This window comes from Leptosomus discolor, chromosome 17 (assembly GCF_034619465.1).
Source record: "Leptosomus discolor isolate bLepDis1 chromosome 17, bLepDis1.hap2, whole genome shotgun sequence".
Taxonomy (NCBI): domain Eukaryota; kingdom Metazoa; phylum Chordata; class Aves; order Leptosomiformes; family Leptosomidae; genus Leptosomus; species Leptosomus discolor.
Window position 1 is genome coordinate 16,635,500 of NC_141407.1, and position 67,862 is coordinate 16,703,361.

Here is a 67,862-nt window from a genome sequence, read left to right on the forward strand (position 1 = left end):
CAACAGGTCTGGAGTGGTAAAGCAGCCGCCGTGTCACTCCTCGACCTCTGCGGAGCATGAGCTCAAGCTGCTGTGGCTTCTCCTCTTTGTTTTTTCCCAAATTGTTATCCTCTGGATAAAACTATTTTGGGACGTCAAGACAAGGCAAGAGCCACACTCGGTGCCGGCACCGCTCCTGAGCCATCCCGCGGGGTGCCCCGCCTTTCCCTTCCAGCTCCTCCCGCTCCTTGGGATGGTTCCTTGCACCAACCCCCCAGCCATGCCTGAGCACCCCAAAAGCAGAGCCGCCGCGGCAGAGCGAGGCCGGCAGGCATCGCCGCCTTCGTGCCGCCGCGCGCGGCGCTCTCGGGGTTCGGCGCTTCGGGCTCTTGCCTGGAATAACGGCGGCTTCCGGGTGCGCCGGTGCCCACGGCCTTCGCCGAGACTTCCTATTACTCAGTTCCTTATTCATCTCTGCGCATCTCGATGCATTTCCATCACAAAAGCTCTTCAGAGGGGGGGGGTGGATCTAAAGCCAGTTGTTCATATACATTATTTCACAGTCACCTCTTAATTTGGGGGGGAGGGACGATACTGGACGTTACCACCCGTTATTTTCATCCCCCAACGTGTTACCACACGTTTTTCGCCCGTGGGGAGGACAGGGTGGGGGAAGAGTGTCTGACATCTTCTGTGGCGTAAGAGGGGAAGAAACCGAACTCGCCGGCTCGCGGGGACTCCGGCAGCCCCGTCGCAGACCGGGAAGCTGCTCTGCGGTGGCCATCACCGACCCTGCTCCGGCCGGCGCGGGGAACGGGCATCCAGCGCCGCGAGCGTCTCCCGTTTCACCCCGTCCTGCCCCCAGCGCCACACGAGCCTCCTCCGGCTCATTGCCGTCAGTCCTGGGCTTGGCCAACCCATTTCTTTCCCCGGCTGCTTCGCCGTGGGTTGCGCCGTGCAGCACAGGGAGGGGGACGTGCAGAAAGGCCCGAATCCGCGCTGCTGCGGCCGTGCGACGACGGCGTTGAGCCACGGCGCGGTTTGCGGCAAAGAACCCCGCCGGCCGGCTCTCCTCGCCGCACCCAGGGGTTTCAGGAGACCCGTGGCTTTTCGCAGGGTTCGGATGCCTTGAATCCAGCTGTGCATGCACTGCGGGGGCTGCCGGCTCCGTGCCTTGCTGGGGGTGAGCTGTGGCCGCGCTGGTCCACGAGCCGTGGGGTGAGGTCCCTGCGCAGCTCCCCGGCCTGCCCGGGTGCTGTGTGGGACCTGGGGACGTGGGAACCGGTGGTTTGGGGGGTTAAAATTATAGTGAAGTCAAAATCCTGGCTCTTGCTGGATCTGGAGCACCGTGGAAAACAGGGCAGCAACCCCTCAGGTTTGATCAGCCCTTCAGCCTTCTGTGAAAGCGCTCTCTGGGAGCACGGAGGTTTATTTTATTTCTAGTATTTTTGGCTGGAAAGCCACAGAGTTCCTTCTTCGGCGGAGGGGACTGGTGACAGAGACCTCCCGCTTGTGACTGAGTGATGCCCCAGCCCACCCCATCGGCTCCTCCGGGTCGGTGGGAGCTTGGCCATCCTGGGTGAGTTACCGGGAGAGGCGGGGAGCGCTTGTCCTGCAAAACCTCCTGCCTTTGGCCGGGCTGTGGAAGCAGAGGTTTAGCTGGGGGGAGGGTGGAGCAGCAGCAGCAACAAAACAACAAAGTCCTTTGGGGTTCGGCTTTAACATTTATCTGAGGCATGGAAAAAAGGGGGTTTCCTGACAGCAGGAAAACGTATGGTAGGGTTTTATAACAAGCCGCCCTTCCAGTTCTCTAACCGCTTGGAAACAGCCTCAGTTGACCTTCTGAGGGCTCTTTGCTCAGGCTGTGAAGATCTGCTGGGTTTGGGGGCCCGGCTTTGCCACGCTCCAGACGTGCTTGTCAGCACTTGCCCGCTCTGGAGGCAGAAACGCTGCGGAGGCTGTGGGGCAGCCACGGGACGGGCACAGGGGGAGCGGAGCCCCCGACGTCCCCACGCGTGGCCGTGGCTCTGGGCGCAGGGGACAGGCTGTGGGCGCGCTGGCAGCCCGCTCGCAGAGCTGGATCTGCTGGTGGTTCAGTATAGAGGGAGTCAGGGAGCCAGCAAAGGGGTTTGGGGGGAAGGGTTTGAGTTTTCCCATTGCTCCCCCTCCTGCAGGCAGGAACCCAAGCAGTACTGAAGCAGTTTCCTCTGGCAGAAGGCAAATGCCCAAGCAGCATTTCGGTGCAAAGGGCAGGAGAAGAGCAAACAGGTACATGTTAGCAGGCAGGAACCCCAGAATAGGAAGGGAAAGCTTCAAGCTAGCCTTGAGAAGCAAGAAAAAACAAGGAATGATGCTGCCTGCGAGTTTGGCGTGGGTTTCGCTACGAGGAGAGAGCTCACAGAGGGGATTTGGGGCTGGGGAAATGTATTGCCATGGCAGGAGAGCTCCGGTGTCCTCCGATGGTACAGCCGAGCCCTGCAGCATCCCAGGGGCTCGACGAAGGGTCTCGCCGTGGCCTGTCACATCGGGGATCTCGCTGAGATCCCCAGCGAGGACCAGTACCGCGATCTGAGCCCAGAGTGCCTGCGGTGGGCATCCACCCATGGCCGGGGGGATGCTGCCCCGGCCGTCTCCCGCAGCCCTGGCTGGCAGCGGCTGGGGGCCACCTCTTGTGGCACAGGGGCCACCCAGGGTGACAGCGCTTCCTTCCTCCCTGCGCTGGCAGCTCCTCCCCAGGGATGGCCGAGCCAAACCTCGCCATCGTCTTTCTTCCCCTTTGGTCAGGTTAGAAATAACTGGCGCGGCCGGTCTTGGAGGACGCGAGTTGCTCGCAGAGCTCCCCGTTGCTGATCGGGGCTGGGGCAGGGCAGAGCAGCCCTGCTGCCCCGCTGCCGGTGAGGCTGCTGCGACCGCAGCCCAGGGGTCACCTATGTCCCTTGGGATGCTCCGGAGCCGAGGCAGGGTCACCAAGTCCTTGCCCTGGGTATTTGCCTGCGGGACAGTGTCCTGGGTGACTCTTTCCACGCTCCCTCGCTGTTGTAGGACCAAAGTCTGACGTGGGAGGAAGTTTTCTTACTGGGACAAGCGAAAGCTGCGCTCTGCGAGCTCTGGTCCTGGGACCCGTGGTGGCACTGGGTCTGGGGCCGGGGGGACATCCCAGCCCTAGGTGCTCACCAGTGAGGCGTGACACCCGCCTGATGCCAGACCATCCGTCAGGGCTGGCAGCGGGCGGGCAGCGGGGCCTGGTGCTGCCCTGGCGAATAAACCACGGTGGGAAAAAATGTCCCCGGGGTGCAGCGTTTGGGGGCTGGTCCCCATCGTTCCCGGACGTCGTGTTGGCGCGGCCCCAGCCGGGCTGGTCCCACCGCTGGTTGAGCCGGCTGCCGGGCTCAGCCCTGCCCTGACCACATCAAGGCCGTGCGGGGCCGTGCTCTGGGCAGGGAGCGTGGCTGGAGAGCAGGGCCAGACCTGTCCTCGGCGTCGCCAGACCCACCTCCCGCCCCTGCCGGCGCAGGCTCCCAAACCTCCTCTTCGTGCCCGGCTGGTGGCTCCCAGTGCTGGCGCAGGTCTCCGGATGCAGCCGGCGGGGTTTGGTCTCGTGCTGGGGAGAAAATCGCCCGTCGGCTGCGTCGGGGAGCGCTGGGAGCTGCGGTAAGCGACCCCCTTGATCCAGCGTTTCCCTGTGATGGTGGGTCCCTCCTTTCCATCCCGATCCCAGGTTGATTCTCGGTCTTCTTCCTCATTTCCTCGGAAAGGGCAATTCCTCATCTTCTTATCCTCGCTCCTCCTAGCATCCCCATCCCCTAAATTACCACTAATGTCCCCTCCTTTGCCCTGTGGTCCCCAGGACACGGTGCTGCCCGCGCTGGCATGCGCTGGGGTGGGGATGAGTGGGTCCTGGGCTGGCAGCACCCCACAGACATGGGGCACCCTGCTACCCACCCAGCTCTGCTCTCACCCCAGCCACGCTGATGCTGTGTCCCTTCTTTTCCTCTTCCCTTCCCTTCGGTCAGCCGTGGGGCTTTGTCCATGCAGTTTAGCCCCTGCTGGGTATCGATTACCCTGATCCTTCTTCTCCTTTCGCGTGGATCGTTACCAGATGCTTAACAGGAGTCTGCCTTAACACCGCCGTGCTACCTCTGCTAATAGAAACATAATTGTCAGGGCTTGCCTTATTAAATCCCCCAGCTGATTGTCGCGGGTGCTATTTTTATGCTATGAAATAATTAACTCGTTTCAGTGCAAGAGTCGGGGCTGGAGGGGTGCGTGTCAGCAGTGCTGTGCCCATCGTGCCACCCGGCAGCCCGCTGTTCCCATCTCGGCTGTGGTGGCCGTGCCGGGACAGCCATGGGTCCGCTCGCCTCTTTCCAGCAGGTGCTGGAGAGGTTCACGTGATCCTTTCGGGAAGGCTCGCGGTGGGATTTGGCTCAGAGGATCCTTGGTGCAGAAATTCACCCCAGCTACAGGCAAGGAGAGGGGCAGGGAGCAGAGGAGATGGCTGGTCCAGAGAAGGACCCCAGCATCATGCTCATCCCGGCAGGAGAGGTGCCCACGGGGCTGTCGAAGGACCAGGGAGGTGTTGGGACACGCTGCAGCATCTCCCGGTTCCCATCTCCAGGACCTGCCTTTCCAAGTCTCAGGGGACGGCAGAAAAATCACTGCTGGGCAGAGCTGCTCCCCCAAAGGCATCCGCTCGCCGCCGCCGCCGCGGCCGCCTCCTCCACCACGTGCGCGGGCACATCTGCCGGCGAGACCAGCACCACGCACTCGGCACGGCGGCGGGGACGCGGCCGGGGTGCCGCCACGTGAGCATCACCGTCCCGGCGGGACCGGGGGAGCCTGACCCAGCCGATACCCAGGACCGCTGGCACCTCTGTGCTGGTAGCATCGGGGTCAGCCCAGCCCCGTCCCCGCAGAGTTGGGGGGCTCGAGCCTCACCTCTTTAGTCATTTTCTAATAGAATGCTAGAGCTGGGGGGTGAAAAGCCGGGTCTAAAAATAGTTCCTAAAGCTTCCTGTGCCGCTGGCAGGTGGCTGGGGCAGGCTGCGGGGGCGGGCGGCAGCTGTGGGGCTCGGCGGCGGTGTCTGCCCACAGGGTAACCCCAGCAGAGGGGGTCCCGATGGGTGCCGGCCCCCCCCTCGCCCTCCCGGGCTGCCTGCAGGGCTGGCCCGCGTCTGGTTGCGCTTGGTGGCCGGTTTCAGCCCAATTTGGCAGAGGTCGGAGGTGCTGGGTCGCTCCCGGGAGGAAGGCAGGGAGGAGGCAGGGGGAGCTGAAGCCTTATGAGACGCTGGAGAATCCAGCAGCGGGCGGCCGGGGCTGCCCAGCGCCGCTCGCCCCGATCCGGCGTGGCTGGTCGCGCAGGTGATGGGTGTTTTGCGGCTCCTTCGAGGCACGGAGAGGGGCCGGATCCGGCGCTGCTCCGCACCAAGGCATTGCTGGCGTGTGGCAGGGGCTCAGCCGTGGGTTTGGCCGGGGCCGGTGTCTGCGCCGGTACCGGGTGAGTTTGTGCGTCGCCCCCCGGCCGCGCAGTCCCGGAGAGGGTCTGTGATGAGCAGCGTCAAATACACAGGGAAGGTCTGTCCTGGGGCAGAGAGCTCGTACCGTGGGTGGAGAGTGAAAATATCCTCCGTGCCGGTGGGTGCCCCAAGGGCGGTGAGCTGGGGGTGCTGGGGGTTCCCCCGTGGGAGCGTGGCCGCATCCTGGCAGCCTTCAGCTCTCGGAGCTGGCTCTGCCCAGCAGCAGCACTGGGAATCCTCCGAAAACCATCTGGAAAAATAAATGAGCTTCAGGTGACTGGAGAAAGAGAGCGGTGCTGGGTGCCGGCGAGGACGGCAGCGCCGGCAGGGTGGGCGCCGGCAGAAGGAGGGGCTGCTGAAGCGGAGGGTGACTTTGGGGTGATGGCGTGGGGGCGGGGGGGGGGGGGCAGGGTGGGATTCCATCCAGATGGCGTGGCCTTGGGGGTGGCAGCGGTGCGGCCGTGTTGGGGTTTGGGTGCCGGGGTGGTACGCGGTGTTAGGAGGAGAGGAGGTGACAGCTCAGCATCCCCGGGGAAGGCGAGGGAAGCGGTTGTGCCGAGCGGGGCGCTGGGCCGGGCTGATAACGGGCACGTGCCACAGCCGGGCGTGTGGCCCAGCCCTGCGGGCCCAGGGGGTACCAGCATCCCCCCCTTCCTCCCTCTTTCTCCCCATTTCTCCCCTTTTCCACCTGCGGCGAGCCCGTGCGAGCGAGCGAGGAAGGGCCAGCCGCCGGCACAGACCACAAACTGGTTTCGGTCGCTGGTGCGGTGCTGGGGCTGGAGCCCCCTCCCGCCCGCAGGGGTGCTGAGGGCGAATTTAATCAAGGAAACGGAGGCTGGGCGTCTGATTTCTCTCTTCTTCTTCTTCTTTTTTTTTTTTTTTTTTTAAGAGGAAAAAAAAAAACCAAACAAGTTTGTTTGTGAGTCACTCTTGGCCGAGGGAGCCGGGCTTCGCTCCGCGCGGCACGGCAGGCTGGCACATCGCGGCGTCGCAGGGACGATGCTGCCGGGAGGTGCAGCGGGAGGCTCTGAGTCAGCCCACCCTCGGGTACCAGCCCCCTTCCCTCGCTGCCCGCCTTGCTGCCAGCATCCTCACCCCACCGCATCCTCACCCCACCGGGCAGCGCCGGAGCCCTGGGGCACAGCGAAAAGCCCCATCGCAATCGAAGCGGCTTTGGCTGGGTGCCGGGGACCACTTTCGGGGCCGTATCTTGCCCATCGCTCCTCAGGGAAGCCACGCTGGCCACTTCCTTGGCCACGGGGCTGGTCCAGCGCCGGCGTGGCCAGGCTATCTCCGAGATGGCCGGCTGCGCCAGCGCCGCGGCAGGTGCCCGTCCCCGCGGGGGAGCCCTGGCTCCGCTGCTTTCCCAGACGGATCCAGCCGAGGGGTGGGAAGCAGGAGCACAACCCAGCTCGGCTGCCCGTGGGGCTTGCTCTGCCCCATTCCTGCCCCACCGGGGCAGCCAGCCCCACGGCGGAGGAGAGCAGCCGGGCCGTGCCGGGGCTTTCCCAAAAAAGGTCTGAACTCTTCGGTTGAGTTTGCCACTTCCCTTACCACTCCCTTTCCTGTGAGAGGATGTGTTTGGCCGCTTTTCTTTTCTCTTTCTCTCTTCTTTTCTCTCCCATCTCCCTGCCCTCAGAGGCCCGGCGGTCCTGGTGATGCCGTGCACCCCCTGAGCCGGCCGGGGTCACCCTGGCTGGCACTCGCCGCCGCCGCGCCATGGCCAGGCTGCAGGTACGGACGCGCCGGCGCCAGCTCCCCCCGCATCCCCCCCCAGGTCCTCCCACCAGCCTCGGCACAGATGGGCACAGCCGGGGGCTCGGTGCCGGGGGTGCCCCTTCGCCCAGGGTGGCCGCTGGTTTGTGCCCCGCTTTGCAGAGGTGGGGGTGGCCGGAGGGGGATGCCGCGCTGCTCAGGGCATCGTCCCCAGCTCGGGGAAGATGGGGTGCATGGAGGGGTGTCATCCCCGTGGCCAGTATTTGCCATCACCTTGGTTTTGCCTGCGTGGGCACCCCGATGCCACGGGGGGGGGTTTTGGCAACTGCTTTGCCCGGGGTGAGCAGGGCACGGGGCGCTTCGTGCGCGGCTGCATGGGACAGGGCTGACCCCACGCCCCAGCGAGGGGCAGCCTGGAGGAAGGGGGGGAATTCCCTTGGAAAGCCATTTTGGGGAGTGCTCGTCCGGTTGCATGGGGGGGGTGGTCCCCCTCTCCACTCGGGGAGAGGACGGGGCGGTGCCAGGCTCGGTGGGGACGTCACGGGCGCGTGAGCTGGCACAGCCTGGGGACACCCCGCACACGGGGACTCCCAGGCCGGGTGCTGCAGCCACTGGGCAGCGATGGGAAAGGTTCCCGGGGGGAGGGAAGGAGGGGGCTCGGGGAGCTCACGGGGTTCAAGCGAGGGCGGTTTTTGGGGCGTCTCTTCTCTCCGCTGGGGAAACGTCCCCTTTTTTGTCATCCTTCCTCTTTTCGCAGCCTCGCGCGCGCGCCCTCGCCTTCCCTCCAGCGCTTCGCCACCCTCTGGGACTTCCTTCTCTGCTGGCCCTGGTGGCCCAGCAGCAATGCCCGGCCCTAGGGCAGCTGGAAAACGGCCTCGTGGCACACGGCCCCCGCCGGCGGGGTGGGGTGGGGTGCTATGGGGGCATTAAAGGGTGCACGGGGCTGAGAAACCAGCCTTGCCAATCCGGAGCACGCCGGCGTTGCCTTTTGGTGCTGGGAGGGGGCCTTTTGCGGCCCCACACCTCCCTTCTCCTCCCAGTCCCCCGCGGTGCAGGCCACACAGCCGAGATGGCCCTGGGTGGGTGCCACAGCACCCAGGATGGGGAATGAGCTGACCCTGCCTCCTGGCCGGGTGCTGAGTGCACCCCACGGGCGTGGGGAGGGGATGCTCCTGGCTGGGGGATGCTGCTCCATCCCACTGCCTCTCCGGGGTGTTTCGGCTCAGCCGCTTGCAGGTCTGCTCTGGCTAAGGTCGAGCACCAGCTGCAGAAGTGAAGTGCCTGGGAGCGTCCCCACGCGATGTCCCCACGTCCCTGTCCCTTGGCCAACCCCCCCCATCCACCTGCTCCTGCTTGGGGGGAGCAAAGGGAAGGGGAAAAAAAAGGGGGGGGGTTGAACGGACCCGAGGGCAGCACGGTGCGAGAGGGAGCGTGGAGCCTGCTGCTGAGCCGGGTGACAAGGTCACAGCCGTCCTGCCGGCACTCGGGGCTATAAATAGGGACAATCGGGAGCGGAACGCAGACTCTCGCCTTTTTCGTTCCTGCGGGAGCGCTGGGAGCCAGCGGGAGGGTTTGCAAGGGCCCAGGCGAGGAGCTCACGGGAAGCGCTGCCAGGCGATGGCCGTGCTGGGGACAGGGGGGACTGCACCCATGGGGGCAGCCGCAGGCTCGACGGGGGACACCCTGGGGACAGCCCTGTCCCCAGGTGAGACCCGCACCCCGGCTCCATGCCCCTCGCTGAGTGTGCGCAGGACAAGGACCCGAGGTGATGAGACCTGGGGCAGCTCGAGGTGGGGATGGTGGGGCTGAGGTGCCCCCCGCTCCCGTCCCTTCCTTCTGGCAGAGGAAGGACCGTGATTGCTGCCCTCCATGGGGCACAGGCAGGCAGAGCTGGCCGTGACCACATCCTTACCGTCACCCCAGCACCACTCCTGCCCAGAGCATCCCTGCTCCGGGCAGGGACAGGCAAGGGGGGGGCGGGCCACAGAGGGTACCATTCTGCAGCAGCGGTGCAGAGCGCTGGACTCGGCCGACGCTTGGCACAGGGCGAGTTTTGGTTTGGTGCCGGGAGCTGTGCAAACTCACACCCCCCCCCCACCACCACCACCCCGTTTCCTTCCACTCACATGATGCCATCGAGCGGCTCCGACTTCCCCATCCCGGGCCCAAACACACCAAGGAGGGTCCGGCTGCTCTCCCCCATGGCACGGGGCACGGCCGGGGGTGCACGAGGCCGGCGCTGAGCCCCGCGCCCTGCCCAGCCCCGCTGCTGCCTGTGGGGCTCGGCAGCACCGCCGAAGCGTGGGAGGGGGGTCCTGGGGCGAAGCGTGGGGCTGGCAGAGCATCTGCTGCCACGTTTCCCCTCCTCCTTTTCCTTCTCACTTCCTTTTCTTGCCCTTTCTGTCTGCGTGCCGTGCCCCAGCTCGCTGCCTGCAAAGGGCTTTCCCCAGCATGGAGCAGCCCCCCTCGAAGCCGGGGGGTCCCTCTGGGAAGGTAACGTGGTGCTGCTCCTCTCCCTCCCCGCAGGCTCCATCCAGGAGGCGGCAGGGACATTAGCCGGGGGGTGTCGGCAGCACGGCTCACCCGTGGGCTGGGAGGAGCGGAGAGCAGCAGAAGAGCCCCCGAAGCACGACCCAACGCCGTCCACCGTGTATGAGGCTGGGACGCAGGTGAGGTGGTGACCAGCCCGAGGCCGGCCGGGATGGCAAGCAGGAGCCAAAACTAAATCACAGCAAGTCACTTACACGGCGGGGAGGGGGTGTCTCTCGTTCACCTCCGGGTGCTCGCACATGGGGGGGGGGGGGGGGGATATAACCGGCGGCCGCTCGCTGACCGGCCTCCCTGCCCTCCTGCCTTTCAGTACGCAGGACCCGCGTCCGCAGAGACACCCCTTCCGATGTCCCGGCATGAGACTTCTCCGACAACGGTGCAACCCGCCAGCAACCACCGCCCCAACGCCTGCTGCTTCTGCTGGTGCTGCTGCTGCAGTTGCTCATGGTACGTCCCACCGCCCGGCCCAGCCCGAGGCTCCCGGGGGGGCCAGCGAGCATCCCCCCCCCCCCCTCCACCCGCCACCTCGTCCGTCCCGTATCCGAGGGTCCCGTAAGCAGGGCAGATGCGAGGGCCGCCTGCGTGTTGCTGGTCCTCCGTGCTTCGTGCGGCACCAAGCGCTTGGACGCGGCCGAGGTGGGTGGCTCTCGTCCACGGGAGCCCTCCTGGGCAGCTCTGCCGTGGAGCAGCGGGTGCAGAGCCTGGCCCTGGCCTCCCGGCACTGCCCAAAGCCAAGGACGGAACCGGCCACTTGCCTGCGGCTGCGTCTCCTGTTCTCTCTGAGGATTCCCAGCTCCTTTTTTCTCTGAATAGCCCAGATTTTGGAGAGCCTGGCTGCCCTTCTCCATCACCAGCCCGCGCTGCGATTGCTGATGGCTTCGGGCTTTGCGGCAGCTTTGGGCTTTACAGCCGCTGACGGTGCTGAGCTTGGAGGAGCAACAAACCCGGGAAACTCTGTGAAAACCCCCGGTGCATCCCCAGCGCTGAGGCATCCGCCCCGTGCAAACCCCCCGCTGCATCCTTGGAGCCCCAGCTTGCCTGATCCCGTCTCCTTTCCTCGCATTTACAAGGCAGCGAGTGGCTCCCCTCCCAGCCTGCGCGGCGCATCTTCCTCCCACACGCTGCCCCGGGCTTGGCGGCATTCGGCCATGGGCAGGGGGACCCTTCCCTGTGTCCCTCCTTCGTCTCTGCAAGAGCCCGTGAGGAGAGACAGGACGGAAATCCCTCCTGTACCCCACTCCTGGAGCAAGCAGTGACCAGGGCCAACCGTTTTGGGGCTGGGGCGTGCCTGGCGGCGAGCCCCTGGGGCGGCGCGGGCTGGGATGTGCCCCCAGCGTCACCCACCCACGCCGCCGGGGGAGAAGTTGGCCCGTTTAATCTTGGGCGAGCAGCGAGGCGCGGTGTCGCAAGCAGGAAGCGCTGCGGTCGGTGCCAAGCGCTGAAACTCGAGGGCCCGAGGGAAGTTGGCTGGAGACCGCTCTCCGCTTGCACCGCCGGCACCCCCGGGGGCGAGGGATAGGGGGGGCACAGGGGTTGCCAGCACCCCGCAAGCCCCAGCACCTCCATCCCACGCTCTGTCTCCGGCGTGGACCGGTGCTGGGGTGCCGCAGGGATGCAGGGTCCGGCCCTTTGCGTTTCTCCAGCTACCCCGGCCGCCGGCTTACTGGGCAAGCTGGGGCCATCGCCGGCTGCCGACGGTGGTAACTGGGCACAGCGCAGCGCTGAGCCCCGATGGCCGCAGCCCTGGGCCCTGCAGCCGCCCCCATTTGTTTATTTGCTGGTGATTATTCGCTCACAGAGGCTTTGCCGTGGGTCTTGCTGGCACTGACCTTCACCAGCTGCTGCTGCCCGGCCCTGCGGTCGCTCCGGCTCGGCCGTGTCACCCGTCCCGGGCGGCGGAGCGGGGCTGCAGCGGCGCCCGAGCGCAGGAAACACCCTTGCACGGTGACGGCAACAATTGCACAAGGAGCCGGGGTGCTGCTGGGGCAGCGGGTGCTGGGGAGGAGATGGGTGGGGAGGTGCTGGTGCCTGCCGAGGAGATTCGGTGGCCAGGGTCGGGTGGGGACGGGGGGGGGGTCAACATGGGGTCCTGGGTGCATCCCCAACGCCCCTGACTACCTTTCTGTCTCCCCGTTAGGAACGAGGACCGGGAGCGAGCGTGGAGGGCGTCCCGGGAGACCAAACTGGAGACCATCCCAAACTGTGAAGCGTGGTGAGTGCAGGGGCAGCGCCGTGGGGGTGGGCAGCGGTGGGACCGGCGTAGCACGGCGTGGCGCCCGCTGCCACCCTCCAGGGCACCCAGCGCCTCGCCCTGCCCGCTGGTGCAGACACAAGGAGCCGGATCAGGGCGCCAGGACTCGGGGGTTCCTGGGGCTGCTTCCCGCGGCTTGTCCCCGGTTCCCACCAAGAAACGGGGAGCCCAGAGCCACGGGCTGCAGCCCTCCATGATTCTGGCCCTTGGGCCCCTTGCAAAGGGAAACTGAGGCACGCAAGGACCTCAGCAGCTTTCGGGCCATGTCCCAAGGGCAGAGCCTCATCCTGCAGGCAGCCTGCTCTGGGGGTTCCTTGCACCCACTCCCTGGGACACGGGTACGACCCCCTGCCCACATGCCAGCCGTGGGTGCTCTGTGCAGTGCCTGGCACAGCAGGGTTAGGGGTCAGACGTGCTAATTAGCCACTGATAATGATTGCTCCTGCCCTGCATTAGCAGGTAATGAGTATTTGCTGGGGAGCAGCCTCCCTCCCCCAGCTGTGGGGGCTGAAGGACTGATGTCGGTCTCTCCTCGGCCGGCTCAGAGCTGCCGCTCTGCAAGGGAAGGGCTTTTGCTCCCTTTCGGCTTTATGCAAAGCCAGCACCAAGATATGGCTCAGCTCGGAAAATTCAGCTGAAACCAAGCCCACGCTCCAGCCCGGCTGAGCAGAGCCAGGACACACACCCCGAGCGACCTCCAAAAGTCTCCGTGATACCCAGAGCCCGAGCAGGAACAGCCTCAGCGTGAGCACGGGGGGGGGATGCAGTCAGGCATGGTCCCTCCGGGATGGCCCCGGGGATGAGCACTGCGTGGGGAGGGACACGGCGGGGAGCCCACAGTCCCCCCCGCCGGGCTGACCGTAACGCTGTCCCTTTGCCTTCTCCCGCCGGGACCCCGCAGCACCAAACCCACGCCGGAGGAGGTGCGGGGCTGGGCACAGTCCTTCGACAAGCTGATGAAGAGCCCGGCGGGTCGCAACGTCTTCCGGGAGTTCTTGCGGACTGAGTACAGCGAGGAGAACATGCTCTTCTGGCTGGCGTGCGAGGAGCTCAAAAACGAGTGCAACAAGCACACCATCGACGAGAAGGCCAGGATGATCTACGAGGACTACATCTCCATCCTCTCGCCCAAGGAGGTATGGGACAGAGCCCCTGGAGGGGGGGGGAGGCTTAGGCTAAAATGGGGCTTGGGGGGGGGGGGTATGTTTCTGAGGGAGAATCATAGAATCACAGGGTGGTTTGGGTTGGAAGGGACCTCAAAGATCATCTAGTTCCAACCCCACCAGATCAGGTTGCTCAAGGCTCCATCCGATCTGGCCTTTAACACTGCCAGGGATGGAGCATCCACAGCTTCCTCAGGCAACCTGTGCCAGCGTCTCGCCACCCTCAGGGTGAGGAACTTCTTTGGATGGAGAACTTCTTCCTTGTGTCTAGAAGGCTCTGTCGCAGCTGCTGTTACAGCCCTGCACCAGTTTGGGGATGGGGGTGGGTGGTTGGGGATGAGTTTGGAAGGGTTTGCTTCATGATGGCAGTGGGGAGGGCATTCCTGCCCCCCCCCCAAAACCCCCCGGGATGCAGCGGGACCACGGGCCGGGTTGTGCTGCGGGGCCGAAACCTCAGGAGGGCACCAGCGGGCCGAGAAGATGCTGCATCCCCACTCGCAGCATCCCCAGAGGGGGGGCACCCAGGGTGGGAGCACCCCAAACCCACCTCCCTGGACCCAGCAAGGGGACACGGGGAGGACCCAGAGACTCCCTGCAGCCCTCTCCAAAACACCCCGGCTCCAGTGCAAATACACTGTTGGGGGGAGCGCGCCGTGGTCTCCCCATTTCTGGCCACAGTGCCGCATTGATACCAAATTTCCCAGCGAGAGCTTGCAGAGGGGTGCTGGGACTGGGAGCTCAGCACTGGGGGGAGTCCCTCACCCCCTCCCCATTTCTCTCCCTGCTGCCCTTTCCAAAACACCCCGGCTCCGGTGCAAATACACTGGGCAGAGGGCACACCGTGGTCTCCCTGTGTCCGGCCACGGTGCCGTGTCGATATCCAATTTCCCAGCGAGAGCTTGCAGAGGGGTGCTGGGGCTGGGAGCTCAGCACTGGGGGGAGTCCCTCACCCCCTCCCCATTTCTCTCCCTGCCACCCTCTCCAAAACACCCCGGCTCCGGTGCAAATACACTGCTGGGGGGAGCACGCCGGGGTCTCCCCATTTCTGGCCACGGTGCCACATTGATACCAAATTTCCCAGCGAGAGCTTGCAGAGGGGTGCTGGGGCTGGGAGCTCAGCACTGGGGGGAGTCCCTCACCCCCTCCTCATTTCTCTCCCTGCAGCCCTCTCCAAAACACCCCGGCTCCGGTGCAAATACACTGTTGGGGGGAGCGCGCCGTGGTCTCCCCATTTCTGGCCACAGTGCCGCATTGATACCAAATTTCCCAGCGAGAGCTTGCAGAGGGGTGCTGGGGCTGGGAGCTCAGTACTAGGGGGTCCCTCACCCCCTCCCCGTTTCTCTCCCTGCTGCCCTTTCCAAAACACCCCGGCTCCGGTGCAAATACACTGGGCAGAGGGCACACCATGGTCTCCCCATTTCTGGCCACGGTGCCGCATTGATACCCAATTTCCCAGCGAGAGCTTGCAGAGGGGTGCTGGGGCTGGGAGCTCAGCACTGGGGGGAGTCCCTCACCCCCTCCCCATTTCTCTCCCTGCCACCCTCTCCAAAACACCCCGGCTCCGGTGCAAATACACTGCTGGGGGGGAGCGCGCCGTGGTCTCCCCATTTCTGGCCACGGTGCCACATTGATACCAAATTTCCCAGCGAGAGCTTGCAGAGGGGTGCTGGGGCTGGGAGCTCAGTACTAGGGGGTCCCTCACCCCCTCCCCGTTTCTCTCCCTGCTGCCCTTTCCAAAACACCCCGGCTCCGGTGCAAATACACTGGGCAGAGGGCACACCATGGTCTCCCCATTTCTGGCCACGGTGCCGCATTGATACCCAATTTCCCAGCGAGAGCTTGCAGAGGGGTGCTGGGGCTGGGAGCTCAGCACTCGGGGGAGTCCCTCACCCCCTCCCCATTTCTCTCCCTGCCACCCAGGTGAGCCTGGACTCTCGGGTGCGGGAGGTCATCAACCGGAAGATGCAGGAGCCGTCCTCGCACACCTTCGACGACGCGCAGCTCCAGATCTACACGCTCATGCACAGAGACTCCTACCCTCGCTTCCTGAACTCTGCCATATACAAATCGCTGCTCCAGAGCGTCTCCCGCTCCTCCTCGGAGTCCTAAGGGCACCCGCCGGCCACGGGGACGCCGGTGGGGACATGGTGGCTGAGGGGGGGTGGGGGGGGGAAGCTCGGGGCTTCCTGCCCTTCGCTGCCCTCCCTGCTGGCCCCCTCCCCACGCCAAGTTTTTAGCTTTTTACCTATGAACCGGCACCCCGGGTTCTGGGCCACCCTCCAGGACTGGTGCCACTGCGGCAGCCCAGCCCGGGCCGGCTCGTACTACTGAATCCCTGCCCCGTCCCCGCCGCTGGCCGGAGCGAGCCGGGGGGGAGCCCGGGGGGGCACACGGAAGAGAACCTGGGGCCCGGCCCCCTCCGGCCCCCCCCGCCCCCCATTTTGAAGAGGTCACTTTATCCCCTCTCCACCACACGCGGGGACACGGCACGTCCCCGTTTCCCACCTGAGAGACCCAGTTGGGGACTGGGTTGGGGGTTTTCTGGGGTGGGGGGGGAGGTCGATTGTTGTTGGTTTGGGTTTGGTTTTTTTTAATTTTTATTTTAAATGCCTTTTTTTTTTTTGGTTGGCTTTTACTGGGGGACTCGAGGGGCGGGAGGGGGGGGTTTGACGAGCGTCTCTGTAAATATAAAATCTTGTCAGGTTTACATCGCTCCGTCTGTTTGCAGCCCTGCAGCCCATTTGTGTTCCCCATGGATCCAGGGGGGGCAGCCGGGGCTGGACAGAGCAGAGGGCAGGCAGCACCCCCCCCCCCTCCCCCAGGGCCTCAGCTCCCCCCTCTCCAAAGCTGCCCGAGGGGGCAGGAGGGACCGTGGAGCCATGAGGATGCCCTCAGAGGGTGGGCAGGGGGTACCCTCCAGCTTCCCCCCTGCCCCAGTCCAGCCCCAGGACACCACACGCTTGTCACCCCCCGCCCAGAGCATCCTGCATCCTCAGTTCACGGACCCCAGGGAAGGGGGAAACACACGTGGGGGGCGTGCAGGTATTATTTGCCCTCCTGCAGCAACCTGCAGGCACCGGGAACCCCGAAAGCGAAGGCTCATGGCTGGCCCACGAAGCCCAGGGCTCTGCCCTGGTCCCTCAGGAGCAGCTTGGCCCCGAGCAGTGCTCCACCCGGGCTGGGAAATGTCACAGGGGAGACCGACAGTACCTGGGGGTTTTCACACAGCCCAAGGAGCAGCTTACTGGTGCCCCTGCACCCAAAATTAAAGCATTCCTGCCAGCAGCCCCTGCCCTCCACGGTGAAACACCGGGGTCCTGCCACCCAGCTCGGCCCTGGCGCGGAAATCCAACACTAGTCTTGGCTTTTCCTGACCCAGAAGAGCCTGTGGCTTCCTCTTTATCTACCCCTTTCCCTCCTCCTTTTCTCTCTCTCAGAGAAAAAAGGAGCACTGGTTCTTTTTATTGAAGATATTTTTTTAAACAAACAAAAATTCTCTCAGCTTTTTTTGTTTGTTTCCCTCCTCGTGGCATGCCTGCGTGGAAATTCATGTCAGAACTGCAATTCAAGAAAATGTATTTTTGAGAGAGACCAGAGATGGTTTGTTTGTTCAGGAGCGCCAGCATTGTTAGGTTTTGGTTGGTACTGGCGGGTTTTCCCCCCTCAGCCCTGCAGCATCCCCACCCGGGGCTGGGGGAGGTTTGAGTTGTGGGTGCTTGGTTTGCTCCGTGATAAAAGGAAATCTCTCCTGTGGCCTGAGCTCGAGGTTTTGGAGATCGAGCAGCCCTGAAGCCATTCAGGAGCGTGGCGGGGGGGGGCAGAGCCTCTCCCCACACCAAAGAGGCCTCAGTCCAGGGAAGACGCCGCTGCCACCAGATAATCCAGGCTCTCGCTCCCAAACTGAGCATCTTTAAAGACCTTATGAGCAGCTCTTCATTTCCAGGACACCCCTTTATCCAGCAGCCCTCCCCTCCCCGGCTCTCCTTGGTGTTATCCCAGAAAATGACCCTGTAAACTGCCCCGAGCCCCAGTATTCTCCCTCCCTTCTGAGCAACCCCTTCTGCTTGGGACTCTCCATATCTAATTGAGGACCGTCAGCAAGCGGTACCCAAGCCCACCTCCCCTCCTGACAGTAAAACAAGAAGAAAGGCACCAGCAAGGGCTAAGGAGCTGGCTCCTGTTGCAGCCCACAAGCCAGAGCCCCTTGGCCAGCTTGGGTTTCAGATCCTGGAGCTTTTTTTTTTGTAAGCATTACTGCGAGGACACTCATCCCTCACAAGCCTGGCTGGAATAATCCCCTTTGCCACAAGACTCATGAGGCTCGAATGAGTTGTCAGCGTCTTTGGATCTTGTCCTTCTGGGGAGACTTAGCTGCACCCCGTGAAGTGAAAGCCCTGAGCAAGGGATGCTGTGGGGATCCCTGCCTCCAGCGGAGCACAGCCCTCAAAGGGGCTGCAGGCACGTTTTCCATGGCTTTCATGGGGCTGCTTACTCCTCTCTGAGCATCTCCAAGGTCTCTGGTGAATGTCTGCTGTCTGGCAGGCTGAAAAGCCCGTGGAAATACTTGATTTCCACTCTGGAAGAGGGAAGCGATGCCGTAAGAGATGTGACTGCCAAGGCTCCTGCCCTGCTTGTCAGCGCAAGAGCTGCGGCGCACGGGAGCGCTCCCGAGCGGCTTCAAGCTCAGAGGCCTTATAGGGTCCCCCCAAATGCTGCATCACGCCAGGATAAAGAAGAGAAGAGGGATTTTAAGTCACAGGGTGAAAGCTGGTGTGAGGAGGGAGAGAATTTCCCCACCAGGTTCTAGATACCTCCCCGAAAAAGCCTGATCCTGCAGGTCCCCTTCACAAGGTCATTCCTGCAGCTGTGGTACCTGAGGCTTGCGTTGCTGCTAAGCTCCTTTCTTCACCTCATCCCTTCCAAGCTCACTCCAAACCTCATCCCTTTCTTGAGCTAACAGCTCCCACCAATCCCTGTAATCCCTCCCTCCTCCAGCTCCAAGCCTCTGGAAAAATCTCCTGTATTTGCAGCCTTTCTCCTCCTCCTGAGCCTCTCCAGCAAGTCTCTCCGAAAATCCCGGCTGCCTTTCAGCCACCGAGCGAGGAGCAGAGCGCAGCCGAGCCCTTCCGCGCCGCAGAAGCCAAGCGCTGCACGCCACGCCAGTCGAAATAAAAAGTCAGAAACTGACCAAAAACATTTAATATTAGTTTTGAAGAAAAAAAAAAAAAAAGTGGCCATACTCGCTGAGATGAGGAAATAACGACTACGTGTGTTTAGTGAGCTCTCCTGCCAACCTGTCAGGCTCTCCAGCGAGGCCCGAGCGCGGAGACGAGGCCTCCCCGCGGCGGCTCTCTCGGCGGGTGACAACGCAAACTCACTCGGGACACAAAGACACAATGGCCGTGGGAGCCGGCGTGCGGCGGGGGCTCTGCTCGGCGTGTGGCTGCCGCTCTCGGGGCCGTGGCACGTGCTCAGCAGAACTGCAAGAGAAGGGAGGTTTGAACCCCGGTTAGAAAACCTCGCTGCCGAGGGGGAGCGGCGGGTCGTGCGCGCACGCTGCCTAGGAGAAGGCCGGGATCCAGGTGATGGGTCTTGTCTCGGAAGCTGGCGAGGGCTTGGGGATTTTGGTGGAGGGGGCCAGGCAGAGCTCCCGCCCCAATCTCTCGGCTGTGGCTCTTTTGGCGCTCGGGAGCGGCAAAATTCCCCGCGCGCCATCAACCGGGAGATTTCTGCTCCGCCGCCGAGCTCCGCACGCATCCTGAATGTCCTCACCGCCATCTCTCGGGGAGGGCAGAGGGAGCCTGGGAAGCACCGGGAAGCTGTGGCAGAAGAGGGGGATGTGAGGAGGGAGGCGGGGAATGCGAAAGTGAGGCTTGAACCCGAGCCGGTCTGCAGAGACGGGATGAACCCAGGAGCTCTTGCCTCTGTGCTGGGAGGAAGGATCGCTCGCTAGAAGCGGGCAGCGTGTGGCCAGCCCCTCCGAGGGCAGCGGCTAAGCGTCTGCAGCATCGTGGGTGCAGCCACCCCAACACCCCTCAGTGCCAGTAATATCCTTGGTGCGCTACCTTCCAGCGATTCCCGCACTCGTTGCACACGACGAAGGTGGTCATGGGTTCATCGGAGCTGCGGGTCTGCACCTGGCGGAGGACACGAGGGGAAAGGAGAGCTGAGGAGCATCGCACGTGGCGCCAGGGGTGGGTCACGGCCAGCTCCCCGCTCCTCCGGCCACCAGGGAGTCACCACCAGGGTCACGTTGTCAAATATCAACACAGCCAAGGCTTGGGAGGGCACACGGGGTCTGGCTATTGCTCCGCACGCAGACACACACCTCTGCGCACCTCTCGTGACCCCTCTCTAGCCTGACACTACCCAGAACGACGTGTTTTTGGGGCAGCACGTTTCCCTCCTCACCCCCTCTGCTGCCCATTCCTTGCAGCTGGCTCTGGAGGGGGGGGACATACCCACGGGGGGTCCCTCCCGTGCTGTCCCCTGGGAAGGGATGCAGCGAGGGGACCCTCAGCCCATCCAGCACGGGCTCCACAGCGACACATCCAAAAGCACCCAAGGCATTCCCATTTACAGACCAGTCCTATGTCCTGGCCTCCCACTAGGCTCCACACCTTTCCAGACTGGTTTGTGTTTGAGCCATTAAGGAACTCCGGTATTTAACCCAGATGTGACTGCTGCCCCTGACTGGCTCTTGCCAGAAACACACACTTTGCTAAAAATCAGATTTTCACGGCATTTGAATACCACAAGGCAGATCTACACTGAATATACTGGCACTCCCCGTGCAAGCCAGACAGCAGAACCATGCCAAGGGGTAATTAGGGCGCTCTGCATATGTAATGACCCAATATGCAAGAACCACAGTATTCATACGATGCAAATTAAGCAAGTTTTGCAAGCGTGCTGGACAGCTAAATTCTGCAATTCTCGCCCAACCTTACTGCCTGGCTTCCAACGCTTTCATAAATGCCAGTTCATCTACTTGGAACTTACACCTCAGCCACCAAACAGCGATTTCACTGGAAAACTAACAAAAAAACACAAAACACCTTCTGATAGTTCTATTTAGAAGACACTGCCGTCACCGGCCGCGAGCCCAGGCAGGCAGGCTCCAGCCCACTACAGGTGGACACGGAGCCCCACAGGCTGCTGAGGCGAGACAGCCCGGGCAGCGCTTCCAGCTGGCTTACTGGGACGCACTGGCAGAGCGAGGCCTCTCGCCTGAGGGATGCAAAGCTGCGGCTGAGCCAAGAGGAACCCCCCTGGTCAGCCGCCTGGCTCTCGCCTGCGTTTGCACGTCCCCGCCGAGCGTACGAAGGAGCTTCGCTCCGCGCTCGCACACCCGCCCGGCGGCAATCGCCCCGTCGCTGGCGCGGTTTTGGGTCTCTGCAGATCCTACACCAGTGACTCACGGCCAAGGCACATGGATCTCCAGTTGCCTGGCGGGAACAAGGGACTTAAAAAGCCCTGGTAGTGCACAAGGCTTCCAGCAGTCGTCCACTGAGAAGAAAAATCCCCTCTGCCTGCTCACCCCACCGCTTCGTTTATTCCTTATGTTTCAACTGTTTGGTTTTAAGTTGGGATTTGTCCAGCCACAGCTCATCTATATTCTTAACTTGCACTTTTAATACCATCAACATGCCTGCCTCCCTTTCTGCCATCTCCTCTGTCTTGAATCTCCACATTCCCAACACCTGCTCCCAACATGCAGCTCTCCCCAGCGGCGCTTCCGAAAGCTTCCTCGGTGCTGCACAACCCCCTGCTCCGCAAAACGAGCCGAAAAAGTTACACAAGCTCCAAGGAAATGTGTACAAAAAAAAAATCACTGTACAAGAGCAGGGCGTTTGAAACGGCCTCGAGCGTACGAAAAGGTTGTCTCCAGCAGCGGCAGAGGTTGTGCCGCGCTGCAGGGCCTGTCACGGAGCAGCGAGAGCTCAGGACCGTGACGGATCAGGTCCTGGGCAGAGGTCAGCGGTGGGGAGGCTGTAGGAGCAGGAGGACTAACCTGGGTGTAGGTGCAGTTCTTCTTCTTGCATTTCCCACAGGTGAAGAGGTCAGTCTGCGTCCCTCCCGTCTTGGCCATCTGATGCTCCCGGATTGCTTCTTTCGTCATGGCTTTCCTGATTTCCTTCAGCTCATTACTGGCCATTTCCTTTCAAAAAATAAAAGGAAAAAAGCCATAAAAATCACATCTGTCCAGTTTGACCACCACACCCACTACAGTGGAAAGAGTCAAGAGGACAGGGTGGCCTAACAGATGGGTATTAAGACAGAAAACCTTTTGGTTTCTGGCTCATACCCAGGCCCCCACGATGACATGAAGACCCACCAGACTACCCTCCACACTGCAAATCCCATCACTAGCTCGCTCCCCATGCACTCTGGCAGCAGCTGCTGAGAAATCTGCAGCCCTGGCAGCAGACCAGCTTCCACCTAAACCTCAGGACGCATCCCCTGCCAGCAGCAAAGCCCGCTCCTCGGGCTTCCTCACCTCCGAGGTCATCACCGCGATCTGCTCGGGGGTGATCGCCCCACACAGCACGTTCTTTTTCAGCTCAGGATTTTTGGAGTCCTTCAGATTCGAGATGCGGCTCCTCACGCGGTTTTTGTACTTCATGTCGGTGTTCTTGACATCTTGGTATATGCGTGCAGGGCAGTCAAGGAGCCTGCGATCAACCCAGAGGCCTCCGAGCACTTTCTACACCGCTCGTGAACAGCGGGGAGCGTCACCCGCTGCCAGGGCACCGATGAGGGTGCTGGGACCCAACAGCAGTTTGTGCTCTGGGAGGTTAGTGCTGGATTTAAGAGCAGGTTTATACAACCCCAGAGTCCAAGAGCTTTCAGTTCTGGCTTTTTCACTGTACTGGAAATAATCTTTATTGTCAGTTACGCTCAGGTTCTTCAACCTGCTCTCTCTCAGGAAGGGTAGAGACCAAACCCTCCGCTAATAGAGCCCTGCTGCACCTCCTGCCTAACCCACAGCCCCCAAACCAAGCAAACTGCTGCCTTGTCTCAAATCGACGCGACACTCGACCCTCCTTGCTGTGTCCCTCCCATCGCCCGTGTCCGTATCAGCGCGCTCTCCTCCACGTGGAGGCGCGGGGAAGCTGCGTGTAGGTGGAGGCAGAGCTGACGGCAGGAAAGAGCGTGTGGATGGGAAGGACAAACTGGGGATTACAGTCCGTTATGGTGCCAATGGGAAGGAAATAACCGTGCCCATCACGACAACAAGGGGTCTGCCCCGAGCTCCCAACACCACCCGGGGGGTTCCTCAGCGACCCAGGACTCTGTCAAGCAGAGCTGGAACCAAACGCAGACCCCTGACCAGCAGAGCTGCACAAGAACCTTGATGCAAAGACAGACTGTCCCATTTTTCCTCCAAGCACGTTCATGCCGTGGCCTGGAGGCACGCGGGCCATTTTGAGGAAGCCCCGTACAGCAAGGATATACTCTTCAATCTGGGCTGCTATGTGCTCGCAGTCGGCACCAATGGCAATGTAGTCATCTGCAAGACAAGAGGAACGCAAGGTCAGTGACTTCCAGCCAGGCACGGGGTCCCCAGGCTCAGTATTTCTGAGATACAGATCTAGATCATTTGATTTACACGCTCTTTCCCTCAAATGGCATCTTGGCTTTTGCTCTAGGGATCCTTTAACCCTTTTCAAAAAAAGGGGCAGTGATGCAAACAGACCCATCCAGCCAGTCTCTGCCCTCTGCCTCTCCAGGAGATGGACTGCACTAGACAAAGCTGACAAGATCCTTGGCCCCAGAACATACAGGTTTCCAATATACTCTTGGTACAGCTGAAATCCAACACATACAGGCAGGAATCGAGTCTCACCAGATATTGGTGTCAATGAGAAGTAGCTCTACTCAGACCAACAATCTGGCAGGACCCAAAAGCATGCAGCACTGGAACCAAGCCTTCATTTCTCTTCTCACCTCAGGACTCTGCCCTTCCCCTCCTCTTTCACACACCAACTACACAGCGTCATATCGAGCGCAATAACTGCCATGAGTTTGGGCACCGGGTGTGGTAACCAACACCACAAAGCAGGGAAGACGGAGCAGAACAGAGCTGAGCTTAGCAAAAGACTCAAGGGGGCTCTTTTCCCAGACTTCATATGGAAAGGGTTCTTCTAGGAGTCACACAAAGTATTTAATGCAGCACAAACACATGTGTGTGCTCAGGAAGGGTAGAAATAAAGACGCTGTGAACTCCTCCATCTGCCGTCTACGCTCCTTGGCTCCAAATTAATAAAACTCCGCAGTGCTTAGCCCACACTTTTCCAGAGGGATCTGCCATGGGGACACAAGCACGTGTTCAGCTTGAGGTGTACAAATTCTGACCTTCGGAGATGCTGAGCACCTGCAGTTGCCGCTCCTTTTAGATGGCGCAGTCGGAGCGCAAGAGGGACCCGCTCCACCCCAGACCCACAGAGGACCGCGGTATTTAAGGGGCTCCAGTCCTAAAAAGGCAGGGCACTCTCAGAGGAGATGGTGACTGGCAAAAGCACCATTACTGATCAATTCCACGTGTTGAGTTACAGCTTCATTTTGTGCCCCAAGGGTAAGCAGAGACGAGAGCTGCACTTTACAGCAATCGGCCAAGACTGAGACCTAGAGAGGGAAGCAAATACCTGCGCGCCTGAAGGTTCAACCTCTGGCCAGGCCACCCCAGGCCGCAGAGCAGAAGACCCCACGTAACCTCCTGCTGTTAACAGCCATCGCCCGACACGCTGCCGTGCCCCTGGCTCAAGCCAGCTCCGCGGGCAAGCGTCTAAAAACGCTGCGACGGCAGCCAGTTTGTCAAAGGGGCCACCAGTGGCCAGACTGAGCTGAGGGCCACAAGCCTTTGGCGAGGCTGCCCCAGAGGAGCACAGCTCGGAGGAGCCGACGCAGAGGTGTCTGTCAGAACGCAGCACCCCCCCGGCACTCACCATCAGCCTGCAGAGCCGCTGCCAGCATTTCTCTGCATTTGTTGCGGACGGCGTCGCAGGTGATGGGCACTGGAGGGAAGGTGGTGATTTTGGGGGTGGTCGGAGTCTTCGGAGGCTCCTGCCTTTTGTTGGAGCTGAAAGAGAAACTTCAGCTGTCAGAATGCCTCGGCTCGGGTCACTGAGAGCAGAGGAGGGATCAGCAGGTTTGCGGCCAAGCATCCTGGTAACCGTTAACACAAAACCAGTCAGAGGGAAAACGGCGCAAAGGCACTTGCCCCGAATCAGCGTATGGCACAATGCAGCAACCAACACCGTCACCCCAGGCCCGAGCTCTCCTGGGGACCCTGCTGGCCGTAAATGGAGGGTTCCACCAGCGACACGGGCCTGCCAGCCAAACTCTGTTACCCAGCACTGCAACTGCTGCACCCCTGGGCATCAGCCGAAAACCTTACAGCTGCCTGACACCACCGGTAACTCCAGTACGCTCAGGACTTCATGGAATCACAGGACAATTTGGGCTGGAAGGGACCTTCCAAGGGCATCCAGTCCAACCCCCCTGCGGCCAGCAGGGGGATCTTTAGCTGGATGAGGTTGCTCAGAGCCTCGTCCAGCCTGACCTTGAATGTCCCCAGCGACGGGGCTTTACCGCCTCTCTGGGCAGCCTGTTCCAGTGTTTCACCATCTCATTGTAAAAAATTCCTTACATCTAGACTAAATCTGCCCTCTTAGTTTAAAAAGGTTGCCCCCATCCTTCCCAAGACCATCAGCACGCTCTCGGCCTGGTAGTGTAGTGCACAGATGCGTGGGACTTTATTCCTCTCTTACTTTGCAGGACACCAAGCCCATAGCTGCTCTCCGCAGAAAGGGAGCAGAAGCCACCATTGGGGTTAATCTCAGCAGGTTCCTCATGTCACATCCCCTGCCAAGATGCCAGCAGCAGGGAAGAGAAGAGCTAAACCAAAAAGCGCTCTAGCTCTCGGTAGCCGACAAGGAGTGCAGCGCGCCGCCTCCCGGGGCAGAAATCAGAGCAGCTTCGCTAGCCCCTGCAGAAGAAGGAGCTCAAGAAGAGAAAGAAAATGGCTCCTTCAGCTCTGATATTAAAAAAAAAACAAACAACCACAAGGTGTAACACTTAAGAGGATCTTCCTTTTTCCCTGCCCTCTGGACAAGACTGTTATTACTCAGCTCACAGAGGAGCACCCCTAGACAACCCCACACAGCCGGCGCAGGTGCCAGGCCAGCACAGGGCTCAAACGCTGCTTCAGTCACAAAACCCACTTCATTTCCACCTGCACACAGCCATGGGAATGCAAAATTCCACAGGCAGGGAATGCAAACGCCTGCCTGCCGGGCCTGCCTCAGGTCTGCTGCCCAGGGGAGCCGCCCGGAGAGGCCCAAGGCACAGAATCACCTCCCGAAGCTGCCTGACACGGCTGGATCCCTGCCCAGGCTGGGCTTGCACACACCCCTGAGGCTCCTGTGCCGGAGGAGGAACCCACCGAGCAGCTTGGCCGGACGTACGCCCACGGCACGGAGACGTCTTGCCCATAAAGCCTAACATCTGCACTCAGAGTTAGTCAGCCCTGCAGAAACTGCTGGTAAAAGATTCGGGCTATTATGATTCCCAGATGATTTTACAGAGCTTCCCTCCTCCTCCCCATCCCACCCCCCCTTAAATCTAGACAGCAGAACAGCAACTTTTTCAGCAGAAATTGCTCTGACTTTGGTGTTTGGACCATAAAATGTACTGAATTTACAGCCAAGGGCTGGTACCACTAATGCAGTAAGAGACAAAGGAAAGAAAAAAAAAAAAGAGAAACCCTGGTGTTTCACCCATGCCATACTGGCAACACCTTCCTGAAGGTCTTGGCTTGACAATCGCTGTTAAGCTGTTCTTTGCCATCAAAAATAAATCTGTTACGAACAGGCACTTCCCCCACACTGTCCTGGAAGGGATTAGTGAGCCCACAGCAAACCAGCGCTAAGCTGGAAACCTTCTGCATCCCCTGCTGCACAAACGGAGCCAGGCACCTTCAGGGCCTTATCCTGGGAGACCCCGCTGCTAAGTTCAAACCCAGTCTGGCTCTGCAGTGCCCCCAAAGCCTCTAGATCACCATTAGGCAGTTCAAAAACCTCGCCAGGCCCTTTTCAGAAGCATCCACCAGTGCACCTTCAGCAAATTGCTCAGCAAAAACCACAGTGAAAGACTAATTTCTTGCTCAGATGAAAGAGATGCACGCTGAGGGAGATGATGTTGCAAGCTTGCTGTGTTTCTCTTTGACCAGCAGCCGAATAAAAACATTTTTACCAGCTCATTTTACTGGTCAGCACTGCAGGAGGCTACTACAGAACAGATTTGTGTGCAAACAGCTCAAAACATTCAATAGGATCACAAAAAGAAGCAATAACTTAGCTTGCAAGTAACCAGTTAGGTGATGATCTTCTCCCATCCGGGATGTACGAGTCGCCATCAGGTACTTTTGTGCTTAAGCCACGCACAGCTCACAGGCACACAAAGCACACCCAACTCGGGAAGAACTCATCTAAAAAATGACAGTTTGGAAAAATGCGACTTCCCAAAGGCACAAAGCCCAGAGAACACACCTACAATAAAAGGGAAGCCTGAAGGAATCGGGAGCGGTTTGCAGCAGGGAGGACTTAGAGGAGATAAGTCCTGAAATACCAGAAAACTTGTTTGGAAGGAAGATGGTCGGAAAAATCCTCTTGCTAAAGACAAAAGCATGAAGAAATGGACCAGGCAAGACAGGTTTTGATTTGAGAGCAAGTTTCATATTGTAAAGGTGAGTTAGACTATTTTAGACAATTTAGTCAGACTATTTTATTTAGACTATTTTAACTAGAATTAGAAGATACTGCCAAGGGCAGCTGTGGAGATGTCTTACCCTGAGGCTTTTTTGGGTTGTCAAAGAGCTCAGAGCAAGGCCTGTCAGGGACAGCCTGGGCAGAGGCTGGGCTGCCCTGGGAAGGGGTGGCAGGAGAAGCTTTCCCAAGAGCTCTTCTAGCTTTAACTTTTGTCTCACTCTGCAAGCAACAGTGACACTAAGATCTCCCGGAGCAAAAACACTGACCTTCACCACATTCAATACTGAAAGCCAGGTCTTTAACCTAATATTTGTGCAGGCAATACTTGATTTTCAGGAGGGAATCTATCTGCAAACGCTATTGACTTAAATGTGTAGACGTTTATTCCCTGGAGGCAGAAAAAAAGCTAGACGAGATGCATGGTTACCCCACTCCTGTTAGCTGCTGAGTAAAGGTATTCACCTACATACACCTACATGTCATACGTGCCCCGAGATGACAACGGATCACTCACAAATTAGATGAAATAGACTTCTCAGCCATTCCAAAGACTGTACAGAAAGTTATTTGTTAAGCTTAGGAGTTAGTTTACAGTTAGAATAGTTGGGAAATAGAGCTCAAACACACCTAGAAGACTTATTTCAGGAAATCCTTGTGGTTCACACTGTTCCTGTTAAACAGGAGAAAGAGCTTGTAAATCTATCCAGGTGACCAACATTTATACATAAAAAATGGCTATGCTGGAGCAAAAGGGTAGCGAAACAACAGCCAGGGACTGCAAGCAGGACTCGGGGCTGCCCTGGAAGAAAATACCACAGAAGAGCTGAATTCAGGCCACAGATCCAAAACCTCCTAATACAGGCAGTTTAGAGAATCCTGGAAAAGAAAAAGCTCATGCTGCCAGAGACAGAGAAACATTAGACATAGTGCATTAAAATGCCCTACATTTTAGTCATCTAAATAATGGTCAAAAATACTACAGCACAGCAGAACATGCTTTGGATTACAGTAATGCAGCATATAACTTCACAGGTGCCAGCTCCAGACTGGCTGGCTCAGAGCCTTCAGGTCTCTCTAGTCACTAGAGGGATTTCTACATCTGTGCTCCAGAAAGCAAGACAAGTTTTCAGGCCAAGAGCTATTCAAGTATTTCTCCCTGACAGAAGAGGAAGGCCCAGCCAAAATCTATCAGGCTAAGCGGCTGAAATATCTGAATACAAGCTGATCTCTTTCGTGCTTTCATAGCAGCCTCATCTCAGCGAGCCATCACACACTCAGCAACGTCAGACTCCCTTCACCACAGCCTGTGCTTCAAAGAACAAAGATTCTTTGCTGCTAATATTTTCTTTCTTGGTCAAGGCAATTTAGTGGTTTATTTTACAGCCCTGGAGAATAAACATCCCTGTCTCTGTAAAAAGACCCTGGCCTGACAGACTGACACCAGGAGCTAGCCACTTCTGCGGGTCTGTGCTACGCTAATCCATTTGCTTTGTCCTCCACAACCAAGGGGATGCTTTGCCATTCAGGAGGTGGAGGCTGGATACATGCAGAAAGCACCATGGGGGAACAAAAACCAACCCTGCAGGATTTGCAGCACATCCTCAAGGCACAGGGGGGGAGCATTAGTAGGACAAGCCAGAAAGCTCCACTCCAATAACTGCCTGACAAAGCAAGGAGACTGTGGGCTTTTGCCGCTCTACCTACAGCCAAGATCCTCTTCGGAGTGAAATTACAAGCCTCAGCCTTCAAACCACACGTCCTAGCAGGCCCAGCTCATTGGCCTCATGAAGTGCCTATTGCCACTGTGCCCAGGGAAGGTGTCACACTTCCTTCCCTCCAGGCTCCACATTCCCCAAGGTCAATTTTCCAAAGGTTAAATCAGAAGCTTCCCTTTTTCTTTGAACTGCAACACTGCTTCCTGGCTTCAGCAGTACCAGCCCAGCCGGTAATACTCGCCTTCTCCTTTCCCCATCAGAAACAGCCAACGAGTGCTTCCACGCAGGTTTCTGCCCTTACCCTGGAGAGAAACCTGCCTCCCTTTGCCAGTTAGGGCATGCACAAAGGCTCTTACCCATGACTGACTCCGTTCCTACCCTCATCAGCCCTGCAACAGCTCCTTCCTGCGTCCACACCCTGGGGAAGGCAGCACCAGTCTGCACTTCAGAGTCCAAGGATCATTAGGAGAAGGTTATTTGCATCACAAGGCTGGATACCGCTCGCACAGCAAACCCTTCTCCACTATCACTGACTGCTCTTTGGTCTCCAACCCTCATCTCCTCTCACTGGGGAGGAAACAGCAGCTGGGAGACTCCATCCTACTGCTCTGACCCCCAGATCACCACGGGATGGACCGTACCCACACATCTCGACAGCCCCAGCCCCCCTGTTGCACCACAGCAGCACAAGACTCAGTTCTGGCCCTGAAGTCCCCCCAGGACTTGCACTGCCATACTCAGCAAATGCTTTTCCACATTCCAGGGAGGCGAGAGAACCACAGATGCTCAGCATCAGCAGCCTTCTCCATCAGCAGCTCCGTGTAGAGCTGCAAAGGGTCGCACCAAAGCGTCAAGCCTCGAGAGATCTGAGCAAAAAAAAATAAGGAAAAGCAAAGGGTAGAGGGACCAGAAAGCGACCAACAGAGATAGGCTGCAAACACAGAAGAGCCTGCAAGCCAGCAGGAGTACAGCCTTAATCCTCTGCTAAATCTTCTGGCAAACTTGGGGAGCTGGCTAAACCACTGAAGGGTCAAACCTAGGAAGCACACCCCCTCTGGAGCAAAGCTTTAAATCACATTTGCCCCCTCCCCGTTGGCCAGTGCCCTCACGGCTTGGCAAGCGAGTCGCGGGCAGTGGGAACAGGAGGCCACGCTCGAGGCACAGCCAGGAGCGAGCGTGCAGCAGGCCTTTCGGTCCTGACCGCCAAGAGGACTTCTGCTGGGGCTTGTCAAGGACAAAGAAACCAAAGTTTTACTACGGGGATGTATCAACCAACCCCGTCCATCCCTTGAAATTGCAAAGGCCAAAACCAATCTTCATTCTAAGGAGTTCAAAGTTAGAAATAAGCAAAAATATACAAAAATGCAATATAAAAAAAGAGCAGAGGAATGTTTCATGAATAGAAATAAAATCAACACATAACCAAGAGCAGAAAAACATGAAATAAGATGCGAATAAAATAGAAAAACCTCGCTAAAGCCACTGTATTTTGTGGATGTATCTTTCTGCATTACAGCTTATTAAAAAACCACACAGATCATCTCTGAAAAAGGCTGCACTTCTGGTGTTTCTGACCAGGAATTCAACTACACAAAATTGGCAACACGGACACTTAAAAACAAAAATCAATGTAAGGTGCCTTAAGGAAATTCAAATTCTGTAACAGCGTCACCTTCGGTTAAAGGGAAGCATTACCTCTGGTCTCTCGAGTTACCAGTCTCCTTCGAGGAAGATGTTGGCAAGGACAGGCTTTTCTTCTTCTCCTCACTTTTTTCCTCAGAAGCATCTATAATCAAAAGAAGAGAAATGGAAGCTAAAGGGTTCAGAACCGGTGTTTATGCTACAACTCCGCATACACTAATCAACATCTTAACACTACAGGGTGCTGGCCTAAGGCAAGTTATTATTCCCCAGAAAGAATCAGCAGAAATAACACCTTTCTGGCCTTCCACGCTTCCCACACCTTCTGCTTGCCTCCAAGTCGTAACTAATTGCAACAAAAGCTTTCCTCACCAAACCAGGGAGCAACCACCTTCCCCGCCGAGGAGATAAGCTTCCTCACAAGACATGCTTCATCACAAAAGTTTCTTTCAGAGACACGCTGGCTGCTGAGCACAGATTAGAGCAAGTTCTCTAAAGCACCACTAAAAGCAGCATTTCCAGCCAACACCACCTGAAGGGCCAGCACGGGCTAGTCCTTCGGGGAACACAACTTCTTGTGTTTCCCGAGTGCTGCTGAAAGCCAACAGCACAACCCCGGAGAGGCCTTTCACTACGCTGTAGAACGAGTTTGACCCAGAGGCAAACTGTCTCAGCCCCAGCAAGACAAATCAGCCCTAACGTGGAAGTGACAGTCCAGCCAGGGCAGGAGAACGCTGCTGCTAGGGCTCGTTTGGCCTCTCAAGAAAGGGAGAGCTCTGGGGTGCGGGCTAGAGCCAGCCCCGCATTTCACTTCGCCTCAACCACCACATTACTCTTGATCTTCCTTCCACACCGCTGCCCAAGAGACCAGTTTAAAAAGCGCTTGGATTTCACACTGGGGTACTTTGCCTCTGGCTAGCAGGACGCAGGCAGAGCTGCCCTGCCAGTCTCCACACCACAGAGGCCTCATTCTTTTATCACAAAGGTCACCCCTAAGACCACGTTTTCAATCCCTCCCTCCGCAACTCGACGTTAGCTTGTGCTGTAGCAGCATTAAGACTCCTCAGAGCGACAAGCTTCTGCTGCTCGCTGTTCATCACCACGGAAGTCCTCCCAGCAGGAAACAGTCCACGTGAATTTGTCTACAAGGTGTTAAATTAAGGCCCTTCAGCTCACCACCCCAAATGCATTCCAGCATTTCTCTTTCGGAGCTGTTGCACAAGGTTGACAGCGCACGCTGTATCAAAGCCACACAGCGCACACGGGCGGGCGGAGGGCTCAGAGTGCGGGTAGAGGTTCTACAAATAGTGCTGCTAATTATTATACGGGCAGGTAGTCGTTAAGCACAGTCCTGAAGCTTTCAACGCCCTTCCAAGGATGAGCTAGCTGAACAGGGGCTAAATCTAGAGGAAGGCACGGCAGGAGACAAAACTTGGGAGGGTGCAACTGCAAAGGCTGATTTGCCAGGATCATGTGTTCAGATCAACAGATAAGCTCCCCTGGGAAAGGCAGACTCCTGCCGAAGCCAGCTCCTTCACAAGTTGAATCTGACAGGAACACGTCGGTTTTCTTACCTAAAAGTTTTTTCCAGGACTTGATGAGGGATTTGGCAAGCGATATCACTTCTTCATCTGTGCTCTGCTTCCTCAGGGCATTCACCGACATCCCAATGCGGGTGGACTGCAAGTGAACATTCAAATGCACCATTCAAGACCAGATGCGTTATTTGTTACTAACTGACATCAGAAATAAGCGGGATGAAGTCAAAGCAATGGCCAAGATACAGAGTATCCAAAGACTTGCCGAATTCCTATCCCCTCACAACTTTGGAAGAGCAAGACTGCACCCTGCAGCCTACCCAAACCGATCAGAAGCTAGACACCCCATCACCCACAAATACCTTCTCTGCACCCCTACAAGTGACATTCAAGCTTAGAGTGAAAACCCAAGATGCCTATCTTAACCTCCAAATTGTAATTCTGCTCTCGCACCTCCCCAGTGTCCCGAATATCACCATCACAAAGACTTCAAGAACTTCTCCCGTGGCTGCCTTTTGTGTTTGCTACCTTAATCTGGTCTTTCCTCTTCTTCAAACCCAAGAAAGGATTTCAGCAGGTACCCACATTTGCCCCACGTGCTGTGCACAAGTTTCAGGCAGCCCAGAGCTATTTAACTGCCAGTCCAAAACCCAGGTTCAGTACTGATGTCTAGTTTTAACGTTTATTTTGATGCTTAGAGTGAGGCAGCATCTCTCTATGGATGGAAAGGAAATCTATTAAGCTTCAGACAACATTCTGAACTCGTCCCAATGCAGACTTCGGCTTTTTACCCTAACTGTGAAACTCACCTGCAGCAAGTCCAACGTCATAGGCATACTTTTCAGTTCTTTCAGTAAATCCATGGCACCATCCTGGAGAGGGAAAAGAGAAACAGAATGAGCGCCTCGAAGAAATGCAACAGCTTGGGAATAAATTTGGGAGGTTGAATTCAAAGGGAAAAACACCAACAAGCCTTCCCTAAAACATCAGCGAGGTTACTGCTAGGATTGCTGTTCCAGACAGACAGTAGATCCTACAATCTGGAGGCACCTGAGATACTGGAATGGGCAAAACAGGAGAGTACTGGAGCGCTACAGACCTTTGCTGGTGTATGGTACAACGGCAGCATTAGCTTGTTATCCTTACCTGGCAAGCTTGATGTTTTTAACACCTGAAAAACACACTCTGAATCACAACTGCCCCCTCAGCACACCACTTAGCTTCCAGGAGGACTCCTACCATCAGGCTGTTTGAGGGCCCTGATTAATGATGTTATGAGCTCGCAAGAACAATTTAGCATAGTGGCACGAACTTCAGTCACCCAGCTAAAGTTCAGAATCGCTGTCCAGAGCCAGAGCTAAAAGGATCCTCTTTCCACAGCACGAAACTCAATGTAGCTGTTTCCTGGTTTTCACACTAATACCCCACCCTGCTCAGGAGCAAAGCCATCAAGCAGTGAAGCTGAAGAGCTGGTCACTTGAAACTCATTATATGAGGTTTCCTTGCGTCAGCTCTGCATCCCAGAACCCAGGGGGGGAAAAAAAAAAAAGCCTGACTAGGCCATGTGTAGACACCTAAAATTGGTAGTCGCTCAGAGAAGCGTCAGGGACAGAAGCACTAGCCAAGTCTCCCTTCAGCAGCACTCGGCAGATCACAGCCAGGAGTATGTTTGTCTCCATTCAGCTGGCTCTTTCCTCCCATCCCCCTTCCATCAAACAAGGCCTTCTAGTGTTCACATGGAACAGCTCGTGGAAAACACCAACGGCTCCAAGCCCGCTCGCAGCACAAGCCCTACAGAGCCTACGACTGCAGGGAAGCGAAGCAGCCTGCACTGACAGACCCCGGCCTCGGCTCCCGGCCTCCCGACGCAGAAGGGCCGTTTCCTACTCACGGCAGGAAGCGATCCAGCTGCCAGTGCCACCCTACGGAGCAGATGCTGAGAAAGCCAAACCAAAGCAGGGTCAAAGCTTTCGGCGTGCACACAAGCGACTCACACCAGCGTAAAACCACACGTTACCGTACCCAGAACGAGCGGCTTCCCACTCAGGCAGTTTCACACCTTTCCGCTCCTCCAACGGCCAAACGGACGCCATTAAATCCAGCCCTTAACATACAAAATGACTGGGTGACTCCTGTCTCCGTCACCAGAAACGGAGCCACTTGGCACAGTGGCAGAAAATGGGGATCCATGCAAAAACTAGAGCAACAAACAGGGACTCCGGGCAACCATCCTGCAGGAAGAGTTCGCAAATTAGCCGATATAAACACACACACCACGGTTCAGTACCATATAAAAATGCCAACCAAGAGGAAACGTTGCATACCGCTCATTTAAGAAGCTGCCTCTTTGTCAATGAAGCTTGGAAGCAAATCCTGCAAAGCTGCTCCTTTCCTATTTCAACAATGGCGTTGAAAACCTGCCATCAACGGGAACAGACATCACAGGCCGCGGTTTAGCCCAAACACACCTTCCTGGGTTGTTACAACAGCTACCCGAGTGCCAGCGCTCAGCCCTATCCACGGCTGTCCAGCATCCAAAAGTTCACGTGACAACTGCACCCATCACCCAAACACCACATCCCCCTAAGCCCTTCCCCTCCTTGCCCATCACCTCCCACTTCCCACAGCCCTTCCCGACCCCCAAAAGCCCTCTCCGCCCACCCCAAAGGGGCACAGAGGTACAGCCTACCTCCATCACAAACCCCTGTCACCCAGCTTGGTGTCTTAGCACTTCCGTGATGCTGTTTGCACTCGTACAAGCAGCTGACGTACCCCATTAGGCAGGGAAATACTTGCTAGTGTCCCCCCTCCAGACAGTCACAACACACTCCGTGAGACCCCCAGGGTGCAGACAGCAGCAAGGCCAGCCCTCCGCGCTCCAAAGGCCACAGGAGAGCGAGCAGAAGTGCTGCTTGCATGGCATGGGAATGCAGGAGGGAAATACAGAAGGGCAAATAAATCCCTGAGGGCACAACGGAGCCCCAGGGCACTGCTGGGGGGGGGGGGGGGGGGATGCGTGAGGATGCCCCTTCCCGAGGGCTCCTAAGGGGGCAGGGGAGGAGGGCTGAGGGTGCTCCCCGGGAGGAGAACAGCCCAGCAGGCAGCACAGGGTGAGCCCCAGGGTGCTGAATTGTGGGGCAGGGGGTGCATGAGGCCTGGGGTGGGGGGCACAGTGCGAGGAGGAGGGGTTCCCACAGCACCATTAGGGGGCACATGGAGCCGCCCCCCCCCCCCCACTGCCAGGCACTGGGATGGAACGGGGTGGTCCCACACCACCGAAATGGGTGGGGAACGGAGGGGGAGACCACCCCACCGCAACCAGGCCTGGGGGAGGGAACCCCACCTTGACAGCGGGGGGAGGCCTCTGCTCCCCCTGGGCAACGACTGCACAGAGAGGGAGGCCCCCAAAATGGGGGCTAGGGAAGGGGTAGGCCCCCTCACAGCGGGCACCGAGGGAGCAGCGGGAGATCCTACACCACGGCAGCGAGGCCGGGGGGGGGGGGGGGGGCCCGCGGAGAGGGAGACCCCATCCGCCAGACCAGAAACCGGGGAGAAGGGGGAAGCCCCCTCACCCCAACCGGGCTGCGGGGGGGGCCCGGCTGCCGCCACTCACCGCGCTCTTCTTGGCCACCATCTTGTCCAAGCGCCTGGCGATACGCACGATCTCCTCCTCCCCGCCCATCGCACTGCTCCCCGCGGCGGCCGGTCCCGGGGGCCGGGGGGGGGGGCGGGGGAAGGCACTGGCGGTGGCTGCCCGGTGCCCACCACAGCCCCCGGTACCGCAGTCCGGGCGGGCGGCGCGCAGGGCACGACGGGACTTGTAGTCCTCCAGGCGCCCTCCCGCCTCTTCGTGGCGCGCTGCGGCGCGCCGGGACTACAACTCCCAGCGTAGCCCGCGCCCGCCCTGCCCCCGCCGCGGGGCATTGTAGGGGCTGTAGTCCGTCCCCCTCAGGCCGCCGCCATGACGGTCCGGCAACGGAGCGCCGCGGGGGGAGCCGCGTCGCTCCTGCCGCAGCTCCCGTGGTCTTCCCCCCAGCTCGGGGGAGGGACATGTGTGTCCCAAACCGTTGTCGTGGGGCACCGGCGGCTCAGCTAGGCCGCCTCACCCAGACACAGCGTTCCTCCCGCGGAGGCTGCCCCATCCCTCAGGGATCTTCCCCCCGCCGAGGCCTCGCTGGGCCCCGGGTGGCTCCGCATCAGGGAGGCCTGAGCGCTGCTGCAGCCCCAGTCCGTGTAGGAGCGGGGAGCCTTGCCTTTTATAACCTGCCCGGCCTCGGCCGCAGGTGGGCCCCGCTTCGCCCCCAGCCCCGGCCGCAGGTGGAGCCGATCCCCGTGGAGCCGCTGCGGCCCAGGCAGCAGAACCGCCTGAAAAACGACCCGAGCAACGACTCGGCCGTCGGGGAAGAGGCTCCAACAGCGATCGAGCACCGCAGCAATATCTCCCGTGGCCGCAACCCGGCGGCGGGTCGCCCTCAGCGCCGCGGTTAGCCCCGCTGCCTGGCTAAACCGAGCTGTGGGGCCGTGCAGCCAGTCCAGCACGGCCTTAGGGATATGAGACTCATTAACAGAGGGGACGGACGGTTTGGGGGTGCCCGGGCCGGGGTGCAGAGCCCCCCTGTAGATGGCACTCGTACGCTATGCGAGGGCGGCACGTCCCCGTTCCCCGTTCCCCCCCCCCGGGAGCTGCTGCCGTGGGACTTGATGCTGAATATTGTTGTGCTTCCCAGCTGGTTCCTGGCAGGGAGAGAACTTCGATGCCTCCTCCTGCACAGCCAGCTTCGCAGCCCTCGCCAAGTGCGGATGTTTCGCAGAGGGCCCTGACTGTGCTGGTAAAGAGCGGCCGTGTCCTGCCCCGGCGGGGCTGCAGATCAAGCGAAAGCGTGGAGATGTGCTACGTGTGGCCTCGGGCTGCGCAATTAGGGGTTGGGAAGCAGGGCTGTCTTGAGCTCAGCTCCAACCCTGCTCTTGTCCTGTGGCAACCGAGTCACTGAGGGCAGAGTTTAGCTTTACCGGCACACAAAGATGGGGAGCGTTGAACAGATCGGTGCCAAACCTCTGCTGGGTGGCTGTCCCCTAAAACTGCCAGCTAGGTACCTAAAGCTGCCAGCTTGCTATTCTTCATGGCAGCTTGCATGGAGCTGAACAGACCTCTGCAATCCCCTCAAGCAAGAGCTGCTCCCCAGATGTGCAAGACATGTTTCGATTCATCCCCAAACCAGCAGAGGTGGCCCCAGACCAAACCCGAGCTCCAGACCCTCTCCCTGCCATAACACTTGGAGCTACCTTGAAACTTCTTGGCTTGGCCCCATGTTTGTGAACACGAGTTCCCTCCAACCCGCTGTCTGGAGCCTCTGCAGCATCTGGAAAGCCTCCAACCCTTGGCAGGGTCTGGCCGTGAAGCGAGGGGGTGCCATTTTGGAGAGGCCTACCTCTGCGAAGGGAGAAGGAAACAAGTCCCAACAAGGGGACCTTCGGGAAGGTCCTTGGGAAGCAGGCAGCTGCCTGTCCCGTGTGTGGGGTCGGGTCACGCCGGTCCTTGGCGTCAGAGGCGCGCTCGAGCGGCACCGCTGCCACTGTGACTGTGGTTTGTGTCACTGCAACGCCAAGATGGTTCCTGACCACAACTATGGCCGGGGACGTGTCTCAGATTCCAGAGCGCGCAGTCACCGAGGCCGAGCGCCGTCACCCCCGTCGCTCCCTGCCTCCGAGCGAGAAACCCGTCACCCCCACCAACGCCGGCCTCCCACCGCGGCGGACCGTCCTCGCCCAGGGCCCCCACGGCTGCCTGGTTGGCAGCGGGTCCCCGAGGAACTTAACGGCATGAAATCCTCACGCCTGCAGCCCTGCCTGCTGCCTGAGGGGCAGGAGAAGAGAATGCCCCCTGCCTGCCTGCCTGCAGGCTCTGCAGCCTGACCCTGCCGGCCTGCGGCTCCGCTCTTCCCAAGGGTTAACAGGACAGGCGTTTGCAGAGCAGGGAGGGTTTCTGGCTGACCTTGGCTGGGAAGCAGCCGTGGCGTCGCTGAGCCCAGCCCCCCTGAGCAGGGAGCCGGTGGCCGAAGCGCTCCCCAAGCCTGGGTGGAGGTAGATCCAGAGGAAACTCCACCTCCGCGGGAGCCAACCTGCTATTGCAGGAATTCCCAGAGAAATTCCCGCTTGGGCTGATCTGTCAACGGATCCATGAACTTTCTTTTACCTCTTGTGAAAGCAGCTACTTGAATGTGCTAAAAACAGAGCAGGGGCGAGTCTGTCGCTGAGGTTGGGCTCTGGGGAGAGGTTGGGAGGGGGCTTTAGCTGACCCCTGCACACCAAGAGGCACCGTGAAAGCCTCCGTACGTGGTGCCTTGCTGGCAGCTCCCCTCGGCAGGCAGAGCTGCTGGAGTCAGGAGAAGAGTTTGCTGCAAAAGAGAAGCCCACAAAATCTCACCTCGTTTTCCCACCGGGTGACGGTATCTCCCAAGTGACTCTCAGCTGATTTGGACCTGGCGGATGGGCTGGATCAACTTCGATGAGCTTTCCTTGCTTCCAGTCTCCCCAGCAGATTCAAGTCACCATCATTTGTTTGGAGATCGGCCACCAAACCCCACCCTTTCTCTTGCTCCCAATCACCGGAGGCTCGATCTAGTCTCTACTTGGAGAAGGCAGAGACGAGAGGCCCTCCTGGGCCCAGCCTTACCCACCAACCCACCACGAGACCCCTGGGGAAGCTCTGTCCTGAGACACCCCCTAACTTCAGGGGTGCCCAGGCCTCCGCAATCTCAGCCTTGGGGTTATGGCTCGTAGGGACAGGAAGGTTGGCTGTCCCTGGGTGACAGACACGCTGGGCTCTGAGCTGGTAGCGAGAGACCCCATCCAGGGAGCAACGGACAGCAAGTAGCTGGTAGACCCCAAGCGCTGATCCAGCACTGCCAACTCTAGCTAGGAGATTGGAGCAGCTGCCATAGGCTTTGGGGAGGGGGTTTTGATGTGTCTCCTCTCCTTTTCACCCTCGTCAGCCTGCCTTGGTGGCAGCAGAGGACTCCTAGCTCTGCTGGGTGGTTCACTTCTAGCTCTCGGCCATCTCCACCTGGCACGGCAGCCGCCACAACAGGACTTCTGCACGTCACCAGTGAGGATGCCCGCAGCCAGCCACCCTCCTGCAATGACAGTCAAGCCATTCCCAGCACTGACCTCCCTGGGGCTGGTTACTTTGCTGTTCCTCCTTGAGCTCAGGGCCACTCAAATCTGCGAGAGGAGGAGGAGAGAGACAGTGGAACCGATCCCCAAGACATGACCTTGTGCCAGCCCCAAGATCTGCCTTTTGTCCTGCTCCTTGCTGCAATTATCCGATGTCCTCAGGTTCCTAGCCCTAGCACCAGGAGCATTTGAACCTGGAGGTCCAAATCCTCCATCCAAACACTTAAGAAACCTGGAGAATTTGACCCAAAGGGTTACTTGCATTTCTGTTTTGCAGGCTGTCCTGTTTTCTCCTCTGAAGAGCCAAGGGACCTCTCACTGTCTTGTGGCACAGGCCCTGCTAACAGCCTGGCTCCCAGGAGATACCACAGGCTCCATCTGTGCAGCGCCGGCAGAGCAGCTCACAGAGGCTCCGTGCCCTCCGCTCCCCACAACCTCCCGCTGCATCTGTCCTGGAGCTGCTGGTGAGCAGCCCGTGCCTGGGGACACTGCCATCTGGACCTCCTGGGACACGTCCTGCACCAGGAAGGGCTGCAGGATTTGGCTGCAGTGGGCAGCAGGCACAGAGGGGAACGTGGCCAGGACCACCCCGCGTGGTAGCCCGGCCTCTGCCACCCTGCGAAAGGGGGAGTGTGGAAGGGAGGACGCAGAGGAGATGATGGTTCCCCTGGGCCCTGCTGGTTGCAAGCACCAGGGTGGATTTTGGACCTCCAGCTTGGCAGATGCTCTTCTGAGACATTTTGGATGTTCCCTAAATCTCCTCCTTTTAACGTTTTTAATTCTGCTGGCTGCTGTTCAAAAACAAGGGGAGGAATAAGGGCTAAGCAGCAGCCTGTCATGCTTTGTGAGGGGTTCTCGGGGGACTCTGGGCCAGACAAGCAGCTGGCCCAGAGCCGTGCCAGCCAGGGGGGTGCAGGCTGCCGTGCCGCACTGGCCACTAACGGGCTCTGGGGTCTGGGCTGGCCCGTGTGTGCGTGAGAGCGTGTGCAAGCGCTCAGGTCTCCTTTCTCTCCCCCTCTCTGTCTCCTTTTATTCGCCTCCATAAAACATAGGAAGTTCAAGCCATTCATTTTGCTATTTGTGTCTCCCTCCCCACACCCCGGTTCCCTCCCTTGCCCCCTGCAGCCTCTCGCCTCGCTGCTTGCCCAGCATCCTTGACCCCGAGAAGTCTGGTGTGTATGCACTTCCCTTTTGGCCCATGGAAAGCGCCACTCTGAACTGGTGCCTTGATAAGTCTGCTGTGGGAAGGCAGGGGCTCCTGGGCTCTCACACAGGGCTTTCCCATGTAGCATTTCCTATGCTGTCCCTGCTCACCAGCACGACCTCCAGACCAGGGCGGTGGGGAAGCTCTCTGGATGGCGGTGGCCCTCCGTGGCAGCAGGTCTGTCCTCCTCGGGCTCTCGTGACTTGCTCGGTGTCAAAAGCCACGGCGCGTGGAGGGAGGCATCCTCCCGAGGAGGAGGAGGAGGAAGGTGGTTAGCTTCATGGGCTAACACAGCGCCTCTCAGCTCACCCAGCAGCAGAGGATTGCGGAGGGCTTCGACCCCCTCAGCCCCTTCCTCTTGGCGGTTTTGCAAACAGAGCTCTGATATTGTCTCCCACGGAGTTTGAGATCAATGGGACCCAGGTCCTGTGTGGAGCAAGCACACGGCAGAGCAGCCGGGGCTGGGATTGAGACCGCAGAGCGGCTGGAGACAGGGATCGACTGGTAGAGAGGGAGGAAGGAAGGCTCAGCCAGGAGGGCTGGGGCAGCACAGAGAGGCCTTTTCTCAAAAATACCCTCCCCTGCCCTGCCGAAGCGCCAGGCCCTCGGGGTTTCAGCCGTGGGCTGGGCACCACAGCAGTCCCTCCATCACCACGGGGACACGAGGACGGTGCCCACATGGTGGCTGCACGGACACACACCTCCCGCTGCCCACCAGCGAGGCGGAAGGTGAACTCCAGGCAGCGCTTGGCCTCCTCCATCCAGGGCTGGAGCGAAAGCTGCTTCAGCGCGGCTGCAGGGAGCCGTGCAGGGCAGGTTCCCCCCCACGGCCAGGGCACCCAGGATCTAAAAGCTGTCAGAGCTTCTAGGGCTGGGGGCTGGATTCGTGTACCTGAGGGGGCTGCTGGGTGAACTGGGAGGAAGGGTCTGCACGGGTGAAGTCAGCAGGGTGGGCGGCTGCGCCGCGGCACGCTGGAGGGCAAAGGCAGCGTCCTCCCGGCCTCACCGCCTTCGAAACCCCCCGGACACCCCCTTGCCCCCGTGCTAACAGCGTGGCGAGGCCAAGCAGAGCCTGGGGGTCGCTGGGGTTTTGCCAGTGCCCTCTGCTCTCCAGCAATCCCCGCAGCGATGGGATCCCCGATAAGAGCCTTCTCCCGCTTATCGCCCCATCAGCCGCCCCGCAGGCGGCTCAGCTGCCCCACCGCCGAGCCCCGAGCCCTGATCTCATCAGCGCGCCGCACACTTGCGGCTCGAACAATAACCTCCTTCCCTGCCCGACACAATTCCCAGAAATGCACAGCCTCCTGCTAAAGCCTCCCTGGGGGAAAACATGCCAGCCGGCCTGTCGGCACCAGCACGGACATCGCTGCCAGCCACTGGCAACCGGAGCTTGCCGCGTCCCCGGCGCGGAGGCACCTCTGCGAAAACAAGGGTGTGCTGGGTGGGGTGGAGGGAGCGGAGGGAGAGGCCGAGCTGGAGGCCTTGGGACCATCCTTTAGCTGGATGTGCTCAGGAAGTCCCTCTCCCTCTGGGCGTTCGTCACCAGGCACCTCGCCCCGTCGAGGGGCACGCGTTCGCAGCCCCCCTCCCGCCCCAGCTCAGCTGCACCTCACTGCTCCGAACGCCTCCTGGGTGCGCGGGGGCTGCTCGTAGGGCTGGGAGGGAAAAACCCAAGCCCTGGCTGCCCGGGCTGGGAGGGCAGAGATGAGGTTCATGCCTCCCCTCGCCCCGGCGGACCCCCAGCCAGGAGAGGCTGTTCTGCATCTCACAGCATCGCTGAGCGCCTCGGCCTGCCGGAGGTTCTCCTCGCCAAATTTGAGTAATCGGCGTTGCAGCTTCCAGATGGAATATCTGGACACCCGGGCAAGCACGGCTGGATGCTCGAGGCGGGTATTTACTGAGCTGGGAGTGGGAGAGGGCCAGGCCAGCAGCTGGCACGGCCGTCCTTTCTCCAATGGCTTCCTCTGGCGTTCTCCAGCCTGTCTGCCCCGCACATGTGTCCTGCTGGGGCCACATGTGTCATCCAGGGAGGCGCGGCGGCAGCCCTGCCTGCGCAGGCAGGGGCACGGCAGTGCCGGCGCGATGCAGGCTGCAGCCGATGCATGCCGCGTTTTCCTCCCTCCAGACCTTGCAGCGATGCAGCGGACATTGCCAAATCCCCGTGCGAAAGGCGCAACGCCGGCACCGTCCCGCAGCCCGCGTGGACCGGGAGCAAGCCCCCAGTGCGGAGCAGCGGCCAGGGTAGCCCCGCGGGTGCAAGGGGGCTGCGGGGGGCTGCTGGTAGGGAAGGAAGCCCAGCCTCATGGTGTCCCCAGCGCGGGAGGGCCAAGGCTCATGGTGTCCCCAGCACGGGATGCATTGTTCACGAGAACACACGGGGAAGGCCGAGGAGGACAGACTCGCCGGCTGCAGCGGGCTTCCTGCCTCCCGGCCGCGGCCGTCGCCTGACATCATTGCTCCCGCTGGGAATGGCCACCCCGGCCCCGCTCGGCCCCTGACAGCAGCTGATAAGTTCTTGACCTCCTGCCCAGATTTCCAGCCTCCCCCCATGGTGTGGGGGCTTTTGTGCCTGCCGTCCCCCTGCCACCGTGGCACGACAGCCGCCGAACCTGCGTCCTCTTCCTCACCACCACCACCACCGGCACGGCCGTGGCGGTGCTCCCTGTCACCTCGCCATCCACCTCTGACGGGGCGGGATGGCACGATGCCTCGGTCCCGGTGCCGCATCTGCTGACCACCCCGTCCCTACGCTCTGCCAGCCGGGTGGCTGGAGACCCTCTGTCTCGTGCTTTGGGTCCTGCGTCCCTTAAGTCCCCTCTCTGGCCCTCGCCGGTGTGTGGCATCACGGATCAGGAGCTTGCCTGGGTCCCAGGGGCACGGCACAGCACCAGGGCTGGGGCAGGCAGAGCCGTGGCCATGTGGCAGCCCCATGGGTGCCACCTCAAAGGGGCTGCTGCCCTGAGCAGGATGGTAGCCCCATCCCACTCATCCTCCCGTGCCACTCACCCAACCCAGCCCAGGAGCGTGTGTTGTCCAAAAATCCCCTTTTTGGATTGAAAGGGGTGCAGGAAAGCTGAGGAGGAAGAGGAGAGGGGGACGCGACGTGGGTGTTGGAAGGCTGTTTCCCCCTGCGAAACGCAGAGGTGCCGCACGGACCCCATGCACCAGCCCCTGTGGAACCACCGACCTTCTCCCCATCATCCTCCTCTCCCCCCAAATGACAGCGGGGACCGGGGCGGGGGGGGGGCAGTGTGCACTGAATCGCCCCCCTCCACCCTGCGCACCCCGACGTGGGCTTTTTCAACTAGACTTTGTAGTGCCAGGGCGCAGCAGGACCCCGCAAACCTCGGGTTGCCCCCCTGGCAGCCCCCCTCGCCTCGCAGCCCCCTGCAGCCACGTACAGCCACGAGGTTTTTTTTCCCCCCGGGTGGCTTCTCGCGAGCCGGCAGAGCGCGACCTCGGGCTGACGGGCTGCAAACCTGCCTCCTGCCCTTGCCCAAACCCGCTGCCCTCAGCACTTTGCTGCAGCTGCTTCCAGCGCTGTTCTAAGAGTTTTTCCTTGCAGCCTAACACACCCCCCCCCCCGCCCCTGGCTCCATCCTTCTGGCTCCAGCCCGCTGGGGATGGAAGGTTTCTCCTTCCCGAACACAAATATAACTGTAATCTGCTGAACCCCGCTGTTGATCCCGACTGCATCCTCCTGTCCTGAGCTTTCCTACAGCGCGCCTTTTATACCGGTAATAGCACCAGGCTCCTTCTCCCATCATTGTTGACTCGACAATGAAAACTGTTTGTATTATTGTGTCCCCGAAGCTTTGCCAATAGCACATGTGTCCCGAGCTGATAGCAACAGGCTTTGGCAAGGCTGCGGCTCCATCAGATAAGAGCCTTTAACCTTATTTCTCCAGCTCGAGCACACCACGAAGGGCCGTTCTGCCGTGAGCCTTTGCTTCTCCTTCCTGAGCGCTTCCAGATCTGAGCAAGGTTGAACGGGCCAAGCGAGAGGGGTCGTTAGGAGGAGGGCAGAGGTGGAGGTGTTCGGGGACGGGAGGGGGGCGAGCAGCCTGGGAAACGGCCTCTACTTGGGTGAGAGAAGAGCCCTGGAGGGAGATGGAAAGATAGAACCACTTTCCCAGGCAATTTAAGGGCTAAATGCTCGGCCGGCCGTCCCCTGCCTTCCTCAGGGACCCGCTCCACCCCGCCGTGCTCCACCTTGGCCCAGCTCCCGCGCACAGCAGGAGCGAAGTGGAGGAGAAAGGCTGGAACCCGGAGGCCCTCGCACGCTCCCGGCTGGCCTGTGAACAAAGCCTTTCCCTTGGAGCCCTTCCCTGCTGCCTCCCTCCTGCCCCCGGGCCCCCTGCACCCCACCAGCCGCAGGGATCCCTGGCATCAGCGCTGCCTTCATCCCTGGGGGTCCACGCCATCCTCCTCCTCCCGCGTTGCATCCCCGCACGGAACCCACACGCAGCCACTCGCAGCATCCCCAAGCCCCAGCTCCGTTGCTGGGGGATTTTGCTGCTGTTTTCCGTGAGCTGCAGCACAAAGGATGCTCTGAAATCCGAAAGTGAAGAAAAAGATGCTGAGGCAAGCTTTTGAGTCTCGGGTTTAGCCCAACTTACGGGGGGGGATGTCACAGTTCTCGGGGGTTTGAGCTGCAAATGCAGCACGTTCATGGTCATTTCCCTTCCCTTAATGTCTCCAACACAGCACTGAAAAGCAAAAGTTGTTCCTCTGCTTGCAGGGAGGGAAAGCTCCCAGGCTCTTTACTTTATTCTTAGTATTATTACTGTAATTATTATTATTGTTCTCTCTCAGGAAAGAAGCACTCTGTCAAAATTACCCTGATACATCCTGCCCTTTGCTGGAGAAATGATCATCTCTAAAGGGCCCAAGGAGAGGCTGGGTTGCCCCGTGCCCTGCACAGCACATGGGGAACTTGAAGCACAGAACAGCAGCAGTGTCTACCCTGCTCTGAGCCAAAACTCCTCTCTTCCACTTGGGGTTGGCACTGAGGGTTTCCCTGTCCTCTCTGGAGGTGAGGTTCCGTCCTCATCTGTGGTGAAAGCCTTGGCGAAGCAGAGAGGTGGCCACGAGACCCCGTGTGCAAGGAGGTGGGCGGCGAGCTTCGGCGAAGGTTGTCACTTCCAGGGATGCTGCAAAGGGCTCTCCTTCCTCCAGGGATGCTGCAAAGGGCTCCCCTTTCCTCCAGGGATGCTGCAAAGGGCTCCCCTTTCCTCCAGGCCTGGCTGGAGCGATGCTCAGAAACCAGGCAACCCCCTCCCCGGGATCCTGTGGGCAAACTAACCAGCACATGGAAAACCCGAGAGGAAAGGACTGGGGTTCAGGGGCTGCAGACAAAGCCGGGAGAGGGGAGAGAGGAGCGTGGCGCAGGCAGCAGCCATCTGCCATCTGCAGCAGGCTGGTGAGGTAATGCCTCGTGCTGAGTTAAAACACGTCAGGAGCCGCAGCAGCTCTTGAGATCAGCAAACCTTTCCCAGATGGAGGCGTCCTGTGCTGCTGCATCAGCTCTCCTGGCGAGGCAGAGGACGGGCGACCCTCCTGCTGGTGCTGCGGGGCTCGGTGGGTGCAGAGGTGCAGCCGGCCATCCCCCTCTCCCCTGCTTGCCCGCCGCTGGAGTTTTGGTTTAGGGAGCAGAGAAGCGATAACCGGCTCAGCCCTTGCTGACAAGCTCCTGAGGACTGAGAGGCAAAGCCGTGGAGGTGTCCTCGCTGTGTTGCCTTCCTTAATTCCCCTCCCGTCCCCTGCTTGAATGTGGCATCCTCATCCCTGATGTAGCAGAAGCTCGTTTGCCCACGGCGCTTTCAGCTGAACGATGCTCGAAGAGCAAGGGATGAGCGAACACGCAGCGGGGCGCAGAGGTCGGGAGCCCGCAGGGCCCCGCTGAGAAAGGGTTCTGCAAAAGGAGTGTCCGCGCTTTCCCTGGGCGGGGGGACATCGTCTCCCGGCAGTCCCCAGCGTGGCAGGGCCGTTGCTGTTGGAGGAAAGCAGGGGACAACGGTTGCGGAAGGTTCACCACGGTGGAGCTGCATCCCGCCGTGGTGCTCGTGGGCACACGTGGCTGCAGGACCACAGACAGGCAGCCCCAACCCACCTCCCCAAAGAAGCCAGGCTCAGAAATCCTCCTGACTGCAGATTTCCTTTCTCTGGCACCCAAGAGGAGGTCAGGCGGGCCAGAGCAGCGAGCCTGGGCATGCGGAAAGAGCAGGATCCCGGTCCTTGGCTGCACCCCCTGCCCAGACACCAGCGAGGAGCATCTTGTGCCAATTCGAGCGACGGAAGGAGCGACTAACCCCGGCGTGCCCAGGCTCTGCCCAGCCCAACTGCCGGCCAGCTGCCTGTTCCTGGGAGGATGCGATGCCACAGGCAGAGCACATTTTCTTGCTATAATCGAGAAAAGGACTTGTGCCGATCGGAGCAGCTGAATGGCAGCCAAATCTGCTTCTCGGCGGCTTTTCTACACTCTGTGTTCATGTATTTGGCATGAGTAGCTCTGCATTGAGGTAATTCATTAATGCTGAACCAAAAATGTGTTTATGGGAGTCTTGAAATAGTTGGTAGAAGTGTAAGACTTTCCTTCCTAAAAGCCTGGGCTCTCTCTGTGATGGGAATCGAGTATTAAAGCAACCACCGCTGCCGCAATCAGCTGCCGGGAAAGTCACTCCAGCCAGCGGGCATGCCCTGCGCCCGCCGCCACGCTCAGCCCTCCTCGGGCACCTCACCCTGCCGAAACCTTTCCCCGGCGGACATAAGCGCCGCGGGTGGGATTTGCAGAAGCTTCGCTCCTGCTCAGGGCGTGGGGGGGGCTGCACCCTGGGTTTCGGGGGGAGCGGGTCAGGGAGCGAAACACGGGGTGACGTGGCTGGAAGTGCAGCCCCCCAAGCTGGTGGTACCATCAGCAGAGAGCCAGGGCTGTGCAAGAAGGGGCCGTGGGAAGGGGAAGGGGAGGCAGGATGGCCCCGGTGAGGACCAAGGGCTCTGGCCACCACCCAGGAGGCTGCACCGGCCGCGCCGGAACAGCTTTTTCGGGTCAGCCGTGGGTTTCGCCGCTCGCACAATGGGTATGGCTGTTGCCATTCCCGTTATAATCCTGTATAAACAAGGCTGACCTCTGGTTATTGAAAAGAGCTGAAAAAGAAAGACAACTTTCTCTGCTTCCTCGGATGCGGTGCCTGATTGCTGGGCTTGGCCGGCGCCGTCCGCGCCGTGCTCCCGGCTCAGCCCCGCAGCCGTTGCGGACCTGCCGGTGTGGGTGGCACTGGGGCAGGGTGGCAGCAAGCGCCTGGGCTAGCAGGGTGCTGGGGCTGAGAGCCACTGTGGCCCAGGGCACCTTCCCGCTGTCCCCACTGCCCTTCACTTGTCAGATGGAGCTAGAAGCGAAGAAAAAGAGCAAATGAGCAGAAAACAGCTGAGCCGGCCTTTTCTGGGGCTGGGGCTGACCACCACTGCCCATTCTGCACCCACTGCCCTGATTTGGGTGGGAAAGAGTCTGGTCCCTTGTTGGGGACATGGGGGACATGTCCCCCTCGCACGGGCACGCGGCTGCTGCCGGGATGCTCCCAAGACGGACGCCGTGCCGCATCTGCCGGCGCCCGGCAGCCCCCGGCCAGCTCGCTCGACGCTTGCCACCTCCGCCTGACCCACTGAACTCTTTGTCCACCAGGAAACCGGGTGCTGAGCTGGGTGCTGGAAAAAGGGAGGCTCCGGTGAAAGGCAGAGCATTTCCCAGAAGATGACTTCAGCCTCCCGGCAGGGCTCACACAAAGCCCCAGCCCTGAGTCCTTTGCTCTCCAGGAAGCTCCTTTCTTCGGGAAGCCTTTGTTCCAGCAAAGGCTGCAGCAGCCCCAGCCCCAGGGGAACCTACGGGACCCGCCGGCGTGGGGGGCACCTCTCAGGGCACCGGTGGAGCCACCGGCCTGGCCAGCCCTGCGTGAGTCCCCCCATATTGTCCCTGCTCCCCTCAGTCGCCCCTGGTGAGGAGCATCTCCTTCGGGATGGAGAAGCGGGTGCCGGTGCAGGTCCCGTCCATCCCAGCTGGCCGCACCGCTCCGGGTACCTGTGCGGCGTGGCCTAAAGATAATTATTAGCTGCAATTAATAAGAAATCTCTTCTTGTGAAAGATCTCAGACCGAGGCACCAGCCCCGCACCGCTAATTGCCTGGTGATGAACTCATTAGCGGTGTGAACACACCCAGAAGCAAGGCTGGTCTGTGCGACCGAGCGAAGGCGGCGCTGGCCACCGCGGGAGGGTGCGGTGCCCGCACCCAGGCCCAGGGACCGATCCTGCTCCTGCCCCTGCCCGGGTGACGGCTCCCCTGGTGCCTTGCACCCGCTGCAAAATGAGAATAAAAAGCAATTTTCCCACCACGGTTCGGGGCTTTGCTGCCGCTGTGCTGCGGGGGCCCTGCCAGCACCCACCTGCCACCTCTGTAACCTGGGTGCAAATTTTGGGGGTAAACCCCTTGGATTTGGTTGCACAGGCCCTAGCCCAGCCTGGGGCTCCTGCCCCCACCCACAACTTTCAGCAGCAGAAATAACCATCAGGCTCAGCCAGCGGCGCTCGCTCTTACCTCCTTGCCACCCCCCCCCCAACCCCCCTTCAAGCCCCCAAATCCCCGAGACCCCTTGGGATGGTCCAGGTGGTGCCGCAGCTATTTTTAGGCGGGTGGGAGCTCGGCGTCGGGCCTGGCTGGGAGGAATAACCGGCAGCCAGAGGCTGAGGCTGGAGGCGGGGAGGGAAAATGCCTTTGTGGCGGGGAGCGGAGGCTGGCGTCCCCACCGCGCTTCCTCTGCTAGGTGTGGTGCTGGGCTGCGCGGGATGCTAGCAAGGGAAACCGGGGGCTGGGGTGGGGGTGGGAAGCCGCCAGCCCAATAAAACAGGGGGGAAAAAAGAGGGGGAAAAAAGGAAAAAAAGGAAAAAATATATATATACAGCCTGCGTGGGATGCTAGGAAGGGAAACCGGGGGCTGGGGTGGGGGTGGGAAGCTGCCAGCCTAATAAAACAGGGGGGAAAAAAAGAAAAAAAAAAAAAAGGGAAAAAAATATATGTACAGCTTCTCACGTTGAGTGCTGGGCCAGGGTCCAGCTCGCCCGACGCCAGGCCCGGCGAGGAGGGTGCAGGGAGAGGTCACCCAGCCAGCGCTCGCACCGATCTTATCTCTGCCCGGGGATGTCCAGTGCTTCCTCCCCGTCGCAGATGTGGTGGGTGGGGAGCCAGGGCTGGAGGGGGGGGTGGTTCACCATCACCCCGTGTCGCATCCCCATGTCCCCTGAGCAGTGGGGCAAAAGGAGGGGGTTTTGTGTGTGTGTGTCCCCGCTCCGGGAGAGCCGAGCTGGGCACAGACCCCACGCCCTTCACCCCACACCCCGGCTGGGTGAGGGTGCTTTTGCTCTGGCTGTGGGGAGGGGGAACAAAGCGGTGTAGCATTGTCCCCCCCTATCCCCCTCCTGGGCTGGTCCAGGCATTTTTGGGTGCGCTGCGCCCAGGCATTTTTGCACCCAGGCGTTTTTGGGTGCCTTGCATGCTGCTCCATCCCCCCCTCGCAGCTCTCCTTCCCCTCCCTCCCTGCTTCCCAGCTCTCATCCCTCCTCCTCCAACAACCATGCCCTTCCTTTCCCCCCTCCACCACCCTCCCTGCCTCTTCCCCCCCCTCCATCCCCACACTGGGATGCGGCACCGACAGCAAACGCGCTGCGAGGCAGGGTTTGCACCCCACCGTTGCTCTGGGGACCAAGTGCCTGGCTTTGCTCCGTGGGCAGAGGAGGTCCCAAACTACCCCAAGCGCAACAGGGGCAGCAGCACCGCTCTGATCCCCCACCCCACGCCATCCCTGCGTCAGGAAAGCATCCCGAGCCCCCTGGCACCATCCCGGGCGCAGGAGGCCCACGCTCGGAGCGGTGGCACGCAGCAAGCGTGGCAGGCACGAAGCGCTGCGTCTGCCTCCCCCCTTCCCTGCAAGGGTTTGCCCCAGCTCTCAGCGTTTGTTTCCAGGGCACGGAAAAAATCAGAGCTGTCCCCTCTGCTACCCCGCTGCAGCTCATCCCCGCCGTGTCCCAAATGCCAACCTGTGGCACCAGGTTGCCCCTGACTCCGGGGCAGCTCTGAGCCCACCCGGAGGCCAAAGATGCTGCTGGGGCCATGCAGGCGGCCACGGGGTGGATGCGACCGGGGAAAGCGTGGCTTGCTTGGCCAAAGCCTGGGAGAATGGCCAGGATCAGCGGCGGGGGGATGTTCCTGGGATATCCCAGCGGCTTCCCAGACCAACTGCCCCAAAGGCTGCTCACTTCACCCCACAAGCAGCCACAGACCCTAGCCTGGGAGCCCCCAGCTCCCCCCCAGCACCCACCTTGCTGCTCCCAGGGCAGGGGCAAAGAGCCAAAGCCTCCGGTGCCTCAGGGGCTCGGCTCTGGGTGGCGGCACGCGGCTGCTCCTCCGGCGTGGCGATGCTCCAGCCCCTTCCTCGGCTGCACGGCCGGGGCACAACGGGGGAGAGCAGAGAGGAGGCTCCTTGCAGCCGTGCGGGCTCTCCCGTGGACTGCTGCTGACTTGCTCTTGCAAAATATTAACAAAAGGCTCCAGGAACGTGAAGGAAATCTAACCCCAAACCTCTGTAGCTCCTGGCTAGTGTTTGAAGAATAAGTGAGAAGAGATTTTTTTTTTTTCCAAATTTTTTTTTTTATTATTATTTTTTAGGGCCTTTGTTTTGTTTAGGGTTAACAGCAGATTGGCTTTTCCAAATCACTTCCAGACACACACAAACCATGGCATGCAATACCCCACCGCTGCAAGGAGGCTGGGAGCTGGGCTCTTGCACAACTTAGTGCCCCAAAGTCCTCCTAACGCTGAGGTTCACATTTCAAGCTGGGGTCTCCGGCATGTCCGCAGCCGGAGGGGGCTCGGATGCAGATCCCCAGAGCTGGGGCATCTTTCACACACCAGCCGGATTGCCTGGGGGGTGTCGGGGAGCAGGGACAGCATGCAAGCAGGTCCCGTTTGCAAATGAGTCCCGCAGAGTTCATAACTCCTCCGTGCCAAGGGCAGGAAGGACCTTCAGACCACCTAGCCTGGCTCTCGGCGCTGCGAATCTCTGCTGGCCGGCAGCCGAGCGAGCAGAGCGGTGACCTGGTGGCGGGGGACGAGCCGCTTCTCCGCGGCTGCCGATGGCAGAGTGCCGTGGGTCTGCCACCGTGCCCGCGGCGCGTGCGGCGACGGCAGCGCCACGCCAGCCCCGGCAGCGCGGCTCGGGAGGCAGGTTTTAGCCGCAGTCACCCGTCGGCTGGTGAACCCACTATTCCTCAACAGTCTCACGGGCTGGAAACACGTTTCTTTTCATGTGAACGGTGCTTAAAAGCAAGGAGCCGTTTCTCCCCTCGGCACTGAAATTCCCACCAGAAAATGGCCAGGGGAAGAGGGCTCCCCCCTGCCTTCACCCCAGGGCTGCTCCTGACCCCGGACCGGGAACGCTGGCCAAAACACACACACAAAATAAGTCATAAGAAAAATAAATGCAGAGCCCCAAGCATCCCTGTCTGCCTGCAAACAGGCAGCCTGGGAGGCAGATCTAAACACTTCCCTGCCTTGGCTCGTTGGGGCTGCAGGAGGCACAGGCAGATCGCATGTAGCCAGAAAAGGGGCTTGCAAAATAAAAAAAAAAAAATGAAAGAAAGAAAGAGAGAGAGAAGGAGAGAGAGAGAAAGAAGGAGAGAGAGAGAGATGGAGAGAGAGAGAGATGGAGAGAGAGAGAGAGGAGAGAAAGAAAGAGAGAGAGAAGGAGAGAAAGAAAGAAAGAGGAAGAGAAAGAAAGAGAGAGAGAAGGAGAGAAAGAAAGAAAGAGAGAGAAAGGAGAGAAAGAAAGAGAGAAAGAAAGAGAGAAAGAAAGAGAGAAAGAGAGAAAGAAAGAGAAAGAGAGAAAGAGAGAGAGAAAGAGAGAGAGAAAGAGAGAGAGAAAGAGAGAGAGAAAGAGAGAGAGAAAGAGAGAGAGAAAGAGAGAGAGAAAGAAAGAGAGAGAGAAAGAGAGAGAGAAAGAAAGAGAGAAAGAAAGAAAGAGAGAAAGAAAGAGAGAAAGAAAGAAAGAGAGAAAGAAAGAAAGAAAGAAAGAAAGAAAGAAAGAAAGAAAGAAAGAAAGAAAGAAAGAAAGAAAGAAAGAAAGAAAGAAAGAGAGAAAGAAAGAAAGAGAGAAAGAAAGAAAGAAAGAAAGAAAGAAAGAAAGAAAGAAAGAAAGAAAGAAAGAAAGAAAGAAAGAAAGAAAGAAAGAAAGAAAGAAAGAAAGAAAGAAAGAAAGAAAGAAAGAAAGAAAGAAAGAAAGAAAGAAAGAAAGAAAGAAAGAAAGAAAGAAAGAAAGAAAGAGAGAAAGGAAGAAAGAAAAGAAAGAAAGAAAAAGAAAGGAAGAAAGAAAGAAAGAAAGAAAGAAAGGAAGGCAGGAAGGAAGGAAAAGAAGGCAGAGGAAAAAATTAACAGCCCTTCTCCTTGGAAGGAAGGGAACTGGGCAGCAGCGTCCACACCGGTCCCAGCCCGGCCCTCCCCGGGTGGCTCTTCCTACTGGTGCCTGGGGACGCCCCCCTTCCTCCTCCTCCTCCTCCTCCTCCTCCTCCGTCTCCTCCTCCTCCCCCTCATCTCCTCCTCCTTCTCCTCCTCTCCCTCTCGTCCTCCTCCTCCTCCTCCTCCCCTCCGCCCCGCTGATTGGTCCAGCCCGGCTATATTTTGCCCCTTCCAGCCCAGCATCATCCCAAAAGTTTTTTTGGGGGGAAAAAGGGGGGAAAAAAAAAAAAAAAAGAAAAGAGGAAAAAAAAAAAAAAAAAAAAAAAAAGAAAAGGAAAGAAACCAAAACAAAGCAAGCCGACCCGAAATCCTTCCCCCTCAGAAGCGCAGGCGAGGGAGAGGCGAGCGGCGGGGCTGCTGCTCGGCGGCTGCTGGACCCGGTGGGACGCGGCGGGACCCGGTTCTCTCTCCGGCACCCGGTCGGGTCGGACACCAAGTGCTGTCCAGCTGGAATGAATATATCTGAGTCTAACTACTGCCGAGAGGAGATATCGCAACCCCGGGGCGACTGTTCATGGGTCACCGCCGCCGTGCCGGCCGCTGAGCCCGGGCTCGCCTTCCCGCGTCCCCCCGCCCCGGGAGCCGCCTCCCCCGCCAGCCGCCCCTCCAGCCCCGAGCCCGGCTTCGCCTTCGGCCCCGGCCCCGGCGGAGCTGCCCCCGGCCCCGGCGGTGCGGCCCCCGGCGGCGCGGCCCCCAGCCGCACGCCCAGCCCGGAGCCGGGCTATGGATACAGCCCCCCGGCGGGCCGGGCCGAGGGCAAGGCCGGCGAGGACTCCCGCATCCGCCGGCCCATGAACGCCTTCATGGTGTGGGCGAAGGATGAGCGCAAGCGGCTGGCGCAGCAGAACCCCGACCTGCACAACGCCGTGCTCAGCAAGATGCTGGGTGAGCGGGGAAGGAGCTGGGGGGGGGGGGGGGGGGGGAACCGGGGGGATGGGGGGGGGGGGGGTTGCGGGAGTGCGGGGTGGTGGTGGGGTGCGGGGGGACAGGGCTGGGGATGCAGGGGTGCAGAGCTGGGGATGCAGGGATGTGGGGGGACGGGGCTGGGGATGCAGGGATGTGGGGGGACAGAGCTGGGGATGCAAGGATACGGAGCTGGGGATGCAGGGATGTGGGGGGACAGAGCTGGGGATGCAGGGATGTGGGGGGACGGGGCTGGGGATGCAGGGATACAGAGCTGGGGATGCAGGGATGTGGGGGGACAGAGCTGGGGATGCAGGGATGTGGGGGGACGGGGCTGGGGATGCAGGGATACAGAGCTGGGGATGCGGGGATGTGGGGGGACAGAGCTGGGGATGCAAGGATACAGAGCTGGGGATGCAGGGATGTGGGGGGATGGGGCTGGGGATGCGGGGGGACAGAGCTGGGGATGCAGGGATGCGGGGGTACAGAGCTAGGGATGCAGGAGTACAGAGCTGGGGATGCGGGGATGTGGGGGGACAGAGCTGGGGATGCAGGGATACAAGGCTGGGGATGCAGGGATGTGGGGGGACGGGGCTGGGGATGCAGGGATGTGGGGGGACGGGGCTGGGGATGCAGGGATACAGAGCTGGGGATGTGGGGGGACAGAGCTGGGGATGCAAGGATACAGAGCTGGGGATGCAGGGATGTGGGGGGACGGGGCTGGGGATGCGGGGGGACAGAGCTGGGGATGTAGGGATATGGGGGGACGGGGCTGGGGATGCGGGGGTTGAGAGCTGGGGATGCGGGAGTGCAGGGGTAAGGGCTGGGGATGCAGGGATGCGGGGGTATAGAGCTAGGGATGCAGGGGTACAGAGCTGGGGATGCGGGGATGTGGGGGGACAGAGCTGGGGATGCAGGGATACAAGTCTGGGGATGCAGGGATGTGGGGGGACGGGGCTGGGGATGCAGGGGGACGGGGCTGGGGATGCAGGGATGTGGGGGGACGGGGCTGGGGATGTGGGGATACAGAGCTGGGGATGCGGGGATGCAGGGGTACAGGGCTGGGGATGCGGGGGTACGGGGGTACTGGGCTGGGGATGCAGGGATGCGGGGGTACGGGGTACAGAGCTAGGGATTCGGGGATGATGGGGTACAGAGCTAGGGATTCGGGGGTACAGAGCTAGGGACGCAGGGATGCGGGGGTACAGGGCTGGGGATGCAGGGGTATGGAGCTAGGGATGCAGGGGTATGGGTATGGGGATGCAGGGGTATGGGTATGAGGATACAGGGGTATGGAGCTGGAGCTGTGGGCTGCAAGAGTGCAAGGCGCTGGGATGCGGCGGTACAGAGATAGGGATGCAGGGATATAGGGCTGGGGATGTGGAGATAAGGAGCTGGGGATGCAAGCTGTGAGAGTGCAGGGCAGTGGGATGTGGGGGTACGGAGCTGGGGATGCAGGGGTATGGGGCTGGGGATGCAGGGGTGTGGGGATGCAGGTTGCAAGAGTGTAGGGCGGTGGGATGCGGGGGTACAGGGCTGGGGATGCAGGGATTTGGGGCTGGGGATCTGGGTTGCAGGAGTGCAGGGCTGTGGGATGTTGGGGTACAGAGATAGGCATGCAGGGATGTGGGGGTGCAGTGCTGGCGATGTAGGGATAGGTGCTTATGGGGCTGGGAAGGTGGGCTGCTGGGGTATGGGGCGGTGGGATAGAGATATAGGGCTGGGGATATATGCTGCAGGGATACAGGGTATTGGGATGCAGGGATACAGGGCTGGGGTTGCAAGTTGCGGGGGTACAGGGCAGCAGAATGCAGGGGTGCGGGGCTGGGGATGTGGGTTGCAAGGGTATGGGGTATTGGGGTGCAGGGATACGGGTCTGGGATTGCGGGCTGAAGGGATACAGGGCATTGGGAGGTGCAATGCAGGTTGCAAGGATATGAGGCAGCGGGACATGGGATGCAAGGATACGGGGCTGCACTAGCCAGGCTGCAAGAGAGCAGGACTGCGGGATGCAGGCTGCAAGGAAATGGGAGCGAGGGAGCTGGGTTGCACGGATGGGGTGCTGCGGGCTGCAGGGATAGGGCGCTGCAGGGCTGCGGGCTGCAAGGATAGAGGGCTGCGGGACGTGAGCTGTCGGGGTGTGGGGCGAAGGGGTGCTGGCTGCAGGCTGCAAGGATGCCGAGCTGGGGGATCGAGGGCTGTGGGGTGCGGCGCTATGGGGCTGCAGGATACAGTGTTTGGAGGATGTGGGAATACGGGGCTGCGGGATGTGAGGATACAGAGCTGCAGGGAAACGGGGCTGCGGGATGCAGAGGGGCAGGGCTGCGGGGTACGCAGCTGCGGGCGATGGGGCCCCGGGGCTGCAGGATGCGGGATGTGGGAACACGGGAAGCAGGATACGGGTAGAGGGAGCCGCAGGATGCGGGACTACGGGAAGCAGGATATGGCCAGATGGGGCAGCAGGATGCGGAGGCACACGGGGGTGCGGGGACATGGGATTCAGGATACGGGGGTGCGGGGTTTGGCGATGGGCAATTGGAGCCGTAGAGGTGCGGGGCTGTGGATGCGGGATGCAGGGAAGCATCCGGGGACTGGGCTGTGCCGAGGGGACAGTGGGAGACAGAATCCCCTGCCCTGGCAGAGGGGTTCCTGTGGCTCCCCCCCCGCCTCCCCCGGGGCATTGAACCCCCATTCTCCCTCTGTGTTGAAGTGCTGGGCACAACCCGAGCCTGCTGCTGGGACGGGGGGACAGGACAGCCCTGCTTGGGCTCCCATTCCTCAGCCCTTCCTTAGGTGCCAGCACTGGGACCCTGCTCAGGTGCTGAACCATCCGAGGGAGCCCTTCCCACCCCAAGGGCTCCTTCCCCGCGGGTTCCTCCGTGCCTCGGCCAGCGCCGGGTGGCCCAGCCGGTGTCACAGAGCTTTGCTTTCCCCCTCCAGGCCAGTCGTGGAAAGCGCTGAGCGCCAGCGACAAGCGTCCCTTTGTGGAAGAGGCAGAGCGACTGCGAATCCAGCATCTCCAGGATCACCCCAACTACAAGTACCGCCCAAGGAGAAAGAAGCAAGCCAAGAAAATCAAGAGGATGGAACCCAATATCCTCCTGCATAACCTTTCCCAGCCTTGCAGTGACAACTTCAGCATGAGTCACCATGGCGGCAGCCAGCCGGGCCACCCCCAGCCTCCCCCACTTAACCACTTCAGAGAACTCCACTCCATGGGGTCGGATATTGAAAACTATGGCTTGCCAACTCCTGAGATGTCTCCCTTGGATGTCTTGGAACAAACCGAGCCGGCGTTTTTCCCTCCGCACATGCAGGATGACTGCAACATGATGCCCTTTCGCGGCTACCACCACCATCACCAGATGGAGTTTCCCCAGGAGAAGTGCATGGGGCGGGACGTGGCGGTGCCCTACGCGCAGACCCCCTCGCACTTGGCCGACGCCATGAGGACTCCCCATCCCTCCAGCATATACTACAACCAGATGTGCTCGGGAACTCAGAACGGGCTTTCCGCCCACCTGGGCCAGCTCTCGCCCCCACCCGAAGCCCACCACATGGAGAGCGTGGATCACTTGAACCAAACCGAGCTGTGGACAGACGTTGACCGCAACGAGTTTGACCAATATTTGAACATGAGCAGGACTCGTCCCGAAGCCTCGGGACTCCCTTACCATGTCTCTTTGTCCAAAGTGACTCCTAGAAGCATCTCCTGCGAGGAGAGCAGCTTGATATCCGCCTTGTCCGATGCCAGCAGCGCTGTTTACTATAGCCCCTGCATCACCGGTTAGGTTGGCCCCGCCGTCCGATGCTCGCACCGGGAGAGCCCCGGCTCTCCTCTGAAAACAAAAAGCCATCCTCCTTTAACCACGTGCTCCATAATATTTAGAGTTATCTCATTAAATGCATCGCTTTCTTTTGTTTGGTTGGGGTTTTGTGTTTTGTTTTGGTTTTTTTTTATTATTATTTTGGGTTTTTTTAAGAGAAAAACGACATGCTGAACTCACTGATATACCGTATAACTATATAACACAGCTAGACGCCTTTCCCAAGCACTAGCCTGCCCGCCGCGCTCCCCGCTCCAGCCCTCGGCAGGGCGTAGCTGTAGCTCCCACCAGCTCCAAGGGGCATTTTTCAGCCAATTCCACTAAATCCTGCCTGCAACAACCACCGCCAGGACGAGCCAAAGCGACCTGCCCCCAGTATTTAACCCAAGGGCAGGCGGACTTGCAGAAGTGGGGGGAGAAACTTTTAGGAAGACTTTGCCAGGGCCATTAAAGAGTCGGCGCCCGTTAGGGGTGGGCTTTAGGACAGTTTTTACTGTACTCTCAGCAATATATTTTAATTGGGCAACAAAACTATATTTTTACTAAGCATTTTTATATATAAAATGGTATTTAATGTCTTTTGGGGTTTTTTTATTAGACTTTTTAAAAATAAATCAAGGGATATCCATGAGATCTAAAGCATTTATGTAGCAAAGCTGGATTTTAAAAAAAAAAAAAAAAAAAACAACAAAAAAACAGGGGGGGGGAAGGAGATATTTTGTGAAAAGGGAATGACAATGTAAATATTGTGGAACAATTGACTGGAATTTTGTACAAAAGAAAAATATGACTGCAAACACTTTTATTGTCTAGAACTGTATGGAGAGCAAACTGTTTTATACTGGTTAATTATTAAAACATCTTCATATAATTGTTCCCATCTTGTGTGCTTGTTGTGTGAACACATATTTTCCGCAAATACATGTTGTCCCAACCATTTCCAGATTTTTGTATCCGTTGATTAATGTTTTGACAACCTGGCAAATGTATTAATTTCCAGGCTGCCGCCCGCCCGCCTCGGCAGCCGCCTCGGGCTCCGCGCGCACGGCTCGGCTCGGCGCGGGACGGTGGCCCCGGCAGCGGGACGGGACGCTGGTGGCCACCCCACGGCACCGCGCCGTGCCGCCCGGAGATGCGCTCTGCAGGAAAAGCAGCTGTTCTCAGATTAAAAGACAATAAAACATGCGATATCCCCCTCTGAAACCAGCCTTGGTGTGGTTATTGTTTTGCCAGCACGGTCCCCGCGGCTCACCCTGTTTTCCCATGAAACCCCCCAAAAATAGAGCCTGGCTCCTCCAACACCTTCGCTCTAGTCCTCAGAGCTGGAGGAAAACCCCATGTGCCGGAGCCCTTCCACCTCCCGGCCCTCGCTGGCTGCTTCCCGACAGCCGGCGGGTCTCGCCGAGCCGTCACCGTACCCAGCCGGACCCCGCTTGGAGCCGCCGGGGCTTTGCCAGAGCTTCGTCCCCCTCCCCTGAATCACTTGATGATTTACAGCATTATTTTGTTCCATTTGAAACGGAGAAGCGACAATCTGTTGCCTAAAACCCCGGTGGCATCCGTTCCTTGAACGCCGAGTGATTTAAACCAGGCTGATATCGCCAAAAAAGGCTATTAAAAAAAAAAAAAAAAAAAAATTGAATAGAAGAGGTTTTTTGTTGTTGTTGTTGGCAAAGAATTGCCTTTTAGGGGAAATGGATATTTAACAAATGACATTAATTTTCAAGCTTCTCCTAAATTAAATTCACATTAGTGTTAACAGGACTAAATCCTGACTCACTTTTTTTTTTGTTGTTGTTGTTGTTCTTCTTTAATGCGAAGCGCTAATAAACGGGACCACTTCGGGGGCTGGCGACGCGCTCCCATTAAACGCCAGGAAGGCTCTTCATTGTCTTTCCATATACAGTATGTAAAAACGGGGAATACATGGAAAAATGACCTCACTACCTACACGGGAGGGCCGGCGGGCGCCCGGCGGGTGCCAGAACCCGCGCCGCAGCAAACAAACACGACACCAAATGAGAAGCATCCTGTGCCGCCGCCGATGACTATGAAAGGAAGCAGCCGTCTATGGGCTCCGTCCCGCTCCGCTCCCCGAAACAGCCCGGGAGGAAGGAGACGGGGTTTGGAAGGGGTGGGGGGAGGGGGGGGGGGGAAGAAAAGAAAGCCCTGGCTTATTTTCCAGCCCCCGACTTCCAGGTACCTTCCAGGCGAGGATGCGATCACTTCCTGCGCTTCAAAGAAGCGATGCGCCCGCCGGCCCTCGCCCAGCTGCCCCGCGGTGCCGGGGGGAACCGGATCGCATCACGGAGGAAACGTGAAGTCATGTTTCTGCAGCAGAAATTCCCTTCTTTCCCCACGGCTCGCGTTGTGCCAGCTCGCCTCTGAGCTAGAAATCCTTGGGGTGTGGTTTTTTTGGCCGCGGTTCCGCACTCTGGGGCAATTTGGGTGCAGCGTGCCCCAGTTTCGCGTGCTCGCCGGCACCGGCGGCGTGGCAGGGCATGGGCAGGAGCTTTCCCAAAGCACCTGCGCTGCAAAACTGTCGAAAATGTACCTTTGCCGTGGGGCTGGGTGGGGAATTGGGGGTCTCCTTCGTGCCCAAGGATGCTGCCATGGGGCCGGGGTAGGTAGCGGACAGAAAACCACAGGTCGCTCCCATCCAGGGATGCATCACGTTGAAACCGCGGCTGCTGCACCGCTGCCGCAGCACCAGGCGGTGCCATGGCGATTTGGCAGGGACCTGTCGTGCCCACCCGTCCCCAGGTCACCAAGATCCGGCGCCAGATTTCGGCTCCCCGGCTCTGCGTCGCTCTGACCCGGTGCGGCGTTTGCCAGCAGGGCCCTGCCTCGCTTCTACACAAAAGCAGGCAGGGCCCTGCCAACCCTCCTGCCTCACTCAGCCCTGGGTGTTTTTATTAATAATAAAGCCTAATTGCAACCGAGGCCGTGAACAAGGCGTGGCTGCCCCGTCTCGCCGGCCAGCCCTACCCCAGGTCGTGGGGAAACGAGAAAGAAGGGAAAGGAGAGAGGAAGAAAACAGGAGCGCGGGTTCGGGTCAGCTACCGGGAGGACCCGTGCCAGACCCCGGGGGATGCCGCCTCCTCCCATCCCTCGGTGTTTTGCCCAGCCTTTTTCACCTAAACTCGCCGTTTTGATGTCAAATTCGCCAAGAAGTGCCCCAAACTGGGGCTGATCCTCCAGCCTTGCCTCCGAGCGGGCAGCGTGTGGCTGGTACTGAGCCGGCAGCGGTTTGGGCAGGCACCTTCCTGCGGCGTTGGAGCTTCAGTATCACGTTTTAGCCGTGGCCAGGGCAGGATTTGGCCCTCTCCAAACCCAGGGTTTGGCTGGGCTGGTCAGCACCGGGGCTGGTCCAGGAGGACGGAGAGCTGGGCAGACCCTGGAAGGGATGCTGGCTCCTTGACGAGCTTTAACCACGCCACTAATGAGCTGTGTTTGATCTGACACTCAATCCGCTCTCTCCCAGTCCCGGTTGGCTTTGGCTATTCGGGTTTGCTGGGCTCGAGGGTAGTTAACCAAACCACAGGTCAGAAAATCCACGGAGGGATGGGACTGGCTGCTCCAGCTGTGCCCACGGGAGCTCGGCGGTCCCTCAGCCCAGCCAGGACACATCCTGCACCGTTCAGGCACTGGGACTGGACAGAGTGGGCCAGCCCTGCGCACCGGGAGAGCCTTTTCGTTTTTAGCATCGTCTTCTCTCCCTACCCCCACCCCCGGGGCTGGGAAACCATCCACCGGCGTTTTAGTTCGCCACGTGCCGGTGGCTCAGGTGTGACGCGGGGCTGGAAAGGGACGGGGCTGAAATAGTTTGGGGATGATTTCACTGCCGTTATGGCTCAGGCCGGGGCTGTTACTACACAGCCTCTTCCGATTTTTATGACTTAACCTCTCCAAAGCTCGGGGCCTGATGGTTTTGGACTGGGGAGGAGAACCGAGGGGCTCTTAGCAGGTCGTTACGGCAGAAATATGGAGAAGGTATTTGACAGGTGTATGTAAAACCTGATGGGCCCATCCTGCCGGCTTTCCCGGGATGGCTGCCGGGGCAGGGAGAGGGGCAGGAGCTGCCGGGTCCTGCCTGGGCTTTCTGGGCAGGTGGCATCTGCTCCGCGTCCCTCCCCTGGGGATGTGGGGCAGTGGATCCCGCCGGGGGCTCGCTGTGCCACGCACAGGGGCTGCTGCTGCAGATGTCCCCACACGCCGTGACACGTGTGAGTGCCACTGGCCCTGGGGTGGCATAAAGACCGTGTGCGTGTGTATCTCTGTGTGCATCCCAACGCCTCTGTGTGCAAACGTGTGTGTGTGCACACGCATTTGTGCGTATCCGTGCACGGGCACGTGTGTATGTGCATGGCCGTGTGCGTCCATGCGCGCGTGCATTGGTGCACGCACGTGTGTGCGTGCATCCCTGGGCATCCGTGTGCGTGCGTCTGAGCGTGCGTGTGCGTCTGCGTAGCCACGCGTGTGCACCTCTGCGGGCGTGTGCGCGTGCGCGCGTCCCTCTTCGTGTGTCGGCACGTGCAGGAGGCTGCGTCTGCAGCCACGCGTGCATCTGCCAGGGCCTGCACGCGTGCATGTGCGTGTGCATCCCTGTGTGTGCAGCTCTGCGCGTGCGAGTGTGCGCGTGCACATGTCCCTGCGCACGCCCGTGTATCCGTGTGCGGACCCGCGTGCACGTGTGTGTTCTGCTGGAGGGTCACGGGTCAGGTTTATAGATGTTCTGGGTTTTTTACGGCGTTATAGAGTGCTCGATGACATCACCCAAATATTAAAACCTCATGTGCCAGCCGGCCTGGCCCGGCGATTCGCAGCTCTGGGCTCGCTGCTCCCGAGGCTGAAGCCACAGAGGAGCCGGGGGCAAGCGGCACCGGCCGAGGTAGCCGGTGGCAACTCCGTGGCAGCCCCAGCCCTCCTGGCCCGGAGCCCGCCGGCGGGGAGGGAACACCGACACGCACCCGTGGGATGCTGAGGGGGAATCAGAGCTCCTCCGTCCAGGTATTTCGGGTGCTCACCGCCACACGTCCCTGCGGTGGGGACCTGGGTGATGCTGTCGGTGCTGGTTCCCCACCCGCGCCACCGGGCAGCTGCTCTAGACCTAGGGATGGGATTTTTTTTTCCCCTTTTCCACCAAAAAAAAAAAAAAAGAAGATTTATCAAAACCAAACCTGCTTGTGGGAAACGGCTCCAAAACATTTCCTGACTCGAGAAAAAGAGCGTTGGGAAAAAAAAAAAAAAAGTTTCCAGGTTTTTTTTTTTTTTTAGATGGGAGGCAAACCGTTTTGAGATGTAACAGCGTTATATGTCAGAGGGGTTAACCGGAGGGGAAAGGTTGAAATGCAAAGGAAGGCTTCAAAAGTTCCCAGCGCAACCTTTCCCGACCGAGCAGAAGAAAAGAGCCCAAACCTTCCCCAATTTTCTTTTTTGCAGCCCAGTTTGGGAAAGGAAATGTTTGACAATCTCAACGCTCCCTGCAGGGCAGGAAAGGCACCATTTCCTCCACAGCCATGCCCGGAGCAGCCAGCCAGGCGGCAGAGAAGAGCGGGATGATGATGATGATGATGATGATGATGATGATGATGATGATGATGATGATGGGTGCTCTCCCCAGCTCTGCTCCCAAGCCCTGGGTGCTGGCAGGCTGGCTGCTGCAGGCAGAGGAGGGCAGCTGCCTGCAGGGAGTGGGGGCCATGGTGTCGTAAATATGACAGGTTTAGTGAAAACAAAAGAAAACAAGCCAGCGAGGAGTCCGTAATGTGCCCTGGAAAGTCTGGAACTGCATTTTTTTAGCATTTCTCTTGCTGTGAAGCTCAGCCTCTCCGTCACTGGGGGAGCTCTGTGGTCCCCTAGCTCCTGGCATTGCGTCCACCAGCCCTCACATTCCTTCCCCTGCCTTGGGGCCACCACCTTGCCCTGGTGCTGTAGCCCCCCACCAGCCATCCGCTCACCCAACACCGTGCTGGAGTCGCCTTCGGACCGTAAGGGGGGCAGGTTTGGTTCCCATCAGAGACACCATCAGAGCCATGTTGTGCTCCTCTGCTGAGCTGAGCCAGCAATGATGCACCCAGAGGCCAAAGGGTCATGGAAGGGTTGGAAGTGCTCTCCAGGGGTCACCTAACCCAACCCAGTACAACCCAACTCAACGCAACACAGCTCAGTACGACCAACAGGCCCGATACAGCACAACCTAACCCAACACAACCAACCCAAGACAACCAACCCAAGACAACCCAAAGCAACCCAGCACAACCCAATGTAACCCAACCCAACCCAAAAGAAGCCAACCCAACTGAAGGCAACCCAACCTACCTTAACCAACCCAACCCAACCCGTCCTAACCACCCTTACCCAACACAACCCAGTCAACCCATCCCAACCTAACCCAACCCAACCCAACCAACTCAACCTGGCCTACCTAACCCAACCCAACCCAATCCAACCAGCCTAACCCAACCTCCTACATAAAGCAAGTCTCCCCATCACCCACCACGCAGTCGAGCTCAGCCCTTCTGGGACATTGCAGGGGTCTCGGTGGAAACGTCTCGCTCCTCCCATGCTCGGCGGCCCCAGGGGGGGTTGAGCCCAGCAGGGAGCTGAATCACGTCCCCCCCCAGCGTCGCGGGAGCGTCACAGACTGTCTGAGGCTCGTCAGGAGAGTCAGGCCAGGCCGCGCGGGGCCGTTCTGGGAAGCCATCCAGCCATCCGCTGGAGAGAGGAGTCTGCCTAAAAATGACTCTCCTGGCTCCTCTCCATGCTCCGACCGTCCCATATGGAACAAATGTACATTTTCCATCAATTGTTTGTATTTTTCATTTGAAGAAAGAAGGGGGAGAAAGAAAAAAAAAGGCAGAAAGCGAGCGGGCTCTACATATAGGCGAAGCATCGGTGACAGCAGATAGGCCCCATCGCGGAGAGGGAGAAACACTGGCTGGTGTTCAAGAGACTCAAACGTATGGTATGAAACAATAAATTTTAAGTGTGTTTTGACATATTTGGTGGTCTCTGCCTCACGCTTAATGAGCGTTGGTCCACGTTACGGGGGGAACCGCACAGCTCGGGGTGGTTGGCAGGCCGTGCTGGGGAGGGGGTCGGTGGCCAGCGAGGCCGGAGGTAGACGTCGAGGTGGTCCCAGCATGTGTGCCCCAAGGGAACGGGGCACGGGGACGTGGCATGGGGGGACCGTGCCGGCACGCTCGGAGGAAGGGATGCTGCGGGCACCGTGGCGCCTCGGCACCCGCGGGGGATGAGCGGCGATGCCAACTTGCAGGAAGAAGCACCAGGAGGTGGAGTTGGGTTGAGCTTGGGGGGCGGGGGGGGACACACACACACACGCTCAACGCGGCGATGATGTCGCAGGGCAGCATCCCTCTCCGCCGCAGGGCTTGGGCAACCTGCGCTCGCATCTCCAGGCTGCGTCCCAGCCGAGCTGCGCTGCTCTTGGCCTGCAGGACGCCCACGGGCTCCCACATCCCCATCACCGTGAGGAGACGTCCGGAGAGGAGGGGAAGAAGCAGCAGGAGAAGGGAGCGCAGCCCTCCCGCGTCCCCCGCCTCTGTGCCAGGCTGCCCGGCTCCCCCCGTCTGACAGGGTTTGATCAGAAAGATGGACATGAAAGTGGAGCTTGGCTCTGGTTTCTCTCTCATTCAGAACATTCAAAAACTATTAACTGCGGTGGGGGTAAGCAAGCAGCTGGTTTTAATATCGTGCTCTTCCAATTGTGTTGGGTTTTTTTTTTTCTTCCCCTGCTATTCGCGAGCACTTTAAGTGACATGGTTACATGTATTTGATTAAAAAGCTGTAATTCAACGAGTGCGTTTTCTTGTACTGTACCAAACGGCTTAAAGACGCAGGCTTTATTTACGGTGGTCTCCCCGTTTTCCAGCTCTGCTGAAAGACAAGATGACAGGGAAACCGTGGAAGCGGGGGGGATGGATAGAAGCAGAGGGGGACACGCCATCCTGCCTGGCTTTCCCAGCACGAGGACCACGACCAGATGCTTTTCTCCGCTGTACGGCTCACCAGCTCGGTCCTTGGGGCCATCCACAGGTCCCAAAGGCACAAGCTCCTTTTTGGTGTCCCTGAGGTCGGGTCTCAGCTCGCGGGGGCTGGCAGAGAGGGAACAGTGAGGAGGGGAGACCCGGGTTTGTCCAAACTCATCCCCGTCTCACCCACAGCAAGATGCTGCAGGACCTGGCTGGGATGGGGAGATGTTTTTTGCCGGTTCCCATCCCCTGCCCGCGCAGCGATGCTGCCAGCACCGAGGAGCCCATCCCAAGGCAGCAGCTCCTTTTCCTAAGGAGGAAAAAGCCTTTACGAGATCCCAGCAAGGAGCCGTGGCCTGATGCTGCCGAAAGCCCTGGATCATCTCCCATTAACCCCAGCATCTCCCACGGCACGGCCACGGCTTGGAACCGCGCTCCTCCGCACCTCGTTGGCTCCTCTGCTTCAAAAATGATGCGTTTCACCCCCAAAAAAACAGGTGTGAAGCTGCGGAGGAGGTGAAGAGAGATCCGGAGGGGCTGCTCTGCACCCCCTCTCCCCACTTTGCCGGCGCTGAGGGGCTACGGCACGGCCTCTGTGCCCCATCCCCAGGCTGGCTGCCTGTCTGTGCCTTTCCCTGGCCTGGGAGGCAGGCGTGTGTGTGTGCATGGGGGTGTGTGCACGTGTGTGTGCGTGTGCGTGTACATGTGACACCGGCCACGCCACAGAACGCAGCTCCACTCAGCACAGCTTTGCCCCTCTCAGCCAAATTTCCTTATATATAATAAAAATTCACCCAGTGATACCCGCACCTCACCTGCCCCAAAGCCACCCGCCCCCCGACGTGCAGCCCCAGGGACACGGTCACCAATCCCAGCATCCCCCAGAAGCACCCTGGGGCACCCCAGCCCCCCACCCCACGGGGGGAAGGTTCCACCCGGCCGTGCTGAGCCGTGTCTGCTCCTCGGCTCGCTCCTGCCCAGGGATCACCTGCAGTTCAGTTGATTTATGAACGGAGAATTTTTCAAGCTCCGTTTCCTTTTCATTGTTGTTTCAGTTGCTGCGCTCGCTTCCGCCCGCCTTTGAATAACTCCTGCCACGCTGCGAGCGGTGAGAAAGGCGCCGAGTAAACACTCACACTCGGCCCAGGAGCTGGGGGGCAGGAGCCTTCTCCCCCCCCCCAAAAAAAAACAACAGGGGGACACAGGGCTGCCCACCAGCCGGTCCTACCTGCGGCGGGAGGATGCTGGGCTCGGAGCGAGTGAAAACCCCAAAAGCAGATCCCTCCTTTCCCGCCGCTGCGGTTTGGGATGGGGGAGCATCATCCCGGCCCCCCCCACCCCGCAGCGCAGCCCCTGGGAGGTGGCAGTCCTGTGGGGGTGCTGCTCTCCCACGCTGCGGTTGGGGGGGGGGGGTGGGGTGTTGCGGTGGGTGGTTTTACTGGAGGGACCCTAAAAAGTGGTGCCGGGAGGGAGGTTCATCTCCCTGTGGTGGGCAGGGTGTTCCCCCCTCCCCACCCAGGGCTTTGCTCCACCTCGGCTGGGCTGAGCCGTGGTACCCGGCTCCATCCCTGTTCTTGTCAGGGTGATGCCCAGGTTGGGGGGGGGGGGGGTGGGGGTGGTTCCTCCAGCTGGTGTCACCCACCGCAGCACAGAGAGGATGCTCTGGAGGGAGCACGGGTTGATTTACAACAACAACAACAAAAAAATACCCAAAGAAAAGACGAAATAATGAAAGGAAAGGAAAGAAACCCCATCCGCAATCTCAGCGCAGCCCAGGACCCACATCCCCACCGCTGCCACCTGCCAGCCCCCTCCCAGGCCACCGAGGAAACCCCCCCCCCCGCCCCCGTCCCCGAGGTGGGCAGCTGCCCGTTCCCTGCCTGCACCCATTGTCCTGCCCTTCCTCCCCGCAGCCCCTCAGCCCCCCACCACCGCCCCGGCACCGGGGGGAAAACAGGAAGCTCTCCCCAGCACGCCGCTGCGGAAATGAGACAAGCGGGCTGGAGCGGCGGCGAGGACGGCGGGAGGAAGCGGACGGGATATTTGGAACCGACGGCGAATTCTTGGGCTTATCTCTGCGCCGCAGAGGCCCAGGAGTCCTTACAAAACAGCGCCCAGCTGGAGTGAGGCCCACGGCCAGGGGGACAAGTCCTCGTGTCCCCACCACCACCACCACCACCACCACGCCCTGGTACCTTGCTCGACGGCGGGAGGCTGGTGGCAAGGGAGGGGACACCCGCCCGGTGTGGTGGGTGGCACCTGCGTCCTGCCATGGGTGGTCGCAGAAAGGACCCGACGCCTCGGCTGCGGGATGGGCTGAGCGATCCCCAGGCTGCACGTCGCAGCCTTCAGCAGGGGTTTGG

At 59.6% G+C, this 67,862-nt stretch overlaps 3 protein-coding genes across 6 annotated transcripts; 2 read left to right on the plus strand and 1 right to left on the minus strand.

The window, feature by feature from the left end:
• The first annotated feature begins 10,083 nt into the window (after positions 1-10,083).
• On the plus strand, positions 10,084-15,306 carry RGS19 (regulator of G protein signaling 19). 2 transcript variants are annotated; one of them, XM_086474753.1, is made up of 4 exons: positions 10,084-10,208; positions 11,899-11,973; positions 12,914-13,148; positions 15,096-15,306. In XM_086474753.1, exons 1-4 carry the CDS (start codon positions 10,108-10,110, stop codon positions 15,282-15,284), a joined length of 600 nt encoding a protein of 199 aa, XP_086330879.1. In that variant the 5' UTR covers positions 10,084-10,107; the 3' UTR covers positions 15,285-15,306. The 2 variants fall into 2 exon arrangements, with proteins under 2 accessions (XP_086330879.1, XP_086330880.1); XM_086474754.1 differs by having other exon boundaries at positions 10,084-10,205; positions 11,884-11,973.
• Positions 15,307-18,413: 3,107 nt separating this feature from the next.
• On the minus strand, positions 18,414-35,534 carry TCEA2 (transcription elongation factor A2). Of its 3 annotated transcripts, XM_086474980.1 has the most exons (11): positions 34,166-34,253; positions 33,864-34,072; positions 32,651-32,713; positions 31,878-31,983; positions 30,358-30,448; positions 24,125-24,258; positions 22,633-22,689; positions 21,676-21,830; positions 21,190-21,336; positions 19,241-19,312; positions 18,414-18,655 (listed from the first exon to the last, which is right to left on the minus strand). In XM_086474980.1, exons 3-11 carry the CDS (start codon positions 32,702-32,704, stop codon positions 18,647-18,649), a joined length of 825 nt encoding a protein of 274 aa, XP_086331106.1. In that variant the 5' UTR covers positions 32,705-32,713; positions 33,864-34,072; positions 34,166-34,253; the 3' UTR covers positions 18,414-18,646. The 3 variants fall into 3 exon arrangements, with proteins under 3 accessions (XP_086331106.1, XP_086331108.1, XP_086331107.1); XM_086474982.1 differs by lacking the exons at positions 18,414-18,655; positions 33,864-34,072; positions 34,166-34,253 and adding exons at position 22,219; positions 35,455-35,534 and having other exon boundaries at positions 18,830-19,312; positions 21,676-21,818; positions 22,622-22,689; XM_086474981.1 differs by lacking the exons at positions 18,414-18,655; positions 33,864-34,072; positions 34,166-34,253 and adding an exon at positions 35,455-35,534 and having other exon boundaries at positions 18,830-19,312.
• A 17,693-nt stretch (positions 35,535-53,227) lies between these two features.
• Positions 53,228-57,469, plus strand: SOX18 (SRY-box transcription factor 18). Its single transcript, XM_086474585.1, has 2 exons — positions 53,228-53,660; positions 56,619-57,469. Exons 1-2 carry the CDS (start codon positions 53,228-53,230, stop codon positions 57,467-57,469), a joined length of 1,284 nt encoding a protein of 427 aa, XP_086330711.1.
• Positions 57,470-67,862: the final 10,393 nt, after the last annotated feature.

Coding starts and splice junctions, on each gene's coding strand:
- RGS19 (XM_086474754.1), top strand. CDS start 10,108: ATGTCCCGGCATGAGACTTCTCCGACAACGGTGCAACCCGCCAGCAAC. Junction 11,974..12,913: donor ATCCCAAACTGTGAAGCGTG/GTGAGTGCAGGG, acceptor GGGACCCCGCAG/CACCAAACCCACGCCGGAGG. Junction 13,149..15,095: donor CCATCCTCTCGCCCAAGGAG/GTATGGGACAGA, acceptor CCTGCCACCCAG/GTGAGCCTGGACTCTCGGGT.
- TCEA2 (XM_086474981.1), bottom strand. CDS start 35,523: ATGGGCGGGGAGGAGGAGATCGTGCGTATCGCCAGGCGCTTGGACAAG. Junction 31,984..32,650: donor TGACGTTGGACTTGCTGCAG/GTGAGTTTCACA, acceptor GTTCACTTGCAG/TCCACCCGCATTGGGATGTC. Junction 21,831..22,632: donor AGCAGCCCAGATTGAAGAGT/ATATCCTTGCTG, acceptor ACTGCCCTGCAC/GCATATACCAAGATGTCAAG.
- SOX18 (XM_086474585.1), top strand. CDS start 53,228: ATGAATATATCTGAGTCTAACTACTGCCGAGAGGAGATATCGCAACCC. Junction 53,661..56,618: donor CGTGCTCAGCAAGATGCTGG/GTGAGCGGGGAA, acceptor TTCCCCCTCCAG/GCCAGTCGTGGAAAGCGCTG.